This window comes from Leptosomus discolor, chromosome 10 (genome assembly GCF_034619465.1).
Source record: "Leptosomus discolor isolate bLepDis1 chromosome 10, bLepDis1.hap2, whole genome shotgun sequence".
Taxonomy (NCBI): Eukaryota; Metazoa; Chordata; class Aves; order Leptosomiformes; family Leptosomidae; genus Leptosomus; species Leptosomus discolor.
The window spans coordinates 12,849,386-12,917,397 of NC_141400.1; the positions used below are offsets into that span (position 1 = coordinate 12,849,386).

Below are 68,012 nucleotides of genomic sequence, written 5' to 3' on the forward strand. Positions count from 1 at the left end.
ATTGCACTTCAACTGCTTGTGAGCTGCATGGGACTAAGGATCTGCAGGCTGGCCAGTACTGTGAAGAAGCAGCTTATACGAGAAATGTATTTTTATTGATGTAGGTGCACCTGTACTTTGATAATCAACCCATCAAAGGCTCCAACCAAGTATCTCCCTACTGTGTGATAACAGAACTGGCAAAAGGTATTGTAGTCACTGAGATACAGTTCTGGAGGTCTGGCTATGAAAATCTAGAGAATTACGCAACTTGGTAACTTCCTTTTTTAATCTTATTAGAAAGTGTATGTTGTGCTTTGTGTTCCCTGTGAAATTTCTAGGTGAGTTCTACAAAGAAAACCCCATAGCTTTTTCAAAAGAAAATAAGGAATATTAAGCAACCCTGTTAAAACAAGATTTAGCTTGGCCAAAACAGGAAGGTATTAGCTTGGCCTTCTGGCCAAGTTCAAAAGCCAGGCCATCATATATCTCTCTAGTTTTGTTGAATTCTCTTTTCTTCAAGCAGAATCTGCTGATTCTTCTTTTCCTGAAATGTTACTGTATGTTGTTAACCTAGCACAGGGTTCTTCTGCTTAAAGCGGAAGAGAGCATTTGTGTCTATATAGTATCAAGGCTAGTTGGACTTTTCATAGCAATAATTTCTCTCTTAATATAAGATGTCATTGTGACTTAATGTTTTTGCTAACTAGTTTCTGCCGCAGACGTAGGACGTGCAGTAAGCACGACGGAAGACCTTTGGACCCATTGAGATTAGATTGCTGCCTGTGTCACAATGTGGTGAGACTTTACAGCCACTTTCCTGAAGAATTTCATTACTGTTCTTAGCTTTTGGTGTCTTCTACATGCATGATGAGAATGAAGGAGAGCTTGTTTTAAGCACATTCCATACATCCAAGGGTAAGAAACAGTCTAATTAAAAATTTGGTGAAGGTGACAGGTCTGTATGTAGTAAGGACAGTATAATCCAGATGTTCATTTTAATTAGTTAAGGAGGGCGAGATAGTTTTTGAGCATCTTGAATGTATACTTAAAAAGGAGAGGAGAGAGCCTATGAATTTCTTGCCAGTATTAGGAATTTGACAGCTGCTATCCTCCTGTTTTTTCCATGACCCTTCCACTTCAGTTGTTTGTCCACCTGCTTCGCTAGTACTGCTCTTAGCCACACCTTTCTAGTGACCCAGCAGGAATGTATTTGCACTCCTTCATGTTGTAGGGTGGGAGCTGAAGCGTTACAGAGCTATGTTTTCATACATTTTGCAAGCTTCATGAATTGCCTAAGTATGTAATACTTTAAGTTGTTTTTAAATGGAGAACAAATTATCTTGTTTAGAACTGAATGTGATGCTTGGTTGGCTACTAAATGCTGGAAGCATTTGTAACACTTCAGAATTTATTTGTGGAGTTAGGTGCTAGGGTCCTCTATTTGTTCTGGTGTTACATCAATGCAAAGAGGAATGATTTTTAGTGTTAGCAGAACAGGAAGGATTAAAGGAGCTGCTGTCATCAGCGCCAATGTAACTAGGTAGGGGACAAGTTCTTTTAGTTAATAAACAGCATGTTTTCTTTAGTACTTCTAATTGTACAAGCTGTAAAGGAAAGGGTAAATTATTGGTAAAATAGTGAGTTACTGCTTCGATTGTCATTGCAGTTCCTAGCTGTTGTGGCCTAAAGCATGGCACATAAATTGGACCTTGCAGTTTAGCTGAGGGAGTAGAGGTTTCTGAACTACCCTCACTTCACAGATGAAGAAAACTAAAAAGGTAACTATGTCAATGTGGTGGTTTGGCCCTGGCCAGATGCCAGGTGCCCACCAAAGCCACTCTTATCACTCTCACCCCCTCAGCTGGACAGGGGAGAGAAAATATAACAACAGACACATGGGTCAGATAAAGACAGTTTAATGAAGCAAAAGCCGTGCGCGGAAGCAAAAGCAAAACAAAAGATCTTATTCTCTACTTCCCATCAGCAGGCGATGTCCAGCCACTTTCTGGGAAGTAGGGCTCCGGTACACATAGCAGTTGCTCCAGACGACAAACGCAAAACAAATGTCCCTCCCTTCTTCCTATTTTCCCTAGCTTATATTGCTGAGCAGACGTCATGGGGTATGGAATACCCCTTTGGTCAGTCTGGGTCAGCTGTCCTGGCTCTATCCCCTCCCAAGTTTTTACCCACCCCGAGCCTACTGGGGAAATGTTGGGGAAACAGCCTTGGTGCTGTGTGAGCCCTGCTCAGCAGTAGTCAAAACACTGGTGTGTTATCTGGCTAACCACTGCACAGCACGGTGAGGGCTACATCTCAGTCAGACCCAGTACAGTCAAGTAAACCAAGTCACAGTGAGTTGATAACAGTTAAAACTGCATTTGTTAACTTCTAGTCTCATGTTGTGGTCTGCTAGCTCACACTATGTCTGCATTGTACCTATTAGTATGGTAAATGCATAGCAGTAAGTTACTCTACAATTACAAGGCTTACAGTTGACTTTCAATTGCTTATTGCCTGTAGTCTGCTTGTGTTTGACCAACATATAAGCAGGATCCTGCGTATACTTAGCTGGGGGTTTTAAATCCTCTTGCCTAACTACTTTCTTCTTTTAATGTGCCTGTAATTGTTCTTGTTAATGGGAGATTTTCTTATGGGTCATGGATTTGTCCACCCAGATTATTGAGCTTTTTTGTAGTAGTGCTGTTTGCTGGTTTAGTAATAGCAGGTATTATGGTAAATGATCCATCATATGATATGTCCTGCGAAAGGGTTAAATAACGCGAGTCCAGCGCTATCTGACCTTCCCGTAAACTCTGTGGCTCCTGTTCCAGGATCACTTTTTCTTTATATTTAAGATTTATTTTGGTTTGCATAAGCAAGATCTTGAGAGCCGTGAACATTTCCATCGTTTCATGTAAGGGACAGTTAACCCTCACTGCATGAGTTACCCTCCTATTGCTGCTTAAGAGATGTCCTGCTGATAACTGCTTTAGGAACAGCATTTTGTATCATTATTACAAGCAAGGTGATGATGATTATCTCCAGCCCTATAAGGACTTGTCCTCTGCCTGGTTACCAGAGAGTGAGAGAGAGAAGAAATAGTCTTGGGAACACAAATGAAGACTTTATTTGGACATATCATTTGGCTCTGCAGCAGTGCATGGCTGCATCTGACAAGCATTTGTCACAGCAGTTAGTTCTTAAGGCTTTCCTCCTTCCTTTCAAAAACTTCCAAGAAGTTGCTCTTTTTAATAAGGAATAAAAATGGTTATAGTCTTTGGGCCATGTAATTTAGTATTGGTGATAAACATCTTTGGAAGTATTGTGCTCTGTTATCTCATGTGCATAGATATGTCATTCCTGTGTTTGAATACTGATCTGGTGGAGTAATCAAAAATACGCAAATATTACAAGCTGAATTATATTTGAAGAGTTAGCATAAGGTAGTTGTGACCAAACCCACAAGTTTCATCAACACACTCCTTCAAGTGGTGCTTTTGTTGGTGCTCTTTCAAACGTGTTATTGCTGTTTTGCGCCCTGTGGAAGGTAACAACAGGTTGTATTACTTTGCATAAGGCTAGCTGAGATGTCGGCCTTGTGTATTTTCAGGGAATCTAAATGATATGCGTATGTGTGAGAACTTGTATGTCCTTGAAGTATTTTTAAAACATAGTTTGCATCACCTTGCCAGAAATAAGACTAGGCTTCTGCTTGGGAAGTAAATGAAGCTGGTCAAAGATAAGAGCCTTACCTACATCACTGTGTGCGACTGTGGTCGAAAGGATCAAGATGCTTAACTCAGTTCTGTGCTAATTCCTCTTGGTTGTGTTGCCAGCTAGCGTATTATAAAATATTAGCTGATTTGCATAATTATTTCGTATACAAGGTATGATTACTTCCAAAGCATTGTGCAAATGTGGAGGACGTTGCCGCTTTCTGTCCTCAGGCTTGCCTATTTGAAGGTGCAACTCTGAGCACTGCAGTGGTCTTAAAATGCAATCTTGAAATTCTAATCTGATTCTTGTATCTCATATCTGCCTCCGTTTCAGGCTTGAAATGAATTTCTCTATTTATGTGAAAATGATAAGCTTTTGTAGAAACAGGTGAGATGTTGGAGAATGAGTGAAGCATTGTCTCACAGGATGGTAGGTTTCGAACACAAAAATTGGTGATCTTAAGAGCTGCGTGCTTCACTTTGGAACTTTTGGAATTTCTCTCATTGGTTTATTCTCAAGTTTGTGATACAGCTTGTCCACCAGTTGTAATACAAGAAGTCCCGTTTGAAGCCGGGAAACTCATCTCCAACATGCAGAACATGACCTGTTGCTTCAAGTACATTCCAAATACTTTGGTGGCACATGCTTGATATGAAACCTTGACTTCCAAGTTACCACTGTGTTCCGAACTAGTATTAAGACAATATTTAAAAAAAGGGGGGTGGGAAATTGAGGCTCCTTGGTTTTGGAAAAAGGAGGACAATTATTCCCTTTAGTTGCTTTTTTTACTAAAAAAAAATTTGTGTACAACAGCAGAAATTTCTGTTTAAAGTTGACTTTTAATTTTGTTTAAATACTTATCTCAATTTTTTTGTTTTTTATTCATAAGACAAAACTACTATAGGGCAAGAAAAAGAAAAACTAAATTAGTAGCAAATGCACCAAGTGAATAAAGTATTTCATTTTGCGATTGGTCTTTTTCCAGCTCCTTGTCGTGTGCTGGATCTTATTGACAGAGGTCAGATATGGGCCTGGTTATAGACAAAGGTTTATAGCTGCTGTCATCTTTCAGTTTGGAAAGGAGCTTTGTTCACCTGTTCCATTTGGAATAAACAGCTGTAGTATAGCTAAAACTTAGGGATTCTTGGTAATCTCTTTTGAAAGAGCAATTGTGTAGGAGAGTGTAACTCTTTCATGACAAAACAGTCCCTCTGTTCTGCCTCTGAACAGTAAGATCGGATCCTAACTGGGGTGCACTTTATTTTTTTAAGATACGGGTGTCTCTTAAGGTAAAGTCACATGAAATTGTTGCAAGTTGGTAGTTCACTTCTTTCCAGAAGGCTGTGTAGGCTCTGGTTCTCTGCGTGTTTTTTCAATAACAGTGTTAGCAAAAGTTTTCATTACTTATTCTTGCACTGTGGGCTGTGTGGCTATGGTGGTTTGGGTTGCTGTGCAGTGAACCGGGTAGAGGAACACATCCAGTTGGAAGCTTGCTTTCTTCCTTTGTCTCTCTCCCAAAAGGACTTTGTAGGTTCTTTGTTTTTAAGTTAGAGTAGTTACCTGGACTTGTTTGTTGTACAACTGCACAAGCGTTAGTGTGGTGTGTCTGAGGAAGCAGTGTTGAGATGGGAGGGAAGGGACTGTTAAGGCTGACGCAAGTGGAGGACATAGTAACACATGGCTGAGTCTGCCCAGCTTGTCCTTGCCCTGAAGTCTCAAACGCCATCAGCACTGTCACCGATATGAAAACATAGCCTAAGCCATGAAATCTTAGGTTGTAGTTTCACAGCCAGTGTAAGCGTAGGCTGATGGTAAAAGAGGTTTCACAGCCTTCTGTCTGCCACAGGCTGCACGCTTCTCTCACTTTTGCTGGCACTAGCATACTTTCTGCTTGATGAGAGAATCTGTTTCTGACTAACCAGTTGTTTTTGCCAATTCAATTCTCTACTGGATCAGTTCCCTGGTATAGTTAACTCCATGGTCACACATACTTATACTGGCAGAAAGGAAGGAATGGTATTTGGGTAAGAATAAGTGGTTGGGGACAAAGGAGGGCAAAGTACAGGTTTGGTGCTTGAAGTGCACCCTTAGCATGTGGTTTCGCAGGCAGGTTGAGGAGCTCTAAGATTATTCTTCCGCTAAAAGAGAATGTCTCACTTTTATACCTGGCCATTTGCTGTCTTTGCCTTCTCTTTTGCTGCTATTGTGTAGTTCAGTATTTGCTTGTGCTATCTTGCTGACAGAGCTAAAAACCCCCCAAGCTTTTAGGGTTCATAACTGATTTGACTGTGTGCTGTATAAGCAGGTGCTTACGGCACCACAAGCACTTGTGTTGATAGGGGAAGGGAAAGGAAGATGGTCTGGGACGCTTTTTCAGTGATAATACAACTGTATGTAACTCTGTTATTTGAAACCGTACTGTTAGTGGTTTGTTAGCTGCAAAACTGCTCTAAAAGATTACAAATTTAAGTTCTAAGTTTAAATTTCTTAAGGTTGCTCTTCTATTTTGTGTATAACGACTTCAAGCTCCTGAGCTAACCTTTTTGTGTTGGGGATATGCATCAGTATTTCTGGGTCTGGTCTCAGGTCCCAGGTTTGGGATATAGATTGAAATACAGTTGTGTGTTTTGTAGGGTGCTACTTTAATTCAGGCCAGAAGCAATCTCAGGATCCAACAGATCTTCATATGAAAGATGCTTTTAATTCAGTTTGAAAGTGCAGCTAATTCTATTAGGAGTACCGGTGGTGTATTTCGGTAAACTCTAATTTAAAATAGATTAAATCTTTTTGGATGTGTTTGTTTTGCCACTAAAAATGAAACACCTGTGACAATACGAGTATTGTTATTGTGTATTTATGTGATTTAAGGAAACTACATCTAAGCTGTGGTATTCTTCCCTCCCCTCATCTAAATAGTGTGTCCTATCATAACCAGTTAAATATTGACTGCATGCTTAATAGATACTAACTGGTTCATTTGGCATACAATTAGAAATATTAGTGTGTATTCAACTTGTTTAATGAGACTGACCTGAATTTTTTTTTTAATCTGTTGTAATAATGAGGAGACCTATTGGGAGTTAGGGAGTAGGGTTTTTTCTCTGCTCCATTCTGAGTCATAACAATACATGTTTTTCTTGTTGGTTGCTCTCCCCATCCTGTCAAGCTCTTTAGGAGTATCCTAATGTACATCATGGACTGTTCAGTGTTTCCTTTCAAGACAAAACTTTATATTTAGTAAACAAATAAATACATCCCTATGTGATTCTTAGGAGGTGTGTGTTTTGTGTTCTATGAGACTACTCAGCTGAAGGTTTCTCTAAGACCATTTTGAGTGTAAGGAGAAGAAAAAAGACCTTAGATAATTTTATTGGAGTTGAAGTGGGTGGATGCATCTTCTGAAAAATAAATATCATTCTTGGTAAGTTACATCTGCAAGTAGAGCTGATACCTTATGATTGCTGTCACTTTTAATTATTCCTTGTTCTGACGATTATTTAATTATTTTAACTGTTCCTCCACATGATCATGCAAAGAGGAGAAAAACCCCTCTGTTCAAAGGTGTTTATTGTCTAAATGAGTTAACTTCCATCACAGTGGTTTATCTCTCCTTGCTACCAAACAGATGTTTGCATTTCTTGAAACAGCTCGAAAACTTAATACTAATAGAGGGGAGTCTCTTAGCCTTTAAACTGCCAGTGTCAGGTTTTTTGTTAATTACCCTGTAACTGTAACTTCTGTAGCTGCAGACATGGGAGCATAAAAATTCGGTAATCTTACCATTAGTGTGTAAATAAGTAAGTAGTTCCTGTATTGAACCATACTGAAATTGGTTTATTGTAAATACACAGTGTAATTTGAAATTATCATCTGTATGTGCGCAGGAACTGGAAACTGGGGCTCAGAGGCAAATGAAAAAGCTCTTGTTACCTTTTTAGGACATGAGTTACTTGATCTCCTGGAGGAACCAGTTTAACAAATGATACCTATGAAAGGAGGGGAAACATCATTATCCTCCACAAATAAACATGGCTTGGCATTTTGAAAGTTAATTTGTATGTAATTTGCCAGACTCATTCCACAAAAGAACACTTGCTTTTTAGTAAAAATGCATGTTTGTGAACTTGTGGGGTTTTAATTTGCCAAGCTGCCCTTTTTATTTACTGTGAGATACCAATCTGAAAATTTTAATGAAATAATGAATGTTAATATAATGTTGATGTCATAATACTGCACTTATTCTGAATGGTGCGTTCCTACCGCTTGTGCCCATTTTTGGATACTCTGCTGTGCACAGCTGTAGAGGGACACTCTGCAATTAACTTTTAGCCAAAGTTACTTTGTCGAGCTACTTAATACAGTAGTGGAAGGATTTCTAAGTTGTGACCTGCCTTAATAGAAAATTGAACGACAAAAGGAAATAGGTATTAAGTTAATTTAGTCTACTTAGGATTATGGTGACTACGTTTTATTTTTAGATACACTTATAGCAGGAAAGAAACATAGTAATTAGGGTTTATTAAAGGATGAATAATCTGAAGTAGGAAAAGATTAGATTTTTTTTAAACAATTTTTTTTGTTAACTTCCTGCAGTATAATAAGCTGAAAACTAAGTAATTATGCTGTTCCTAGGAGCTACATTTGAATGGATTTAAATTCTCTGCAAGTATTTTTTTGGCAGTGTGTTCTTGGAACAGTGATACTTGCTTTCCTCATGCACTTTTTTCCTTTTCCTTGTAGTAATTATTCTGGCATGGTTTAGTGAGAAACTTCAGTTTTGTTTTTCTAAAGAACCACCTGAAATCAAAGACTTGTTTATGGCAAATGAGACATTTGCCAAAACATTATATCCCAGTAACAGTCCTAGAAGGCACAGTAAATAGTAATAAAAGCTGACAGGACAAGAGGCAGTGGGCACATATTGAAACACATCAAATTGCGTCTGGACAGAAGAAAATACTTTTTTACTGTGAGGGTGGTTAAAGCACCAGAGCAGGTTGCCCAGAAGCGCTGTGGGGGCTCCATCCTCGGTGATAGTCAGAACGTGTCTAGACACGGTACTGGGCAGCCTGCTCCTGCTGCGCCCGCTTGAGCGGAGTGGGTGGGCTGGGGATCACCAGAGCTCCCTCACAGCCTCAGCCGTTCCCTGGTTCTGACTCAGCTCTCTGGAACCGTGAGAACTCTTTACAGAATAATGAAGTTATATCAAACGGAAGCGGGCTGAGAAGGTGTGACAGCCCTGTATTTCCTAACACTCAGTTTTGGGGAAAAAAAAAAAAAAACAAAACACTTTACTGTTTCTGCCAGCAGAAATACCATGAGTGACACAAAGTGCACTGTGCAGCCCCTCTGTAGTTTCTCATTATTGTTTCATGTGCCGTGAGCCTCATCTGTAATTCTTCTATTGGTTGAACTATGATGTGCTTTTGATTATGTATGGTGTACTTATCCCATATAATAAAATACTGCAGGAGAAATAGTGGGGAAATGGCTGATTGTCAGAACTGGTTTTCAGCATAACTTTATTACCATTATAAAATTAACTTGATCAGGAGGTGACAGCTAATTTAATAGGAGGAAGGTCTCCAGTTGGTGAAGGGAAAAAAGTTCCTGTAGGTCTGTTGCATGAGATGTACATCTGTTACAAAGGGTATCTTACCTGTCTTGGTATAAGACAGATTTTTAGAAGACTGAGAACAAGGTGGAACCTGGAATATTTTTCTTTCAGAAAATTTTGGATAAATCTGTTCTGTCAGTGTCTCATTTTGAAACAGTGTGGTTAGCAGGGCTCCGTTCTAGGCCAAGCACAAAATGACAGAGGTACGGCTGAATGGATGAGCAACATCCTGAGGAAAACTTTTTCAGACCAAATTAACAAGCGAAATGTGTCAACCAGTCAGTCCTAATGAACTGAGAATTCAGGACTAAAGGCGTGAGGGCAGAGCGAGAGCAGGAAGAGGACTGTATTGCTTGATATCCTCCCACCCCCTGTGGATGGCAGAGAGGCGATGTGGGCAGGAAACGTGATAGCAATGGGTGACTTCATATATCCTACATAGGTTAGAGACATCTTGTACTGAGAGCAGTGCATGTTCAGATGATCAGAGATTGGCTCACCGACGAGCTAGTGAGAGAGACAGACGTGCTAAGTCTTGACTTGATCCTGAGCTGTGCATTGTTTCTGGTTCAGGATATTACTTTCAGAGCCACTCTGTAATAGCGAACGTAAAGCACTTGGATCAAAAGTGGGTTTGTGAGCGAAAAAAAAAAGCATAAAGGAAAAAAAAACGATTTGGGGTGCATTTTTCAAAAAGGTTGTTTACATAAAAATTAGGAATTTATTTTTTAAAAAAGGGATTTCAAGGGCATGTGGAAGAACAGAGTCCTTGCAGGTGATGTGGAGATAACAAGTATGCTCTATTTGTGCCTCATTATGAAACCGCTATCACTTCTTAAAGACACTGATGAAAAGGAAATGTCACTGGTGAAGAGTAGGGTTAAGGAAATAATTCAAAGCAAAACCATGTGTTTCAGAAAGCTGAAATGTCCAGTTGAAGAAAAGGTAAACTTTGGAGTTGCTGGTCATTTTCATGTGGAAACAAGAACAAGACAGGTGAGCAAGTTTGAAGAACAACTTGTGGAAGGCATACAACCTAGTTCAAAACAAACTGGAAGCAAGAAGTCAGAGAGTGCCTTTAGGGCCATTAGATGCTGAAGGAGCACTGGCAAAAGGGAAGGCTTAGCAGGAAATCCCCCTGCGTTCTTCGTTGCCAGCTGTATACTGCTGGATGCTCACAGCTTATTCTGCAGAATTATCGCTACATACTTGCCTTTAGTTTTTTATGTGGTATGATAGACGTCTTTTGACACCCATCAGAGATTACAATATTGAGCAGGCTTCCCCTTGTACACCCCTGCTTGTGCTAAAGAAGTACAAAGTACTCACTGGGAGACTGCAAAGTCTGAATTTCAGTTTAGTTTATAAGATGTTACTTGTTAGCACGGTGAGGTGCAGGGAAAGGCTTGGTTTTTGAATAGCTTCCTTCCGAGGGAAAGGGAGGTGCTCTTGGAGACACTGAAACACAAGTTTAAAGGGCCTTGATTGTGTTCCTCCTACAGCTATTTGTAGTGGAGTCAAGAAATAAGGTTCTTGCATCCAGATATTCTCCACATAGTCTTGCCTAAAGACAGTGTCTTTTGTTAATTATCTGCCAGATGTAATGGTCTTTTCTGGATTGGGTTTCATTATTGGGTATGAAAGGAAACACTCCCTGCAGGTGCATGAGAGCTATTGAGTGAGGCAGGTATTGCCGCACTGCAGAGAATAGTGGAATAGGTCTTGTTTTCAGCTTCAAATAGTAAGCAAACAGGCTATAAGGAACCGTTTTTGAGAAGAAAAGCTGATCAGCTTCTCTGTAGTGACATCAGTATTCATGTTCTGATATTAATTAAACTATTTTCAGGAAATAAAAGCCCTGAAGTCCAGTGCTGAGGTGGTGGGGTTTTTGCAAGCAGCAGCAACTCTAGAATTAATTCCAGTGTGTTTAGAAATAAGATCAGTAAGTGATAATGCAGTTCACTTTAGAAAAACAAAGATGAAGATAGTGGTCTCAAGTGTCTCTGTCTCCTACTGACTACCTCCTGCATAGCAGTTCCACTGAAAGACTCTTTATGAGCCTGCAATTCAATAACTTTCTGTAAACTGTGGCTTCCTCTTGCTTTCTCCTACTCTGAAAAGTGCAGTGCAGTTTCTGTCTCAGTCCTAAAACATTTTCCAGGACACAATACTGTATTAAAACAGTAGCTGAAGGTTTTCTTGTTCAGTTGCTTCACCTGCTACTTGGACCATACATCTAGGTTCTGTTGTTGATGTTTTGAGCTTTCTTAGATAATATGATGTTAACACGTTCCTACGTCACAGGTGGAATGTGAAGCTGTACAGAGTCATAGCTCTGTAGTTGAAGGCAGAAGGAAACAGCAAGCCCTTTGAAAGCCGTCTGGGTGTTAGGAATACAGTGCAACTTGTGTTGTAGAAGTTGGGTGTGTTTGACACATACGGGTTCCTGCAGTTGTCTGACTCTGGTTGCCTTGAGCCTGCAGGGACAGGGAGAGGAGCTGGCAGGAATTAGAGCCCTTGGCAGGGAACAAGTGTAGCGCTTTCAGAGCAGGACTCCAGGCAGATCTGGTAACCTTACCTGTACCTTGTCTGTGATCTGATCAGAGAAGAGCTTGTAACAGGTGCTGACTGTTGGCTTAGAGGAGTTACCTGCACTCAGGTTTATTCCTCTCAAAATGATTGCAGAAGATGATTGATGCTGTGAAGTACAGGGGTGCATGGGATGTCACAGTGCCAAAGTGATTATATAGAAGCAGAGAATGATCAGTTTGTGTGTCAAAAGCTTCAGTGCCTGCATTGTTTAAACTTTAATCAGCCCTCTCTAGTGGAACAGCTAGCATGTGTTTAGAGTAATGCTTAATTTCTAATAAATTTGGAATTAAGGCAATGTTTTAATGGTACCCAGCTTGCAATGAAGGGATAGCTGAAACTACAAGGATCGTTAAGCACAGTCCATTGATGTTGGGGGCGTGTGGTTTATGGCAATATTAAACTCCATATTATTACATGTGCATTCTTCTGTCCACACCAAATACTCTGTCAGTTGAAAAGTATTTGAAACAATTCTCTGAGTAAGGAAAGTTTGAATTATTTAGAAATCAGTGTGATAAGTAACACTGAATAGGTCTGCCCCACTCATAGGTATAGTAACTATGAGGCAGTGTTCCTTTCAGAGTGAAATCTTTTATCTGCAACTCTTCAGCTCATATACTTCAAACACGTATAGCATCAGGAGGTTTCCTTCACCGATTGTGTCAGTACTGTCAACTTACAACTGTTACATGCTCTTCATGGTGTCAGAAAACCCTAGTATGGAGGGTTTTGGTGAACACATTTCGTGTGAATAGTGAGCAGTTATGAAGAGCACAGAATTGCAGAAGCTGTAGAGGTGAAGGGAGGCTTATCAAAGGAGTGCTGTCTTTTGGGGATCGTGTTAAAGCACTCATTTGACACTCTGAAAGCTTAAGGTTTGTTTTGGGAGTAGGAGATACATTGTCTGAAGTACAGAAGTCATTACACAACATTTCTAGCCACTGCTAGAGTGTTCTACTATGAGGCTGGTTTCTTTTGGTTTCTTTTTTTTCCCCCTCCCTATCTTCCTCATCCATCCAAGGTCACTCTCAATTTTTTTTTTATGATCAAAATTAGGAAGTCTGAGGTGCACAAGTTGGTGAAGTTACACAGCTTCAAAGCTTGCTGTTGCCTCACATTGAGTGTATACAACTTGCTTGTCCTCTGAAAACCTTTACCCCTTTTATTTCTTGTTTTGAAAGGGTAAGACCTCATTCTTGTAAATACTTCTCCCTCAACGTTAAAATATTGTGCCCCAATCCTGAAAGCTCACTGACTGGGAGTACTTGTGAGTTGCTTTATCTTTTGAAGGTTTCTGTACACACTTAAAATACTTGAGCTGTGGGTTTGAATATGGTATCTTAATACTTTGTGCGTGCAAAGAAAGAAGTAGCACTAGAGACCTTATTCAGAAGGCAGCTTATGCAACACATTATGAACACCTGAAACAAGGTTTTTATGTTCAGGGAGTGTTACTCTTGAAGTTCTATGAATGCAGCAATTACGAACACAGTTGATTGGAGGGTGTGAGCTATAGTGAAGAGTGATTCAGTCTCTCCCCAAACAATATATTTAAATTTTAATTTTGTGTCATAATTGTCGAGCAGTGTTTATTGGGCTTTACTTTTTTTTGTGCCGGTATCTTATTAATACAAAAGTGTATTTTTATTTAGATTTCTCTTGCTCTTTGTCCTGCTTGTTTAAACATTTGTTTTCAGTAGAAGCCGTGTTACTGATTACATCACAAATATGGAAAAATTAAAGATGGAACACTTGATGGAAAATACGTAGTGGCTCTTGTGAGTCTTGAAGGAGGAAGTGCAGTCTGACTGAATTCTGTAAAGAAATGTAGTTAATGAAAAAATATTTTTAAAATTGTTGCATCTGGTTTGTTACAGAAGAAAAAAAAACGGAAGTGTAAGAAGCAGAGTAACAAAGTAAGTCTGAAGACTGAGCAAAAATAAATCTAGTCATGTGATTGCGGCATACATATGGAAATCTCTTTAGTTCTGCAGTTACGAAAGGTTATCCAAGTTTTGTAATTCCACTTCTTTTTTGACTATATGGCTGCTGTTGTTTAAACATAGTGCATTGAACTTTGAAATCGATTAATGCCACAGGAATAGGAGCTACGAAGCAGTGATTTCAATCTGATATGCCAGATCTATGCTCACATGAGTGCAGGGAGACTGAAAACTTGCAGAGGGCAGCTAACAGTGTCGCCTTTCTGACTGAATCAAAACCAGAGTTGCTGGCTTAGCATGTAACTAACCCTGCAGAGTGTCAAATGTTGCCTGACATTTGTTTGTGAAATTGGTTTTCATGCCCAAGATTAATCGGATTTGTCATAAGAATGGTTTAGGAGTAATAGTACTCTAATTTCAACTAAAATTTGAACTAAAAAATATGACCTAAAAACTAATACTGAAAAACAATGGAAATGCTATTGTGGTTCTCACAATGTAAGTTAAAAGGAAGTATCTTGGTTCATTCTGCTTGCTGGACTTAACATTTATTTTGGTAAGTCATCATTTAAAGAAGGTTTTTTGAATGAAGTGTAATAAGCAAAATGGCAACACTTACTAAGTCTTTAAAAGAAAATGTGTATTTGAAGTGAAGATAGTCTAATTGAAGATTGGAGGGTGCTAACTAAAGAATGTTAGGGTAGCTTTGGAACCAAACCATCCTATAAAGAATGGGGAAATAAAGAAATTGGCCTGGGCTTTAGATGAGGAAATACTTCCTATTGAGCTGGTACAAACCACAGTCGATAGCATTAACATGGCAAAATCCTTAGTGAGTTTGAGAAGTTATTTACCACCACATATTGCTGTTCTACGATTGTTGACAGTTAAGATGTTTAAAGCAGCTATGTATCTGTTGGTGTAAAACACAAGGGATGGGTTTCATATAAGAATATGAAAGGATCAAAAACTTACATGCTGCACGGAATCTACAGTAGGAGAGATTAAATCAGTCTTAAGTCAGCTTGGGGGGTAATTGTTCATTCCTTGCACAAATGTGCTTTAAAACTACTATGTAATTAGTTGCCTCGTCTTCTCAACATCTGTAAAAACTACTTCAGTTGTAGCATAGCAATTACAAAAACTTCAAGAGTATTGCAAGCTGCAATTGGGTAACTTTTGAGAGGGGGCAAAACTTTGAAAGGGAAGACTTCACCGATGTGCAGTGGTGGTTTCTATAAGTGAGACATCTTTGGAGTTCTCTAACAGACTTCGATTTAATTCTTGAAGTCACAGTTATTTTTGTGAGAGTGTGTGTGTGGTGGATTTTGGGTTATCTTGTTTACTTGGTAGTCTTTTGTGATTAGAAGCTGTAAGGCACAGGAAATAGCTTTATAGTTCCTTCCTCCCACAACTCGTAATTCATTTGTGGCCATCAGGATGTTTTTCTTGGCTTATCTCTTTCTGTGCAGTTTGCCTTGCACATCTGCCACATAAATTATGAAACTGTTAACTTGAAAAGATGAAAAGGTATTTCAGATCCTACTGTACTATAATGAAGTTGGTATTGTTGGTCAGAAAGAGCATAATTGCAACTTGTATAGAAGGTCTGTAATAATACCAGTATTCATGTACTAAATTGACTGGTGTTACATTTGTAATGCTTCTGAGGAGAGGCTTAAGAATAAGTAACTTGAAATGGTCAAGTATCAGCTAATGTTGCGCTTTTATTAAACTCTGTAACCTGAAGTATTTCACCAGGCATTTTGACAGATGGGTACCCATCTGTTTCTTTGTTGAACGTGGACTGCTGGCTTCATATTTGGTATCCATATGTTTCATCTGTAAGGTTCTAAATCTAAGCTGCGTGTTTTATAACAAAAGTGACATTACTGACAGGAGCAAAATGAAAATGCATTAAGTTTGTAACACATTTTTTTGTTGGTTTGTCTTCACCAAGCAAGAAGAGAGATGCTGGCTGAAATTGACTGTACGAGTTCACTAAGGGGAAGAGCAGCACCATCTTTATTTTGAAGACAATTAATATCTTTTTCTCTGAATAATTGCTAGTAATATTAGGTACATAAATTCCTAAACGTCCATTATATTGTTTGTGAAAACAGGTGGCTAAATGGTGTCTTATCTTTCTGTCCTCTGTCTGAACCAGTCTGCATGTCAAGCTTTCCAAGGTAGTGACAGTTGTCACAGGACAGTGAAATCCGGTGTTGAAATGCATCTTTCAGTTTGACTTTGTTTTAAATACTTTCAGTTTCTTGAAACGCAAGTTTGGACCAGTTATCAGCTTTAATCCCTCGGAGCCCAAAAGAAGCGATGCTCACAGAAATCAGTGGAGTTAATATATGATGCCCCTTTTTATGAGGTGCTTCTTGCGTGGTGTGCTGCCCTTTGGTGGTTTGGGAGGCGTTGCTGTGTGGATCGGGATTATTTCTTTTTTAGTTCACCAATTCAAATGCTCTGTTGAAAGTATTTCATGCCCAGATGGATAAGTATTAAATGATTTTTTTAATTGGAAAAAATGTTTCTGGAAACTAATTAACAATTTAATAGATGCCAAGATTCCCACACCTGGGAGTGGAGGAGATGTATCCGGTACTCAGATGAGTTGTTTAGGCTTTTTATTTGCTGTGTATTCTCAATAGTTGAAAGTAACTTCTGCACATCATTTAAAAATGGATCATTTAATATTAAAATAATTTCTTGGCATTCCCAGAGACCTTTCCATCTTTTTCCAGTCCTGCTTTACAGGAACCTTTTAATCTAGATACTAAGAATAGTTTAGATGCCTGACTCGTAGAAGATGAATGGTGGGGATAAGATGGTGTGTTCCCTCTGAAAGGGAGGGAACTCTGTATTGTGAAAATGTTACTGGGGTCTGCCTTATCTCTTCTCCAGATGTTGAATGTTCACTTTGCTTATATTATTTTATAGTGCACTCATTCGTTCTTTTTTTAAAAAATAAATATGGATGCAGCCTCAAACCTTTAAAAGCAAAGCTATGGAAAGCTATGGTACACTTTTTTTTTTTTTTTGCCTTAAGTTGTCAGCCCCTGTACTGATTTTTGGGAAATCTGAAAATAAATTCCTGCTGTTATGTTTGGATAGTATTCCTAAAATGTACACCATGGATCAGATGAAGAATAGCTAGTGAGTCCCTAACTTGTCTTACTGGAAGACTGCTAGCTTCTCAGCTGAAAGGCAGCAGACAACCCAACTGTTAGGAGAAAATAAGCTGCTGGAAGACAAAGCCAGCACTTCAACTGTGGGAGCAGAGCATTAGCTCAGCCTCCAGATGTAAGCTACTGCTGCCTTTGTTCAGAGGTTTACATTGAAGCTACCACCATGCTGGTAACAAACCATCCGTATGAGAAAGTGCTCCTGTTCTTACCCGTGTGCCTTTCTATAAAAGCTGTAGTGATTTTTAGGTGAAGATAAGCAAGATGGATAAATGAACCAGCTGCATATGTTCTTCCTTATTCAGTTAGAGTTAAAGCAAACTTTCCTTATGCTGTAATTTAATGGTTTCTTAACTGTTTATTTTTCAGATTACATTTATGGTACTTTCTGGTGGGCAATGCAATCTATTAATTTTTAAATCCAGGAAGCATAGCATAGAGCTGTGCAAGTGTATTCTTACTGGGTTTTGTGCATGTGGACTTTAGAGACTGTTACTGTAACGATCTCCTCTGCTATGTCACCAAGTGATGAGAGTCAGTGACATCTCTTCTGTTATGGACCAAATTTTAAATTTGCTTTGCTTTTATTCACTGTGAAAGTCTTGGGAAAAGTGGACAAGACTTTCTAAAAATAAAGAAGCTGCTAACAAAATTACAGAAATAATGAGATTAAAGTATTAGTATATGAGACTGCCTGTTAAGGATAATGCTAAACTCATAGTTATTGAAAAGATGAAATTATGTTGTGTCTGTTTTGGCACCTTAAATAACGAAAGGTTAAAATATCTGTTTCTTGCCAGACTTCGATACCGTACTACAGAGTGCCGTACAGTAACAGAGCTTCTATTGTCCTCTGTTCATCCAGACCCCTCCCCTGCTAAAAGACTAATTTTTTCTTTAAAAAATACTATTTCTTTAGTGTTGCTATTTGTTTGAGTAACATTAGTGTTCAAGCTGTATGTGTGATAGACATATATGTGTGTAACACTTGAATTTTTTTTTCTTCTGCACTTAGTCTTTAAACAGATATTTGCAGAATGGTGTCTCATTGGAAACTGTTAATGGTGGTAAAATGTAGAAAGTTTCTCATCTCAGCTTTTAGGATTTTAGTGTTCCCAGTTGTAAAATTAAAAAAAGGAAAACAGAAGGTGCATAATCCAGTGATGTCCTTGGAGTAATAGTTAAAGACATAATATTATGCGCATAGGAGTCCCATGTATACATGATATCGTAATTGGTTTGAAATGTACATTGAAAAAAATTTTAACTGTGTAACCAGGTTTCTTGTTCGTGCTGCTCAGTCCCTCAGCACAGTGGGCAGCTTCCCAGAGGTTTGAGGAGTGTTTCTAATTAGGCTTACCCTGTCCAATCCAATACCTTTATCATTGCTATAAAGAAACTGTTGTAATGTACCCTCTCTGTGACTTCTGTTTATTTTCGTTTTCACAAGATTAGACATGGCATTTCACAAATCTTCTGTGGATCTAACGTCCAGAATTGTGCTTGTGTCCTCAGTGACACCGCCCACATCAATAGCAACTCTAATCCTAATGGTGCTTTTAATGGAGTGGTCTGAGTCTTGCCCCAGGGCATATTCAAGGCTTTTTAGATTGCGTAGAAACATTGACTAAGATCTGTTAGGCTTTCTGAGTCCTTAATATGTTTTAAAGTAAGTTCTGTTCTGAATGGATGGATGGATAGATATTTATTATTCTTTCATTACCTTTAATGTATAAATACCTTCTTTTCTCATGGCACTTATTTTCTCTATTGCAGGTTCCCTATGCACATGCTATTTAAAGGCTTCTTCATATTTAAGCCTGTGCTGCTGTTTGAGCATTAATATGAAATGCTAAGTTTACATGTCGTTTGAGATCTGAAACTCTGAGATGTAGCTGTCTACCCTTTCCTGATGAACGGTTATCTTAGGAATACTTCCTTCAAAAGAACACTGCTCCCAAAATCTAGCAGTGACCTCTTAAGCTTCCTTTGAGTTGTGATTTCATGCACTTGAACGTACTGTCAGGGTGATGAGGGAACAGAACACCACTGACCATGGAAAAAGTCTGGAAGATATAGGAGTTGCTGGGGAGCATGAAGTGGAAATATCTAACTGTGTGGTGGTTTTTTGGGAAGACCATGGGCGCTGAACTATTTACTTTTACTAGTGCTATATGCTGCATCCAAGGTTCTAACCAAAGTGTTGAATCAAGTGAACAAAACCAAAAATAGTTGCACCTTTTTCTTTAGCAGGTTTGTTGGCAGTGTATGTAAATCAATGTTATGAAACGTTGTTTGAGGGTTAGCCTTAGACTTTGGTGGTTAATTTTCGAGTAGAGATTAGCTGAGAAAATAGGCTCCTTCCATTTCTGTTGCTGACTGAGTCTCCTGTTTCCGCATCCATGTTTCCAAAGTGTTCCTGGTTCAAGGGATATGTTCCTGAGAGATTTAGGGGTGAGGTGGTTTTTCTGTGTGAAAGCTCAGTGATTGATGTGTTCAGGCACAACAAAGCTGGTTGTAATGTTACCAGTTGGAAGCTATTACTAGAAGTAGTATGGTTATAGTTGTATAATATTTTATAAGTGATGATAATCTCCTAACAGATAATTGAGCTGACTTCAGTTACAGCATATGAATCTGTAGAGAACACCTTGTCATCCTGAACAATGAGAAATCTTCACTTTGAAATAAACATTTCAATTTATGATGTTGTGTTTATTTAATTTTGTAATAGAATGTTGGATGGAAATACGATGGTTTTACTTTTCTGGCACAAAAGTGATTTTTTAAAAAAAATTTTCTTAATCTGGAAAAGGAAAGCTTTCTTCTTCAGTGTTTTTTCCATAAAATAGCCACAAAATAAATACTGAAGAAGCGCTGATACGTTACTGAGAGCAGAGTACACCTCATTCTCACTAATATTGTCCTTCTAAGTATTAGTAGCTTGATTCATGTATTACTATGTGGGGTCAGAAGCCCAAGCAGAGTAGCCAAAATACATGTGTTAGAGCCTTACACTGGAGTATGTTGAAATCACACACAGACAGAAGTTTTCTACGGATATATTTATCACTCACTGGTGCTCGTGTGTATTTATGTCCACATTGTGGGTTACATTCAGTGTCTGCTGATACGGGAAGGGGGAGACAGGACCCCTCTTAAAGTATGCCTTTTTTGTATGTCATCCTGTGAAGTGTTCAGTCTGTAAGGCTTTATTTTCAAGCAAGCCATCCCCAACCTATCTTTCATTTCTGTGTTTCAAAGAATAGTGCTTAGAGGACAGTCTCAGACCTGTGGGATTTTTATCCTTTTATGCCTGAAATCTGAAGTGCTTTTCAGACAGTTGTAACTGTAAAGGTTGAAGTGGCAGATACTTGGTACTTTTTGGCTGGACCTTGGTAGCTTCTCTGATCCCCTTAGTTTTATATAGGTAAGTGCAGAACGTCTTGTTCCCTCTTGCTTCTCTGCTTGCTTTCCCTAACACCAACTAAACATTATTTTTACCTCAAATTACACATTTGAGGTACGTGCAATACTTCCTCTCACCCCTCACATCCATCTCCTCTATCCCTCTTGCTTATTTTCTGGGTTTTTTAGCACACGATAGGATATGGCACCTGCATCCAGATGACAGCTTTATCTCCAGTTTACAAATATCAAAATGTAACTTGGAACAAAATTTGAAGCTATTTATAATTGGTTGAATTATTTGAAAGATTTTCTTTGAAAAATGCAAACAAAATTGTGGGCAAAGCAGTACTTTGGAGGTATTTCATCCATAGTTTCAAAAGATGTTAAAATACAGTTTAAAATGCAGGTAAAACTTTGAAATTTTTTTTAAGAGGAAGTACATCTTATTGCCTGGTGCAGTTGGAGGTGATCAGATAGTTATAACTATTACCCACTGGCTTTTCACTAGCAATGTCCATTTATTCATGTGGAGGAATTTAGCCTCAGACTGGAGATACCTATTCAGTGTTGCTATAAATTGTAGATACAGACATTTTAAGTTGAACGTTCTCTTGCAAGAAATTAAAAGCTAACACTTTGCTCCCTGTCACCGTTCTTGCTGTTTCATAGAGATGTGACAGTGCCCTCTCTTGGCTTTTCTGAACAGGTTTTGGATTTTTTTAAAGATACAATACTGAAATAATTCTTAAAGGGTACAATAAAGAGTAAAAATCATCTGTTGACATTAGTCGGATTTAATAGACTTAACTGTAAGACACAAACAGAAAAGAATGCAACAGTTTGTAAGTTAATGTCAGCCCATTTATTTGCTGTGCCTTTATTTTGGATGTAACTTTCAAAATGCACTTCTTGTGTTTAATGCATTTATCCATGTCAAAAGCTTCTGTAAATGTGCTTGTCACAAGGTTTCAGTTAACGATTTGGGGTAAATCCAAATGTAGTCTCGCAGATAATAGGGTGTTTTTAAACACTGGACTGCGAGGATACTTTCTGTCAGTCTTGGCTGTTGCATGTCCGTTTGTTTGCAAAGCAGACTCTGTCCATGCCATCCAGCACGATTCCCTGGAAGCTGCCCAGTATAAGCTAATCAGAGAGCCCCCCCTGGTGTCTGAAAGTGTCCTCGGATATTAAATTTATATCAATCACAGGAAGTCTTGGCAATCAGGCTAGTCACTTTTTCCCTTCACATCTGGATGTAAATTATTTTTTTGTTGCAAAGGTCACAGGAATCATGGGTAGGGCATGGAATGAGGGCCATAGAAAACATGGGAAAGGAAGAATAAAACTGTATTTCCACCTTTTTAGAAATGGTTATTTTTAAGTGACCTGGAACGATGCCAAACTATACAACAGTTTTTTTCCTTGAAGTTTACATTTGTTGCTGAATTAAATGCAGCTTAAAGATACTTTGTTTTGGAACGTTTTGTGCCATTGGATCTCATCTTGGCATTTATAAAGGAGCTTTCTCCTAGTTGCTGAGAACAATAACTACTGCAGAGGGGTTTAGAAATACAGCATGTTTCTGTACTTAGAGGGGTTTAGCTGCACCTTCTTCTTTTTTTTGCCATTACTCAATTTCCCTTGTTTTCCTTCTGTTTCCCCCTTTCAACCCCGATGCTGCTTTAGCCAAGCACTTTGAGCTCTTCCATAGCCAATGCTGGCTTTTTTTTTTTTTTTTTTTTACAGTAAGTTTGCATCTTTTCATGCATTTTCCATTCTTAAATTCTCTTCTCTAAGAAATGAAGGAAATGCTTCATTTTATGCTCCCCCCCCCCAACTCTCCATCAAGCCTCTCAAACAAGCGCTTAAGGAGGGGTTATAAAAACAAGCAGAACCTTTCCATTCAACTCCCTGCCTTTCCCTGCTTCGGACAAGGGAACTAGTGTGCTGGAAGCTGCAAGCGCTGCAGCTTGTAGCTTTGGGGTTGTGAGTTTTATTTAAAGTTCCATGCATATGGGAAATAAAGATGGTATTAGTTTACATTTGTATGTATGGTAAAGAAAATGGTCAGAAACAGAAGCTTGAGGTGTATTTAGCATAAATGAATTTGTAAAACCTTAATTGCTGTTGTTCATAACTACTGCTGTGTTCCTACGTGTCTTTTTTTTATATAGATGGGTTCTGTTAGCTTGCTGATTATTTATTCAGTCATGTAGCTTACGTTCTCTTTAGACACAAAGTTGAATAAAATCATACATCAGAATCTGACAGCAGGAATTCTCATGCTGAGAATCCAAGATTAAGTCCAGGAATTTTATTCTGTTTTAACAATTACCTTCTGTGTCCCCTTTCAGACTTAAGGGGATCTCATTCTTGTTTCTGCTGTTTATAACTCCCAGTTCTGAGATCTTTGCTATCCTTATGCCAAATAAAATTGAACGGGTATTGCTTGAATGCTGCTTTGTGCCAACTCCTACACGTACACGGACAGAGGGATGACTATTAAGCGTCTTGATTTTTTTTTTTTTTTTTAAGCCACATCGTATTGTAAAAACAACAGATCTTTCCTGCAGTTTAATCAGTTTGATTTTTGTGGGATGGTTTGTGTTGAACATGGTCATCTTACAGGGTTTTTCTAGCTTCTGAAACCAGTTATATGATGAACTTTTAACAGTTAAGTAAAAACTTCCAAACCTTTGATACAGTAGGTGTAAACATGTAATTTCTAAGCTATTTCAAATACACTCCAGAGTACATAGGGAAAGCAGAGGCCACTAGACTTCCTTTCGCTGATGTTTTCATTACTATTGTGTGCTGTATTGCTCCACAACTAGAGCTGTTTTTCAAACATTCTCTGTATGAGTGGTGTTTGGGGCCTGCTCGCTCACCTTAAAATATAAGGAAAGTTGTGTTATCAAATGTATCTGGATACTTTCGGAGGCACAAAAGAGGTTGCTGGGCTTATAGTTGAAGGTCACCAGTTTGAGAGATTCCTTTAAAAAAGAAAATAAGAAAATCACATAATGACTATTTTAATATAATTGATAGGGAAAACTCGCTTCCTTTTTCCAAGTTACATTTTTCTGTGAACACTTAAAGACAGCCTGAGTTCCTTACAGTGCTTGCATTGCTTTAATCATAATACAGAGTACTCTGCAGCTTTTTTTCATTTGCTGTTTTCCCTTAATTAAATAAACTCAAGCTAGGAAACAGACTCTCTAGTGAATCTCATCTCCCTTACTTCAGTGTTCTGTGTGATTCTTTTTTTTTTTTTTTTTTTTAACTAACACCTGTTTGATACTGATATTCTTGAGTTTCTACTGTAGCACTCATCATTCAAAAAGCAAAATCTGCTTCTAATTGACTTATAGAGCCTCTTGCAAATAACTGTATAGTATGCAAACCTCTAAGCAAACCATATCTGGTTGGGGAAGCTATTGGCTTTAACTCTAGTGGTTCAGTTTGGATTTTAATTTGACCAAAAGCCATTTTTACTGGACTGAATCCAGCTGTAATGTAATCCCTAGTTTCTCATCTGTATTCTTGAAAACTAATAGAATAGTAAAACCTTCTTAAAGATAACTTAAATGTGTTGTATAGTGTCCTCAGGGTAACTTATGTACTGAAGATGTTTTCTTTCCCACCCTGTAGAGGTATCTCATTAAGTGAGATACGCACTAGTGTCATTATTAAGTTTTCATGCGTTTCTCAGTTTTGATGCTAATGTTCATGTGTGTTAATTTTTTTCCTTTGCAGCACCAATGTGGTTATGAATTATTCAGAAATAGAGTCTAAGGTTCGAGAAGCAACCAATGATGATCCATGGGGACCTTCAGGGCAACTCATGGGAGAGATTGCCAAGTAAGTGATAATTTGGCTCAGTGATGAAGAAAAGAAAGGTGCCTTTTATACAGGAATGTGAAATTTGCTGCTAAATCAACTCTGTGGTATGCTGACTGATAATGCTGAGGACTTGCTGTAAATTCTTATTTTTTTAATGCATAATCTTATAATGTATTGAAAACTGTCAAAAAATGAAGTCGAAGTATTTTTTAAATTCTTGATTTTTATTTATGTAGCTTCATCATTCTTTCAGTATATCTGACTTTCTTGGAGCGTTTAGTTTCAAACTGCTTTCTTGTAAGTTTTCCATATAGAGCAAAACCTGTCAAATTTTTCCTTGAACTTTTTTCTGTGTAAAATGAGTTGCATGTTTGACTAGTTTCAGTGGTTGTTAGGGTATTCACATTAAACATTATTTTCGTTATAAATTAGTAAAGGTTCTTTTACTGCCTCAGATTTTTAGAATTACTTTTAATTTTTTGTGATACTGGTATGTAAATTACTTCTATGTGAGTAAGAAATACAGGTAGCTTTTTCCCTTGTAATGTCATCAAATGTGGATGGGCTTAGATCAAGCTTGCCATCTACTGTCAGCCCTGAGTCTTAACAAGCTGTTGTAGCAAACCACAGAGAATAAAATTTCCTTATTCCTTTTGTTTAATTCTTTAGGGCTACGTTTATGTACGAACAGTTTCCAGAACTTATGAACATGCTTTGGACTCGAATGCTGAAAGACAATAAAAAGAACTGGAGGAGAGTTTATAAGGTCTGTATGTATATGAGCTGGAAGTATTCAAGACTTTGTGTTGGTCTCCGAAGGACATCATGGTTGTTGCTAGTATAATGTTCTGGTGTAGTGTCTTGTTTAGATACTGCTATGTCACTTACTCTACTAGCAACCTAGAATTTCTTTCCTAGCTATATGCTTTATAATTCTGTCACTGAAGTCAAAGATGTTTTTCAAATGCTGTATATGGGGAAAAAAAAATAATTCTGGGTTTAGAAGTGTGTCTAAGATGCTGCTTAATGAACATAATAGAGCAGTTACATTTTGCTGATATTCAAGTATTGGAGTAGCATTCACAGATTGAGTCTACCCAAAGGAGTTGTTACAGTGCTCCATGAGAAGTAGATAAGTTATTGTGCTATCAGAAAAATGTTTTTGAAGGAATTCAAGAATATCTGAAATAAAATGGAAACTAATCTTAATCTGCTGCCAATTCGTAATTCTCTAAAAATTGTAGTTTAGCTGTGAGCGGACCAAATTTTCTTGCAGATCTTATCATATGAGGCTTTTATGCCCTGCTTGTGCTTTTGAAAAAGAACAGAATAATTTGCATTTTTCTTCTCTTTGGCTAATTAGCACGGTACAGAAACTTTTTGCTTAAGATCATATCATGCTGCACTTAAAGTGGTGTTCAATGTTCACTGAATTATGCAACTATAACCTCATTTTTTAGAACCGGTGTATTAGACTAGCTTATATTTTGTTTTTCTTGATGCCAGGATTGTACCAAGACAGAATTAATTCTAAGGCAAGGTTTGTGCTTTTCACAGGTGCTTGATGTTTTGTATTCATAGTAATTGTTTTCCCTGAAGTACAATATAAATTAATATTTAATGCTATCACACATAGCTACTTAATGTTATAAAGACTGCTTGGAATTGTTTATCGGGTTTGGATAGGTTGAAATATAGTGGTAGTTTTAGCTGATAAAGGCACTACTTTGGAGAAAGTGCTTGATTTTTTTTTTGCAATTAAAGTACTATTGAAACTTCGTTTGTTTTGTCACTTGCTTAGAATTGTCCTGAAATGCAGTTCTATATATCCATTGCATCCTGCAGAAGGCTTCTTGAATTTCTATAGGAGTTACTTTTTAAGGAAAAACCATTGGAAAACTGAACAAGAGGCAAAAGAAAATGCGTCATTTAGTAGGGCTAACTTTTTCTTTTAAATTCCTGCTGCTAGCTTTTAAAATAAGCAGGAGCTGATTAAAGTAACTACTTGTGAATTAGTAATAAGAAATTAGTTTGACAAATACAGTTTTGATATTTTAAAGAGCAAAAGGTGCATGTGGGGAAAACGTTTTTGTGTGTGAACCCATAATAAGCATTTATTTAAAAGAGGAAAGTATTAGTACTTACTAATTTGGGGAGGGGGGTTGGTTTTGGTTTTCTATTGCGCTTTTTTTTTTTAAAGATAGAGCTTTTGTTCATGCAATCATAAGGTGCTTTGTATTTTTATAGTCTTTGCTGCTCCTAGCTTACCTCATAAGGAATGGATCAGAGCGTGTTGTTACAAGTGCCAGAGAACACATTTATGATTTGCGATCCCTGGAAAATTACCACTTTGTAGGTGAGCAATAGAAAAATCTTATAAGCAAATTAAAACAGTAGTTGGAGTTGTCAGTCACCTGAACCAGCTTAGAAGCTTCCCCAGTCTAATTAGAATGTGACTGTTGCCAGTTGTGTGAAGAGTGCAGAATCCAAGACGTGGGACCCTAGAGTATTAATTAGTGAAGACAAGAACTTGCAGAAAAGACTGGCTAATAACAACAGAACCAACACAACATGAGTGTTCGGGTTTATATTAAAATATGCACCAGAGACTGGTCCCCTGTGGTGTCCGTAAAGGAATAGCTTTAATCATGTGGGAAGAAAAGGTTAGAGCTCCAAAACACACACATCTGTTTGAAGCTGAGGTTTTTTCCTCCCACCAAATAATATTTACAGTGCAAAGGCAGCAAAGCCAGTGTGTGTTTTGAATGTGAAAAAGGCTGGGAAAGGAGCGTGTTTAGCTTGTACATACAAACTGAAAGCAATTTTTCAAAAATTCAGTTTTGCAATAAGACTGAGTTCTTGCAAATAAACTTGCAAAACCTGTACTAAAAAGGCTGAGGAAAATGGGTTATGTTTTGAAGCATTAAAATTGTTCAAGTAGAGAATATAATTTCTGTCTCTGTTAATCTTTTCGAAGTTTCAGCAGCGATTAGATGTTTCTAAATACACCATTCGGTGTCATTTATCCAAGGATGAAAATTTGTGTTGAAACAAAATATTTGGTCCCTTTTAAACAAATGCAGTGGACCTTAGTAGTCATAAGATCTTTCTCTGACTGCTGTGTTCATAATTCAAATTTTCTTATCAGTTTGATATTCAGTATTGCTCTCTCTGATTTAGTTTTTCCTTTTTGCTCCTCTTGTATCCATTGTCTCTATCCTCCATTACCTAAACAGATGAAAATGGCAAAGACCAAGGTATAAACATACGCCAGAAGGTAAAAGAAATGGTTGAATTTGCTCAAGATGATGACCGACTTCGGGAAGAGAGGAAGAAGGCAAAGAAGAACAAAGACAAATACATTGGGGTTTCTTCAGACAGTGTTGGAGGGTTCAGATACAGTGAGTACTAGGCTTTCTTGGTCAAGGACTGACGATCTTGACTTTTAACTTGGCTTAGATAACACAGATAACTTAAGGAATTTCTAAGATGCTCCTTTGGATGCTTTTTCTTTGTATTTCTTTAACTGTCAGTGTTACTATTATAAAAGAATTTTCCCCCACGTACAAATTTAAATGAATTACGTTAGAGGTTCTTTAACTTAGTCTGGTTTTAGATAATAGCCAACTAGAAACTTACACGTACGACATGGATGCATTGGCTTAGCTGAAACTCGGCTGGCTTGTTTTTATCCATAGGCAGTCTCAGTGTGAAATGAATGGTGCTGTAGCAGAAGCAGATAGATTAGTGCCCTTGTAAATCAGAGTTTCTTTGGCAGTCTTTAATTTTTAAAAAAAAAAAAAGGCGATGATACTTTCCATCCACCACAGCATAAGAATTGCTTCACCTACTCCCGCCACCCTCCTTTAGAACCAGTGGTTAATTTGGGTTAGGGCTTTTAGGGCAGTAATACTGTTTGGGTGAAACACTGTAAATACTATATGCCATTAGACTTTTTGATTTCCCAAGTAATACTTTTTGGACACTTTAAAGCTAAATGGGGATTATCTGTATGGATTCTGATGTCTGTCAGATCTGCCTTTAAATGTACATACTAAGTACCTTGTAAGTGAAGGAGCTCATATTTCAGGAGTTCACCAATACAGTTGTTACTATCTCAGTTTGTGTGTTTTTAAAATCTTACTTGGTTAGCACTATGGTTCCCATGTGCTTTTCGAAGAGAGGCTCCCTGAGGTAATACCAAATTTGATTGCTGTAGACGTGCTAAGTTTGCAACTGGATGTTGGTTGCACAGCAGACCCATAGGCAGGCTGGAAATTTGGTGCACTAGTGCTCACCCCTAAATCCTAGGGAATTGCAGCTGCCAGTGAAGAGGTCATAGTTAACTCCAGAAAGAAAGTTCTAAACTTTTCATTAAAACAAAAAAAAATTACTAAAATATTTACATTATATATTAAAAAATATGCCTGTGAAGAATCACTTGATCATCTGCTCCCTCATAAAAAAAAATCAGAAAACCTGCCATCAGATTTTCAGAAATCTAAATTCCAAAAACTAAAGCATGTGGCCATCACTAATCTCAGCTATCATTGCACAAGGTGCCAGTCCTGTATCTAGCTTGGGTCTGGTACTTGCAATAGGACCTTCATTACTGAGGTCCTTTGTTTAAAAACATATGCACACAAAACAAACCAAAAAAAAAAAAACCAAAACCCGCAAAGAAAAAAAGCATCCAAATGCTATTGATATGTAGTCTGATGTACACTTGCTTCTGGAAATCAATTTAGGCATTTTGCTGAGGCAACTGATGTTCTTCATGTGTGCAGTGAGTTCTGTCAGACTGTTTGCACCTTCAGCATAGTGTGTAAGAGCCTGGCCTTAGAGGATGCAGTGCCATCAGTTTGTCTTTGTTTAGAGAGGACCGTTTTCTGACAGCCTTGGTTAGATGAAGGCACACAACCAGTGTTAAGTTTTGCTTATCAAGTCCAAGTGTGCAGCTTCCTCCTTGCCCCCCAGCCCCAGCTATACTGTGTAGCAGGGATCTGAGCTTGAACCGGCTTTCATGTCTGATGTATCCCAGCATGTTGTCCATGATCCAGCTGTCAGTCTTGAGATGTTTATCTGTGTTTTCTTTGGCCTGAGCTGAGTAACTCCTTGGCCGCTTTTATTAAGGGGTGAGTCCCAAAGTCACAGTGGCACAAGGCTCTGGTTTGCTGGAGTCGGTAACTTCTTTGAGAGAAGGGTTTTGTATGAGTAGTAACTGTGCAGGACTTAAACTTCACCTGTTCCTCTCTGGTGCTGTGTCTGTTTTTTTATTCTTTTTCACTGTGAACCTTAAACTTAGATTTGCTCTCTTCTGATTTTGATTGGTTACTTTTCCATGTTCCTCTGTTCTCCCTTTTCCTCATATGCAGAGTAGTTGAAAATCTCTATCTCCATGGCAGGATACGTCTTGGTTTATTATATTCTTCTAGGCTTTTGCTACCTGCTTGGAATTCTGATGACTGTGTTTTTAGGAAGTACTTATGAGTCACTGCATTTCTACTTCAAGTACATGTCCCTCTGTTCTTTCACTGAGCTTATCTTTTGACTTGCTCTGTGCAGAGTCGTGATCTATCCTTGTATGCTGGTAGAAGTCTTTCTCCATATGCTCTTCAGTTATCATTCGAGTTTTTTAATTTAAAGGACTATCTGCTTTGTCTTGTGTTTCATTTTTATGGTAAAGGATTTTTAATTATCCCTTCATTTGTTGATTAAAGTAAAAAACCCAAAGTCTTTCCTGAAGCACAAAACAAACTTTTTCCTAAGTCAGACTTCTAATCTAAAAGAGTGTAGTTATTTAAATAGAAAATGCTTGTGTTTTCAGAGTTTTCATAGTTCTTTTTGTCCTGAAAATACTGAGCTCTCGGGTTTTGGATTTTTTTGTTGTTGTTTTCAAGTTCCTATTGCCCAGGGAAACCTTCTAATGGAATCTACATTAAAACGCTTGAGAGCCTGACATAAGCTGAAATAAGGTCATTTTATTCTCCTGCAAAATTTAACAGTGGTACATTTCTTAGTAATTTCTCCTGTTTCTGTGATAAAGATCCACTGAGTATCTCACAGATTTGTACAGGTTCTTGACTTTGAAAAAGTTTGTTTATCCTTTATGGATCTAAACAAATATCATTGGAGACTTGGTTTTATGTCTTCAGTAAGAAAATACATCCTCTGGTATATAATATGATCAGACACATATAGCTCAAATTTTGTACCTTGTAGTGCTGGAATCCATCATTTTATTAAAAATGGCTTAATTGAATACATCTTGAACATTACTTGAGCTACAATGTGATTTGTGTGTAACGAAGTAATGAATTTTTCATTCTTCCTTTCTGTTACTCAGTTTTACTTAGCTTAAGTAAAAAATTTAATTAGCATTTCACGTTTTTCAATAGTACAAAAGAAATGCCTTGTTTCATGTGTGTGATGGCCCAAAATATAAAATGTTTGTCTAAAAGTGTTGTCTAGAAACTGAGCTATATTGGATGGTTTTATATACCTGTATTTTCAGCAGAAGGTCTGGTATAAGATCACAATATGAGTCAGTAAAGTGTGCTGTGTTTCTGATAGCTAAGCCTTTGATAAAATGTAAGTGTTGTTTTTTCTTTTAAATTAAACTGAAGTTGACTGAGTGTGTATAAATAAACCCAGGGTTAAGTTTTTTAAACTTTCTTAATGAGATTGTACAGCAAATGTACTTATTTCAAGTAAAACTGTCAGCTGTTTGTAAGGTAAGATGCCAGTATGGAGGTAGATGATTAGGAAAAAAAAGGTTTTGATTTCTTGATAATAGTGTTTAGTGAAGATGTTCAGGGTACTCAGTGGCTGCTGAAAAGGCGAGTTGCTTTACTGCCTCTTCTTATTTCATCTTTAAAAGGATTTTTTTTTTTAATCACAGTGTGGAAAAGAAAGGACAGAAAGTTATGCATCGCACACTTAACGTCTTTCGATATTTTAATACTATGCTTTTACGTGTTCATGAATGTCAGTGTATAAAAAAACCCGTTGATGTACCTCTGAGCAGACAGCTTGGCCAAGAATGGAATAATCACGCATTAAGTGACTGTTACAAAACTGGCACATCCCATTTCTGATAAGCTGCTTATGCAGCCAGGGTTGATTGTGCCTCTTGTGCTTCTCCAGCAGAGTCCAACAGTATCCTGATGTGCTGTGCTGTGCAGTGCATTAAGATTGTGTTGTTGACATAAACAAAAGTCTTTGAATCTGCATTCCTGCCACTTAATGATTGGCATTACGTGCTGTGCCTTGTTGTAATAGTGTTGATTCAGCACTGTGGGAGCTTTCAGTCTGCTTTGAAAACTTGTGAGGTTTATGTATGTAGGGCAGGGGGGCTTGAGAGTGATTCCAGAAAGACCACAGGCACTTTTTTTCTGTTATCTTTAGTATTTCTTATCTTAATACCTTACACAGGTGAAAGATACGATCCTGAGCCCAAGTCAAAGTGGGATGAAGAATGGGATAAAAAAACAGCTTTTCCCTTCAGCGACAAGTTAGGTGAGCTAAGTGACAAAATTGGAAGCACGATCGATGATACCATCAGCAAGTTCCGAAGGAAAGATAGAGAAGACTCTCCAGAAAGATGCAGGTACTAGAGTTATTTTAACATGATTTTGTTCTGTGAAATTGCTATTATAAAGCTCTTTGCTGATTATTAGCTACCATACTCTGGCATTCTTTTTGTCTGTTGGAAGTACGTTTGGGTTCAGTAACTATTTCCTGGACTTCTTAGGCAGCTCTTGCTGGCCTTGGGGAATAATGTAGCTCTGTTGATAGTTAATTCTTCTTGGCTGCCTTCCATTTCTGCCCCTAGCTTAGATAGCTGCTGGCAAAGCAGGGAATTTGGCTGAAATTTCCTGAGCTTTTTCTTGCCTCAGCAATTCAGTGGTCCTCCTTGTGCCAGATCCTGGAGGCTGCCATTTAATGCTACTGTTACTCTGAATGCTGACGTGCCAAAGAAGAGGGAGATGTAAAATTGCTTAGACCTACCTTGACACAGTGCTTCTTCCCTGAGCTGATCTCAGGAAGAACAGACTGCAGGTGACTTACTTAAAAATAAATAAATAAATAAAATCAAGTTCAGTTGAACCTTTCAAGAAACTTGTTACATTTTTCATCTGGCCATCACATTTTTTCGATAACAAAGAAAACCTATCCTGCTTTGCCTGCGAAAAGAACTTTACATGCATCACACTTTAACAGGTGCATTGAATTCTATTATCTGGAGATCAAATTCATACTTAACAGAATCTGAAATTGCTGTAGAGAAAGTGCTCAAATATACTGAAATAATGCCCTTTCGGGAAACAACTTAAAATTCCAATTTGCACTGAGATTTAATTAATTTTTTTTTTACAGGAATATCTTCAGATACAGTCACACTCTTTTATATATATGTATATAAAAATACCTAGGAACCCATGTATGTATTACCAAATTAAAGCAGTTTTGCACTGAAACAGAAAATAATTATAGTGGTGGCATTTCTGAGAAAAAGGCAGTATGGTCTTCTTGCTAGGACATTAATAAATCATAAACCTGGTGTTCTTTGCACACATCAGGGTTCCCTCTTAGAGCTTACTACCAATGGACTACAAAAAGAAGGGATCAGAAGAAAAGTAAACTATTTCAGATATTTCAGATACCATTATACAATGGTATATTGCTGTGTGCTTTTCTGTACTTGCCTTTCAAAAGCAACTTGTCACATGGTGTCTGTAAAGCTCACTGTCCACGTTTCATGTAGAGGATGTACAGTAAACACTTTTTAAAATCTTATTTCATTTGCTTTATTTCTCAATGGCTCCTGGTCTCCTACTTGTGCTGGTATAGAGTCTTGCACCTTCCAGCGTTTCGACAGTCCTTTCTATAGTCTAATCTTTGAAAGCAGCAGCAGCTTATTTTGAGGACTTCTCCACTGTACATCTCTACCCCAAGTTACACCGATCTCTTTCTCTGGCAAATATTACTTTTTTCATTTTTGTTTTGCTCATGTAGTTAGTGATTGTTCCTTCTGTTTTGTTTTTCTTCCATTTTTTGGTAAATATCAGGTGTGGTATTTGTCTCAAAATTTATGAAAGAAATAAACTCAAGACTTGAAATAAAAGGAGGATTTTTTGGGACATACACGGACGAAAACAATTTGGTAGTTGCAGATTATCCTGCCATAAGAAGGAATCCAGGTTGCAGCAGTATGGTGTCTCTAACATTGCTTTGGCTACTAGCCTGAAATTTCCTTTTGGCTTCTGTTGGAATGGTGATTAGACACACGGAAGGTATTTTATCATATTGTTGAAGGGGTTTCTTTCTACAGGGGTCATCAAGGGGTTTCTTTCTACAGGGGTCATCAAAGAATCTAAGAAGATTGAACTCAAGGTTATAGAATGTCTATTTATTCTTAAAGATACGTAAATACAAACCTTATAATTCATGTTGTGTTAACAGAATACTATATTTTGTATGAAGTTAAATATTAAAATGAAAGAAACATGAAATTTTAATTATGTGACTTAAACTCGCAATAACAACGTTCTCTTGTGCTTCATGAAATCCATGCATGTCTGTGTTTTCACACTTCAGCAATTTTTTTTTCTAAAAACACACAAGAAGCCTCCAAAAATGTTCTAGTTTATTTGTAGCCTGCTGCTGTATAACAACATTGAATTAAGTTGCCATTTCCCTTGGAAAAGTGACTAAATGGTGATACTCGCTCAGCTGGCAAATCTGCTGCTGTATGTTCTATTGTTTCTATCTTAATAGCTTTATAAATCATTATTACTTTAGTACTGTAAAGCCAATAAAGGTCTTGAAGCACAAAGAATGTGACTTGCACGTCTTCCCAGTGGTTAATGGAATTCAGATGACACAATCTCTACCTCTAATATACCCACCAGAAGAACATGGCCAAACTTCTGGATTTCTGATGCTACTTGCAAAGCTGGTCGTTTGCATAGAAGAAAAAAAGTAATGCTAATGATGGAAGTAACAAAGAACTTAACCTGTGATAGAAGCCTAGTCTGGGTTTTTTTTTTTCTTTACAAGAAAAAATTCATACTACTGTGGGGGAATTGGATTATGCCCTTGGAAGTAGAGACGACCAGAAACAATACCCTGTGAGGAGGGGGAAAACTTTAGTTTTTCTTTCATATTGCTTGTTAGTTCTTGGATCTTAAGTGAATAAACCAATTGCTGTGCTGAGTCTAGCCCTGTGCGCTGAGGTTCTGTTTTCTAAACGTGCAGATATACAAATGTTCTTCTTCAAAACACTGTTACTTTTTTGTAAAAATTCTTAAAACTCTGTACATGCTTGTTTCTCCAGTATTTGGAAAGGTTGATGCAGGTAACAGAATAGAAAGGAAGCAAAACTTTTAGTACATGTATGAAAGGATGCAATAACCATGTTTAAAGGCAGCTTCCATGTAAAGCATTACTTTTGTAGTAGGGTGTAAGTCAGTCTTAAAGTATCAGTAAACTGTTTTCATTGTCTTAAAGAACGTTCAAAAAAAAAAAAAACCCACACCACAAAATCCTTAAGGCAAAGGAGTGTAATCCGTACTTTGATTTCTGGAAATTGCAACCGTGTACTTCCTTTGCAGAAGTTTTTTTAATTAATGGGTACAATGCTAGCTATAATTTTTGGGTTTAAGTTCATTCTGCAGTTCTCAGATGAAACACTGCAGTTTTGCCATTCTGAGCCCAGTAAACACACTTAAAGGGAATGTCAATCTGTAATTCTTTTTTGTTGTTGTTAATGTGACTGTTAAAGAAAAATAAAAAACAGATCTCCTGAGGCAGTTTGGAAGCAGTACAGGTTGTCATAGAAAACTGAGTATTGTAATATTTGTCCTGCTTTCTGGCATAGATGTTTAATTTCTTGTCTCAGAAGCTTTTAGACATTTATCTTGCTGTAGATCACCAAAGACTAACTTTTTTTCATTCTTACGTTAGTGAGGTTGATCTCTACCAGTTCTGTAGCAATAGCTCCATTGATCAGACTTTGATGGTTGTCAATCACTTCTTCAGCCCACAGAACGTGTGTGTGGACTAGGCAGACTCTGCAGCGATGACAAGAAATACGTTGCAGCAGGTTTTAAGAGCCTTAGTTGTGATTTCCCTGGTCTTAGATACTCTCAACACGTGTCTATAAGGTGACATCATCCACGCTCCTCCGAGGCTTTTGGGATGGATGTACCACGTATGCCGTGCTGATGTGCAGATGAGTCTTCTCTGGGGGCTTGTGTTACAGTCCTGGTGCCGCAAATGAAGACATGGTTCGTGGTCCCCTCTGATGTGTTTGTGCACGTCGGGGGCCGTCTGCAGGAATCCAGAGCCGGAGCTGTAGGCCTGTGGGTGCGAGGCAGGGTTGAAGGGCCTTGGAAGGACGAGGTCAGGCGATGCCATTTGAGCTCGCTTGTCTGTGTGAGGCTGGCTCGAGCAAATGCCAGCAGTCGCTAGGCTGGCCAGCAGCTATGATATTTTTCTGTTTAAAATAAAAAATGAAAAAAGGGAGCGAGCTTTTATATTCACTGATGTTAATGAATTGAGCCATCCCCAGTGGTGAGTAGGTAATATGCATAGAGGAAATGACATATGCAGTGTATGCCAAAAAGCCCACTATTGTTAACAGAGAACAAAGGCTACCCTCCAGAGTATATTGCAGTTACTGTCATATTCCCACTGACAAAGGGACAGCCTTTCTTAAATTTTGCAGTTTTAGTATTCTAATGCATTATTAAGATATAAAACCCTTCCACTTTCAACTGTGTTGCTAAGGGAATTACTATTTCAAAATATGTTTCAATGTGTTTAAGCTTTCTTTACAGCAATTTTCACTGCTATGTACAAATCTTATCTTGATGGTAACAGGCAGCATGACTGTCGGTGGGGAGCAATTGGGCTGTTTGTGAAAGACTTAAAATATAAAAGTAGAAAATATAACAGATTAAACAATATTACACAGTGACATCTAAAAAGGTTCCACCTAAAATGCTGACACCTTTGTCCCTTTACATTTTAAGAATAAATGTGTGTTCTCTGATAGAAAATGGATAGTATCATTGCATTGCATAACTCTGTAAACAGTCTTTTTCCACAAACATTTTAAAGAATTTTAAAAGCCTGTTTCTCTGGAAAAGGAAATGCGTTGCAATAGCAGTGGAGTTCTCGAAACATTGAAAGATAGCACCTGTATTTGGTTCACTGCTTTCTGTCTCTTGGTGTAAGTACTGAGCAGACTTGCCAACTTAACTTTTTGTTGAAGTGTTACATAATGTGTGGGGGAGTTCCTGTCAGAAGGTAATTAAATGTACTGGATTTAAACACCGATTTCCTATTATCCTCTGCCGTGGACTTGCAGTTAATGTTTAACAAAACTTGCTTTTCTTCATCGCTCTTGTACCGTAGTGCAATGCTGTGTTACAGAGATGCATTATGTAAGGGTAAAACATTTCCTTTCTCAAATGTAGGAAGCAGCAGTATTTTTATTATGAGCCGTCACTACAAGGAACTACGGTAACAACCACTCTTGTGGCTTAAGCCCAATACCCACTTAAGTAACTGAGAAGTCCATCACAAATGGTATTCTATTGCTTTTGTTCTTTTAGTGACAGCGATGAGGAAAAATCAAGAAGAGGTAAATCCCCTAAAGCTGAATTTAAAGATGAAGAGGAGACTGTGACAACAAAACACATTCACATTACACAAGCTACAGAAACTACAACCACCAGACACAAACGCACAGCAAATCCTTCAAAAACCATTGACTTGGGAGCAGCAGCACATTATACAGGCGATAAAGCAAGTCCAGAACAGAATGTTGCTGCTCCTACTGCACAGCCTACAGCAAAGGTGAGACAGCAGCAGAGCACAATAAAAGATGATTTTTGGAAACTGTTTTCTTCTAACCTCTGAAGCAATTTTTAGTTCATGGTAGAATTATTGTTATGCAGCCTTCAGGGGAACTGCTTTATCAAAAATGTTTAGCTGAGGTTTTCAAAGGCCATAGAACAGCTCAATTATAATTAATTGTGTGATTGCTTTAAGGTGTAGAACTTTTTAAATATAGTCATCACCAAGTTTTACTCTCTTCAGGAAAGCCAAGGTAAAATCTTGGCCTGAAGTGTGAAGGATTCTCTGAACCTACACACTTACTGAAAAGTTTTCAAATTCTTCAGCTATCATAAAAAAAAAAAACCTGATCCACTAGCTTTTCATTATTTGATTTTAAATGTAGCCACATTCCAGTGATTGTTGGCTTCAAAGACAAATCTGCCATCCCTCCAAAGCATTAAAAAAAAAACCCAGAAGACTTCTCAAAGTCATTTAAGATAAGTGATGACACCATGAGATGAGATCTATTGTGTAATTTCTTCTTCAGGCTTCTGTACCCTCTGGCAGCAAGTCATCTAATGACCTGGTTGATCTGTTGTTTGATGGAGCTAGCCAGCCAGTCTCAACAGGTAGGCACATTTTGGTTTTATTTTCTTAATGCGTATTTTGACCCAATTCTGAGGATCAGCTGTTATCTGTTCCATAGATAAAGAGCAGTAGATAAATTGGAAAATGGCAGCTTTAAATCTTTTGAGTATTCTAGAACCTTTGTAGCAAGGTACTGTGCTATTGCATGGGACTAATAAACGTTAGAAGCGTGAAGATTAACTGCCAGATCAGTCTGTCAGAAGCCGTGTCTGTAATGCAGTTATTTATAATTAACTCTAAAAGCAAGTGCAATCCATTCATGTTCAAGTATTTCTCATAGTGCAATTCAAAGGCTAGGCAGCTAGATGATCTTCATATAAGCTTTCATCTAAAGCATACAGCAGGCTTGTTTCTTTATCTCATTTTATCTTGGCAGTTGGTTGATCCCAACCCTAATGCCAAAAAGAAATGGTTGCCTAAAAGTAAAATTATTCATTGTAAAACACATCCCTCCACTCTCTAAATGTGCAGTTCAGTTTTAAGACCGTTAACCTTCATACGGACTTACCCTTACACTCAAGCTGCAGTTTCTTTTTAGGAGTGTGTTAAATGTCAGTGCATCGCATACAGGATTGGTAGAGGAGTTCAGGGGCTTTGTGGTATGCTTTTTAAGACCTAAAACTTTTAAAGACTTGTTATTGTGCTTACAGGTTCTTAATATCGACAGTTTTGATTGTGGCTAGTGTGGAATAGAAAAAGAACATCCATGCACTGGTGGTCTAAAGGCACAGTTGGGAGAGAGAGTTAACTGTGGGCAAAAGTTTTGTTTAAAGATCACTTTGAATAGCAAATAAAATACAAGCATGTGCATTTTCACAGATAGAAACTTTCTGTGTAACTTCTTTCCATTACAAATAAGCAACTTCTCTTACTATATATAGGATCATGTTCATGTTATTTGTAGAAGTCTGTGAATCTCGGGGACCACAGGTCCTCAGCTTTAGTCTTTTGTTTTAAAGACAATGTAAAATCACAGAGACTACCAAAAAATGGCAGTCCAGGGGCTAAAGGCCCACACGTGTGGCAAGGTGGCTACATTCATGCATATGTAATGACTACTCCTAGTCACTGCTCTCTGAAGTTACGACACTTCTGGGTGTATTGTAGCGGGAACCCCTGTAATACATCACACTCAGGATTTTTGTTATAATGTATGAGCAAAGCCAGTATTGTGAGCACTCTGCGACACGGTTCCTTTCATCACTAGGCTACCAAAATGATACCTCTGTAAGTATTTAACAGAATTTAAAATACATCAGAAGGAAGGGAGAGGGGAATTTCATTGTTAATTTAGTATGAGAGATCTGTCTCAGTCTTTTATTTCTTCTTTCTGGTAGATGTTTAAAACCTCATGCACTTTCATTTTTGGGAATGTGGGTAAAGTTTGTATGTCTGTTCTGAAATACCTGTAAATACCTAATGGTTGAGAAATAAAATTCGTTTCGTGCATCTGTTCTTCTATGCACAAATGCCCCCAGATTTAAGGAACAACTTCTTTTGTGTTATTTTGTATTTTATTAACTTCATAATCAAAGGTGTTCATTCTACATTGGAGTTACTGCAGTGGTAACTCCGTGGCATTTTAAGATCCTGGATCAGAACCGCTACCCCCAATCAATACCGAAACTTCTCCTATCCAGTTCTGGGAAAAGAGATTAGAGCCTTTTTTTGGTTTATTTATATACGTATGTGTGTGTGTTTATTTTTATGTAAAAAAATAAAATCACATTGAGAATAGATGTTTCCACTTCAAACTGAGCCTTCCCATATTTCAAACAGAACTACAGCAGCTTCCATATTACAGTGTATTTGAATCTTTCATCACCGTGGCTCACTACATCTTTGCTGTAGTAAGCCTTTTTTTCTTTTTGCCTTTTTTCTTCTTTTTCCGAAGCAGCATTTAGAAATGGTGTTGAGAAGAGGCATATTACCAGCTGGTCCTGCTAAATAACCTCTTTGCTGACCTAGGAAGGCAGATGGAAAGGGTTCATTTGTAGTGACAGATCTCGCATGGGAATCTTTGAGGATAGCTCATGTTGAGAAGATTAGCGCTGTCCTTCACGTGCAGGTCACTTGTTATGACCACTGTTCCTTGCAGCACAGGGTGTGGGAACATTCCCAGTGTCAGGCAAGACACAGGGAAAGGGTCAAATGCAGCCTTTGATCTATCCTGTGAAGGAACTGGCAGGGAAGTTGTGTGAATTCAGGGAACTCAGAATTTGCTTATCTATGTATTTTCAGGTGCAGAGATGTGGAAGATTGGTGAGGCTTGGGGGGTTACATGTTACTAAAGCATCACAATACGTACGTGAGGGGGACAGTTGGTTGCCATAAAGGAGCAATCTGTTTGAGAAGATGGAGTATCTGTGGTTAGACCTGCTGAAAGTAATTTTTTGGTGTTCTTTAATCTTAGCTGATGATACCTTTCTTTAGAGAGTTACTGCATTCAGCTTAAGCTCTGCCACCTCTCTCTGGAACTCAGTTTCATTTGAAAGCAAGACAATAGAGGTGGAAGAAAAGTTGACTTGACTGAAAATGTTAAGAGGTTATTTTGAGTTTGAACCTAGTTCTGGTTTTAAAATTAAATTAATCCCTAGATACTTTGTCAAACAGCCCAGGGATAATAGGCGTAGCATGAGAGCATTGATTTTTTTTTTGAGAATGTAGTCCAGAGTGTGTCGTCTGTGTTGCTCATTCTGGTATAAACCCTCAAACCATTAACCTGTTCTGAACTCTGTAAGGACACGTGTGATGAAAAAATGATTTGAAAATGTTCATTGCGGTAGGCAGAGTAAACATGATCAGAACAGTTTTTTAGCTTGACATTTCACTGGCTTGTCTTAACTCTTTTTCATTCTCACATTGCAGTCAGTATAAACTTGTATATAAACATCTGTAAGATGCTTCAGAATTTGTATTGAAGGAATTTCTTAACTTTGTGTGAATCTTCTTCCTCTTGAAAAGGTGGTAAAAGGATTTCGGTAGTGCTATATTTCTGAAAAGTCAGAGAGATGATCCTTGCATTCACTTCTCATCTTTTATATCATATGCTACCTGCTCGGCAAGAAAAGACATTTCCCCTTGGAAGAACAGTCGCCTTCCTGGCAATGTCTACAGTAAAATAACATTAAAAAGAAATACAAGTACACATGTATTAGAAAGTGAATGGTTCCTTTTATTACTGCTAGCCATTTATTAAAAAGGAGATGGTTCTAGTTTAATTAACCCAGTTGAGAGTAGCAGATGGGGCAGAATGTCTTGCAGCGATAAGACAATTCAGAAATGGCACCAGATGTTGGAAGCTGTCCCTGGTGGTGTTTGAGTGCAGCACAGATGTTCCAGTCCCACCTGGCTAGTTTCTAAGCACTGCAGGCTAAGCAGCTGTGATGTAACCTATATAATGTACGCATAACACTAAAAGCAAAATAATTGAACTGCTGCAGCTTCTTCTAAGGGTGGGGTGCTTGGAGGTGAAATCTTTGAGGACAAACAAATAAGGTCAACTTCTTAGCTTTCTCAGGTCAGTGGAATACCTACTTAAAAGCAGTATCAAAGATAATTGGGTGATATTTTTTTTTTTGGTAAACTGTTGATTTTTTGGTTGGTTGGGTTTTTTTTATTTAAAAAAAAAAAAAAAGAGCGCAGTTTTCCAGTGTGATTCTTAAATCTTTCTTCTGTTTTTATACCTTGGCTTTATTTTTTTAGTGAAAAATTGTTACTATGCTGTATTCAGAAATTAATAATTTATATGCTGTATACGAACGTCTGGTTGGAAAACTTAATGTTCTTGCTGTAGAAAGGAAGCAAACTTATAAAAAAATGAACACAAATGCAAGCTCTGTCCTTGAAATCCCGATTCAAGATCACTGCAGAATCATTCATGCTTTAAGTAACACAAAAACTAAATATAAGGTGACATGTAATTTTTCATAGTAAGCATAATAAATTAACTTTTATACAATAAGAATGTTTGGCTTTTATGTATTACACTTCCAAAGTTTTAATTTTACAAACTGCCAAACTAGTAGCATCCCTTACTAGTCAAAATCTTGTTAACCTTTTTAATCTAAATTTATTTTTAGAGATAGCAAGAAGTTCCATCTTTCGATTCTTCCCTAGGAAAACAAAATTGCAGTCTGCAAGGCAGTTGGAAATAATCCGGTTTATTGTTACTCAGGCTTGTATAAATATAGTGTGGTGACGAACAGGAAAACCAGCGTTGACTTTGAGAGCAGAATCAATAAATCCATCTTGCCAAATCCAGAACAGCTTTTCTTCATAAATCCCACATGCAGTTGTTGCAATAGATCTTTGCACAATCCTGTAACAGCATTTGGCTTACTTCTGTTTCTAGGTGGATCAACTGACCCCTTTGGAGGATTTGCTGATTTTAGTTCAGCTGCTGCTTCAGCAAGTTTCCCACCATCACAAGGTAGGATTAATTTACAGATTGAAATGCTGGTTTAGGGCAGAAAGAGGGGAAGTGATGCCACATGGCATTATTGAGAGTTACTTCCCTTTCCAGGGCAAACTGTGTGTATGTAACTGGACCACCAGTGCTATATTGAGTTAGGAAGACACCTACTGTCTGGCACAGCACATGTCTCGCTGGACCTGAATCTTTTCATGAACTTGATTTTAGAAAAATGTTAGTAGGAGTTACAAATATATCCCTGTTCATCTACTAATATAATAAAGCATATAGTAAGACATAAAGTAAAGACATAAGCATCTAGTAAGACATAAAACATAGCTCCAGGTCTGATTTTGAAATGCACTGAAATAAGATATGACTTCTGGAGTGGAAAAGTCAAACCTGAAATAAACACTTATGGGTATAAATGCTGGCTGAAGAGTGCTCAGTAAACAATTTAAAAGAGAGCCCAGCACATCCCACTTTTGCAGTTGTGGGCAAGGAGCTATTTTAGTTGGAGCTCTACAGTGATGAATGCTTCAAGATGACAGTATTTGTGTCTCCAAAATGATTGGAAAATTGGCTGTAGTGATAGGACCATTTGGATTATTAATCATCATAGTCTTCCCAGTGTTTTATGTAAGGTTATTCAACAATTTTATTTGCAATAAAAAGCAGCCATTTTTCTAGTACTTCAACTAACGGTTTGCAAGCTTTTCAGATACAGGTATTAATTATTAAAAAAAATTTAGCTGCTCTGGTGGGATAAAAAGTCTTGTATGAAGTGCTTGATAGTGTGGTTTGCTTGCTTGTGATAAGGCTGTGAACTGAAAAGTTGCTAGAAGGGTTTTATGTTGCTGTTTGTAGTTTCCAGAGATGTGCAGAGAGTTCAGATTGGTCTTAAGAACTTCAATGTTATGGGCAGGGCAGTAAATTAAATGGGTAAATTGAACAAAACCAAAAGATGAGATCATGTTCAATGGAAAACAGCAGCCTGCCTGCAATTAGAAAAATAAGAGTCCCTAATGATGTCCTCAGCTCCCAGCTTGTTTAGAGAGACACAACTATGTTGGCCTTGTCAGGTGGCATGAGGGGAGCCCAAGACAGGCTATTTCCAAAGCTTCCAGTCATTTCTGAGTTACTATTGGAAAGCCTCCGATGTTGGAGGGGAATTTAGTCAAGTTATGCCTTCCATACACAGTACTGCCTTACCGATGGCTTTTGAAGCTGCATTTGTGGGATGAAGCTGACCAACACTTGATTTTAGCTTGGTTAAATAACAATTTAATTCTTCTTTTAGGAGAAGCCTATTAAATAAAAGATATCCAGATCTTACTTACAGAATCATAGAATACTTCAGTCAGGCTGAACAAGTCCCTGCGATCAGCAGAGCAAGATTTTAGTCCTGCTGGTTGGGACAGCACTCGCTTTCGCCCTGGTTGTATGGCATGCAGTTTAGAGCTGTCATGTGTCCATGCGGTTGGCTCAGTGCAGTCATTTTGCGTGCCGACATACAAGTGTTATGTAGATGTGGCCACTGTCTGAAATAAGTTTCCTTTAAAATCAGACTGAAAAAGAATATACTGTGAAGCTACCTAAAGCAATCAGCTTCCTTCAGATGGAGTGTTTTTGGGAGCCCACGGTGCTTCCCAGACAGGACAGTGCTGCAAACAAACATGAAGTGGAGGGAGCTGGCTGGCTATCTTTTGGGAAGTTAATCTGGGCGGTAGTCATGCTGGCGGCAGGGGGTTCTCGTCAAGGGTGTAGGATTAAGTCCAGAATGAGAAGAGAATAGCAAAGAGGTTGATCAGCAAACCTACCTGCGAGCCAGCTTTTAGTCAGCGTGTTTGTATCTCTTCCTTTACTTTGCTGTGTTAGGAAAACTGTACTGGGCATGGATTAGTTAATACACCTTTTATTTGCTTGGTAGGAAAGAACTGCTCTAGGGTTTTTTTTTTCCAGGCTTTCTTAGTCAAAACTGAGGAGTTTTGCAAACACAAAGCCGCCTACTATGCAAATAATTTGTGTGTTAATACAGTCTAAATTGATACAATCCTTTATCTGCATTAACATGATTAATCTATTCCAATCACCATTATGCAAGGGACAAGGAGTCCTGTGAAGTGATTAATCATTCCTGAACAGCGTAAGCCCCTCTAGGAATCTTTTCCTTCTTGATTAATCATCTTTGAAGTTCTACTGAAGGGGCAAAACCTTATCCCTTTTACCCCCACTCCCATTATTGGTACTCAGTGCACAGGTCTGAACATAGAAGCAGCACACTCAGCATTTACTTATCTATCAGGAATATTTAAAGTAGGTTTTAATTTTTAATATGTAATACTAATTGAAACATTCTAATATAGCCCGTCTTTGTGAGGGAGATCAAAGCAAATGTTCTGGTGAGGCCCTAAGCTAATGAATATTAGTCCACTTCGTGCACTGAAGTTGGCTGTACTTGGATCTTATGAACAGATCTACTCTTCTACTGTTCTTTAAATTCTAATGTGTTGGTAAAGATAAAGATGACTAAAGGTTGAAGGTGTGTGGTGATAATTGTTTACAGGGAGTATAAAAGACTACTGCAGTTACCTTTTGAGTGGGTAGAATACAGCTTAGAAAAATTGCTGTGGGTGGCCATTGCAGATCTAGGCGTTGCATAGGTTAGGATGCAGAAACTGGCACTGCATTCACCTACCCCAGCTGGAGTCTTCATTTGCTCATCTAAATAAATTCAAGGGATGATTTAACTGTTCATTAGAACTCAAAAGTCCATTTCGTAAAAGTATATCGGTGACATAATCAAAAAGCTGACCTGTGCAATGCCCCAAACTTGGAACAAGACTCACTGTGTAGAAATGAGAGCTGTTTAAATGGCATTGCTTTATTTTTAGCAACTCCTGTAGATGTCTTTGAAAGCTCTTTTTCCCCTGTCGCTCCTGTGAAATAACCCTTTTCTTGTTAATAGAAAAACGTGGTTTTAAAGGAGGTAACACCTCCTCCCGTTTGACTCAAAGGTTATGACACATTCTCAGCTCACTGGTTTGTGTCTCTGGACATCTGTGATCCTGAAATAGGTACCATTGCAGTTGTCTACGAACAGCTTAGACCGTTAGGCTCTGATAGAGAGAGAACTGTAAGTTACTGTGTTTTGATTTAAATGCTTGTCTACAAAATCCCTGGTATATTGAAATGAAACAAAGTTTAAGTGTAAGGAACTAAGAGTTCAGCAAAGCTTCTGCTGGGAGAGTTGCTAGATTCAAGATTGAATTTCTGCTTCAAGCCAAGGCATTTCTTTCAGGAATCAAATTTAGAAAACTTAGCATGTTTTACATGAGCACTTCATGGGATGGGAAGAAATTATTCCTTATCACCTCAAATAAGAATTCCTTGGCAACCTGCTTTCAAAGTTCTGGGTTTTTGCTCCCCTCAGCGTCATTTTATACAAAGAGCTACTGATTGTATGTAACCGAATTTTGAAGTAGTCTCTGTTTTATCAAGTGGCTCATTCCTGGCAACTGTTCTCTCAGCAAATACCAGAGCGCTGAGATTAAAAGTTGATAAATATTATCAAAGTTCTGGGTGTTGTTTTGACTAGAGCCCCTAAGTTATCTTTCAGTCCTATTTCTACTAAAGAAAACCTGTCCCTACTTGTCTTGCATCCACAGGTGACAAGTTATCAAACATCCTTCTACTTTCTGTGCACGGGTGTTTCATATTTCCTTTGCTACCTTGTTAAAATTGTTGGAATATTCATGAGAAGGAATGATGTCCAGATGGAGGTTCTACCTGCAGATGTTAATCTGGACGGACACAGATCAGCTCTCATTTGTTTCAGTTCATGGAATATGGCATTTGCTCAGTGCCTTTCTCTAAGTCTGCTGCCTTTCTTCTCTCTGTCTTTCTTCCTCCTGCACTGTTGCCTTTCCTTCAGGTACAGCAACAAGTGGAAATGGAGACTTTGGTGACTGGAGTGCCTTCAACCAAGCTTCTCCTTGTCCCAGTGCTTCATCTGGAGAGCTCTTCAGCAGCACGGCACAGCAGCCAGCTATAGAGCTCTTCAGCAGCTCACAGCCAGCTTCTGGCCAGCCTCCAACTGCTTCAAATTCTGCTGATCTTTTTGATTTGATGGGCCCCTCTCAGACAACCATGACCTCGTCACAAAGCATGAATTTCTCTGTAATGACCTCCAATGCTGTGGGCATCAGTTTACCCATGTCAAGGTCACAGGTATGCCGCTATTTGTACAGTCTGCTAATGACCCTCCTCAATTAATCTTTTGCATTCTCCTTAATCACAACATTGAAAATGAATCCATTCCACTCCTGGGATCCATACCTAGTCACTCACATGTTGTGATCAGTGTTTTGTAAGAAAGTTGTGTCCAAAAATGTCCTGGGAAGAAAAGGTGGCAAATGTTCTTGAAAAGCCTCCTTTTATAAGCTAGTCTTCTCTGAGATGGTCTTCATTGTTCTGTGAAGTGTTGCTGCTTTGTTGGGGAAGACAAGGTTGATGATATTTGAAACCATAAAGCCATCCTCCACAGATTGGTATAGGTTTCCAGCCTCAGGTACACGGTGGTGAAGACTGGTCTGTTCTCCAAACACAGGTGTGCCTCCTTCAGTGGAGAGTGTTTTTGGAAATAGAGCAGGTCAGCTTGGTGTTAGGAGGGAAAAATCAGTATGTTTGAGTTCAGAACTTGACTGCAGATGATCACTGTCATTCTACACACTGATAACGGGAGCTTGATGCTCGCTTACAAAATACTCTTTTAACCCATTCTGATGGCATAACTTGGAAGAGCTGAAGTTCATGGCTAAAAATCTCATTGGCTTTTTATTGTCTTCTGTGGAAAAATTAACACTTGTTGTTTAGTCCTGATTCCTATTGGTAAATTGTTTCATGTGGATCCCAACAAACTTTTCTTTTTTTAGCCCCTGCAAAGCGTAAACACTATGATGCCGAAGCCTAACCCTGTTTATAATGCAAGCACAGAGATGGTCCAGAAGAATGCAAGCAAAACGCTACCCTCGACGTGGTCAGATCCCAGTGTAAATATCAGTTTGGACAATTTAGTACCTGGGATGCAGCCTTCCAAACCCCAGCAGCCATCACTTAATATCATGATGCAGCAACAACGTAAGTGATTATTGCACTGTTTTGCATGCACGTTGAGCCCTGTCTGCACGTGGTAGGTTGTCCTTGGGATGGAGTATTCTGTCAATTACTATTTTCTTACGTTTAGTCATAATCGTTTCTTAAAATACTGTGACAGTTCTGACACAAGTGGTGTTTTGTGGGTGGAGACTGACGTGCTAGGAGGCTGGTATCAGGGCATGCTTTTGCTGTAGATTTGCACCGTTGCCGTATTTGATTTCAGAGCTTCTCTAGAATATGCATAGCAGCACGTATTGTTGTAAAATGCTATTTAAAACTTCATAAAAGTTTTCAGAGTATTTACACAGAAAATAGGGAAACAGGAGAAATAGCTACGGTTTTGGCCACTGTATCTTTCTTCACAACAGTTACCGTATGAGTTACTTAAAATACCTGAGCACTTTCAGCATCAGATTCCGATTGAGGATTTTTGCATCCTGTTCTCTTTCTGGCAGATATGCAACAACCTATGAATGTCATGACTCAAAACTTCGCAGCCGTGAACCTCAACTCCCAGCCTAACATGATGCCTGTTCGACCCCAGACGAGCCCGTTGATGGGAGGGCCCGTTCCTGTGGGGATGGGAATGCCCAGTGTGATGTCAGGTACCATGGGAATGAGCTCCATGGGACCCACGCCTGTGATGAACCAGGGGATGATGGGAATAAACATGAACATGGGAGTGCCAGCTACCGGAGTGGGTTTGATGGGCACAATAGGAATGGGGGTACCCAATATCGCTATGACCTCTCTGACTCCTGGGACTGTACAACCCAAGCAAGATGCCTTTGCAAATTTTGCCAATTTTAGCAAATAAAGATTGTAAAATAAATTGAAATAAAAATAAAATAAATGGGCAGACTGAATGAAGGATTTCTAGCTGCACAAATATGGCTGGGGAAGGGATGGAAAACACTGATCAATACCTTTTTTTTTTTTCTTCTTTATCAGTTAAAGTGTCTACATAAAGAACCAAAAGCTATTTTCTAAGTGTTGAAATAACTAGTGTTCAAATTCTGGAGAGGTGAAACGTTCTTCTAAGGAATGTTTTAGATGATTTTGCAAAATAATTTGTATTGACACCATCAAAAAACCTTTCCTGCATAGAAGAACCAATTTTAACTTTGAGACTTGGTGGAAGACTGGAAAGGGCATTGGGTAAAAATGTTTGAATCTAATTTTATACTTTTCTTTTTTCTTGAAGAGCTTGACTTTCTTTTCCCCCTCTCCCTGATCGCTTTGTCATAATTGGATCATTCCTTTTACTACCACTGAGTCCACAATTTAAGTCACTCAAGTACTATGATCAGTTTTTTATAAGAATATATATTTTTGTCCAAAAATGGCTTACATATGTGATTATGGCTGATTCAAAGGGACCTGGAATGTATATATACTTTTGCTAATGTTCCAGCCACACTCTGCTGTATTACCCAAATTTTTATTGTAAAAATCCTCTCTCAGCAATTTGGTGATCAACAGATTTTTGGGGTCTTAACATGCTTCTATTGTTATAACTGATATCCAGTGCAAGTCTGGGAGAAGCTTTATCCAAGACTGCTGGAAGGTTTCCTTTCAGAAAACTCCAGAAAATGCACTTTCTTGCAGTTCTTTTACAGTGGCACTGAGCATCCTTTGTACCACCAACATCCCTACGGAGCCACGGGTTTAGGGCAGCGGCAGCAGTCAAAAGGCAAAAATACTTTTTTTTTTTTTTTGCATCATTACAAAAAATTAACAAGGTGAATTACACTTAAGTTACGTAAGTCTATAACCCTACCTAATCCAACAGCATTGGATCTTAGCTTTTATACAACATTTGGTGATTTTTTTGGTGTAAATATGGCATTAGCAGCTGTGGAATCCAATAGAGGAGTAAAAAAAAATATATATATTAATAAAGGAAACCTGTAGCAGTCAAAGATTTTACTGATTTACTGAAAACAAAAGAATGAATTAAGGGGTTTGGGGTTTTTGTTTTTCCTTCTGTAATTCTGCATTTATGTTCACATGAATCATGATTCTAGAATCTGGAATACAAAGACATTGTTATATTCACAAGCTGGGAATATTGTTAAGAATGAGCACTATACTATAGGTATGAAATTTATTGCCTCCCTTTTCTTATGTTGGATTTCTTTTTTATTATTAAATTGATAAAACTTTGTTTCCATTGTATTCAAAATGTTCTGTTATACATAACATTAAAATGTTCATTAAAATCAATGTTGGGCTGCTTTTCCTTTCATTCCATTTGACGTTTATGAGAGCATTTGGGAAAAAAAATAATTATAATTTGGGCAAAGTAATTTTTATAAATAATTTAAAATTGTTTAATGACTTCTTATCTGAAGCCTCTCCTATCTGGCTCTACTGTTAAGAATTAAAAATGAAGCAGGCAAGATATCCTGACCTGCTCCAGCCTTGCTAATGCTCCATCTACAACATTTCTAATTAGGCAGAAATTCATGTACTTCAGCTAAGTGGTAATGAAAAGTGATTCATTTGCTGAATAAGAGATGAGAGTGAGTGTAATTAGCTGACTGCGGTTTTTAATCTTTCAACAATTCAATGTGTTTAAATTAGTTTCAAAGAATAGGAGCTTTCAAGTGTTGTTACATCAAAGTAATCAAGGCAGGCTTTAACGGCTGAGTAGGAGACATGGCTCTGGTTCCTGTTCTGAAACCTTTAAACTTATTTGGAATAATCATCTTCAAAACCTCCAGTTCTAACAGATTGGAAGACTCAAACTGGTTCAATATATGCAAAATTGTGCTAGGAAGAAAGCTGGTTCCTGGGGTGGTGGATGGGGGTGAGGAAAACTGAACCTGTAGTCAGGGTTGCTGTCTTGGTGTGCCGAAGCGGTGCGGTGCTGCTCAGTCCTCAGAAGGTTTGCTGAAGAGTAGGGTGCGTCTGTGCACAGTGCTGTCCTTTCCAGGTAAGTTTAGCTGGTTAAATAGTTGGCTTTGAGTTGAGAGGTCATGTCCCTGTTCAGGTTGCTCACATCTCTTCAGAGGAATCGGTGATTTTGCTTCTAATCAAGAGATCAATGATAGTGAAGCATATGTGTCGGGTTAGAGTAACTCCAGTGGAGAGCATTGGGTCAGTTCAGAGTGGATCTCTGCGGCTGTGTCCGTTGTACCTCAGGCGAGGGCACGCTGGCCTATGGAGCAGTGGTACCGCGCTGATTCCCTGCCCCCACCGTACGGTGTTCATCTGTGGATCGACATCCTGATGATGGAGGTTGTACGGAGTGTGGAAGGAAGTCTTGCCAGCCAGCCAGGTTGTCTCGAGGTGGATGAGAACTAAGTCTTTTGAACCAAAGTGAACATCAGAGAAGAAAACCCAGAAAGATTCCTTCAGAGCGTGCATCTTCAGCCTGCAGCGTGGAAGTCTTGTCCTGTTCTCCCCCAGTTACAGGTTGGGGATCAGAGGTAGCAGTGCTCAGCAGAACATGGCTTGCACCTTTAGATAAGACCGAATATAAAATCAGTTGTGTTTGATTAAAACGATATTGAGCTTGTTTAAGATGGCTATCGTGAAATGTTTCAATCTCTGATACTTCAGGTATGAGCAAAATAATCTATTAAAAACAGAAATTATCTCTCCAGGTCAAAACACAAATAAGCTACTGTGTGAATGGTGACAGATCTACCCTTTGTTAGCTGCTGCCTAATATAACAAGTACAACCTAAATGATGCTACTGTGTTGGTTCGTACAACTCCTTTCTTCATATTTTTTTTTTTTTTAAAGCTATCTCCAGCTGTAACTGCGACCTGTCCCGAAGCCTGGGCTTGGCTACCTGTGCTGCATAGACCTTGGCTGCACGGGTGCTGTCGTACAGCACGTGTTTGGCTTTCCCCCACCGCCCCTTCGCAAAAACCTGGCTTCCTTACTCTTCCCCCAGACTATTCACAAGGGATACTCTACATATTTTCTTTTTTTTTTCCTTTTTTTGAACATCGTGGTAGTGTCCAAAGTACATGAGGTTTAAAACCCAGGCTGTAAGCCCAGGGACCATTGCGGGTGTAGCTGTGTGATCTTTTCATACCAAGCTGAAAAGCCGTGTCTGTCATGGGAGTTTGGAGCCTACAGGGAGTAAACAAAGGAAATTAACTGTTTGCCTGGTTACAAGAGGTTAACTTTTACCACCTCTGGATTCTGTGGCTTCTAAAGTTAATGACATTTTAGTTAAAATTAGTGAAATTCTTTGTAAAGGATGTCTCTACTTAAGAGGAGAAGATAAGGGCTTCAGAATCCAACTCTGTGTGTGTTTTTATAGAATCATTCAAGAAAATGCATCCTGATGTGTACAAAGGAGTAATGAATTCCAGCACAGGTGCAAGCTCAGTGATAACTAGAGCATCCACCATGTTCTACAAAAGAAATTATATTCAAAACAGCTAAACAAGGGTATTTATAGCAGCATCTGTTTCAGCTATATTTGTCAGCTAAGAACAGTCTGACACAGCTTAAGGGAGGTGGGGGAGGGATTTATCAATGAAGTGTTTACATAATGCAGGCAGGCATTGTATACTCAAGGTGATACCAACTGTAACAGGATAACAAATATCTAAAGACGCTTTTATTCTCAGAGGCCTTTGCTCCAGGAGTCGCTCTACAAAATTGCCTCCACGTTCCTCTGTGCATGACTGTAAACGCTTCTATAGCATGTGACCATTTATAGAACTATCACTTGGTTCTGATTAAAGCTTTTATTGGAGATGTGATTTTTTTTTTTTTAATTCCCCCCCTCCCCCCAAGTTTTATTCCAAGCTGTCACTGACTAAAATTCAGAATAGTTTCAGGCAAAGCCGTTGGGCTTGCACACACATTGACATTTTTTGGTTTAAGTAAAATATTTCCCTTGACGGCAAAGGATTTCTTTTTGTTTGTTTAATATTAGTGCTCAGAACTGTCAGCAGAGTCAAAAACCACTTACTGCACAGCTCCAGGTACTTGCTGACAGATTCAGCTGGCAAAACCTGAAAGTATGAATGAGAGAACTGGGAACTAAATCCTGGGTGCCTGTATGCTTCCAGTCACAGGGGTTGCCCTCTTCTTCCTCCACTGGAAGCTGGAGCACAGCTCGTTGCTGGGGACAGAGCAGCTCTGTCTGCGGGGCACCATGGACCGAGGGGCCGTGCACTTTGGTCCCCTCAGCCAGAAACACAGCGTCAGCGTGAACCTTTTTTGCCCAAACCACTTGGATTTTGGAGCTGACTTTACCATTTTAAAGTCTTCGGTGGGAGAAGGGCTTCCTGGTGGCAGGAGGATGGTTATTGTTCTAGCTGTGCTGATAAGACCTGCCTGTGGGAGCTGCTCTGAGCGCTAAATAAGACAAGAAAAAACAGAAAGTTGTAAAGACAGCTGGGTGAGCCTGGTTAATGTTGTGAGACTGAAAGGATGGCCTGTGGAATTTGTCAGTCAATCTGTACAGCTTGTTCAATGAGCTGGTTCAGTTTTGTCTAGCTGGGGTGCTGTGGAAGTTTGCTTCTCCGTGTAAAATGACCTTTTAAAAGTGAGATATGTCTTGTTTTCATTTTCTATGTGCTGTGTCCACTATTCAGGTAAGGAAGGATAAGAGGTAAGAGAAATTCTGCAGAATGCGGAAATTGAAGAAAGGTGCCTTTTCAGAACTTGGTGTATCCCAGAATGTCTGCAGCTGGGGGTTCTTCACATGGAGCGATCCAGCTCTCTACGTGTGTGCAGCACAGCAAAGGCTCAGCTCATCTCTGTTTTCAAAAATGTCTTTACTCCTCACAAATTTGCAGGTATTTTTTTTTTTTTAATCATGCCATAAGGTACTGGTTCAGTAATTAACTGGTTCTTTAATAAAGCCACAATTACTTTGTTTCATGATAAGGGTAAAAAAGAATGCATTCCAAGACAGAGCTACTTTCGACATCTGGGAACCTCCTAACAGCTGGCTATCTAATGAATATGCATCTGCTTAAGAGGCTGTAGGCCATTAATAAACCAATAGATATAAAACAGAAACAATCTTTGTCAGCTTCAAATGAGATTGGATGCAATGTGCTGTGAAGTGTCACTGTCACATTGAATCGAGCTGGGGAGGTTAACAGTCGCTCCTCGGTACGAGGGGCTCCGTGGCCGGGAAGGCGGCTGCGGCCTCACGGCAGAGGGTGGAGGGAGAGGGCTGGGCTCAGAGCTTTGCGGGCCGTTCCTGCTGCGTTTTCCCTCCTTATTTCTCCTGGTACCAGCTGTGTTTGAGGCTCTGGTGACCTTTTATTTGCAACTCCAGCTAGTCTGTCTTGTCTGGTTTGACAGAGCAGGATGTGGTTCTTCCTACACAATTGATTTGAGGAACACGGGACTCCATCACGTGAATAAATGACTGGGGAGAAGTTACAGGAACGTGATAAAAACGCACCTATTTGCCTGAGACTTGGGGCTTTGTAAGGACACTGAGAACAGCCCCTGAGCCATGTTGTACAACAGGATTGTTATAGGGTGAAACACTCTTAAAAACAGTGATGATGACCTCATTTGACTGTATAAATATCTCTGACCCATTAGGAGTTGTATCTGCACTTGTTCCAAGGTGTGTAGCACCATGTGTTGTCCCAACCTGTAGCAACGTTTGGTATCTTACATTTGTATCATTCTGCACCTTCATTTCCTGTGGCAGCTCCCATAAAACATGACGTGGATTCAGCGTTATTTTAGACATCTTCACCCCTTCTGCACGGCTGTCTGGTCCAGCCCAGGTCAGTCTGGTACGTTCTTCCTTTCAGTGGATGTTCACACTGAACAGCAGCCTCTTGAAGCGGCGATAATCATTTTGCTGAGAAATATTAACTGGGTAGAAGTTTTCTAAGAGAAGAACTATGATTTCATCTTAAGCCACAGCGACAGTACGAGTTACTGTCAACTGTTGCACAACCGGTCTGGAGGATCCCCTGGGCCAGAAGTAGGGGTAGCTTTTATTTTGGGTTCTGGGGAACAGGAGTAGTGTCTTGTCAGACTTAGACCATACACATTTTTAGTTCACGGGAAGCTCTCTGTAAATTGAGATTTGGAATTGTTTTCTTTGCCACTCAGTTGTGAAGGGCAATCTTATGTTTAGCAGAAAGATCACTGCAGCGTTGAGCTTTTTGCCTCCTGATTCACAGGTTTTAGTTGGGAGAAAACAGAAGCAAGAAAAATTAAAGTGGGAAGATGAGTGCTCTGTAATTACTGCAGATCTTTTCTAGCAACTTCTTGAGAGAGAAAACTATTGCACTTTGTATCATCACATGGATATAATTTAAGCCAAAATTTGTTGAAAAGATTGACTTAATTCCTATAATAGTGTTTGTCTTGCCCTTCATTATTAAGTTCTAAATCAGAAGATTACTCAAAGTCCGTTTCAGAGTGGCAGCCACACTGGTGACAAATTTAACTTCTCAGACTTCAGGTTTTACACCAAGGGTTGGTGTAAACTGGAGGTGTAAACCTCTGTGCTGCAGATGAGCATCGTTGTGAGTTTTGCAGGGCTACAATTTTCTATTCTTCCTTCGGCTGCGCGTGCTGCTGCGCTGCCACAGCCCGTGTCTCTGGGCAGGAGCAAGTGCTCGTCCGTGTTCAGAGCAGGAAGGTCACTGATTAGCAGCCCACCTTCCCTCTGTCGAGAGCTCTGCCTTTCATCCCAGCCTTTGCAGGACTAAGATGTTAACGGTGTTATCTTTTTTGAGACAGACAAAAGAGCAAGCTGTAAAGGAGGGCTGTCCTTTTAAATACTTTAACTTTTCAAGGTCATTTGTGGAGCTTTTATCAATCAGAAAACTAAATTCATACAAAAAGCATCTATAATGAACCAAGGATATCTTGAACTTTATCCCTTCAGCTGAATACGAATTATCTAGGAAGGTGCTTCAATGGCCACCTTCACCGAGTTCAGCATCCCCGTGAACATTTATAAAGTAAGCAGAGGAGCCATTGCTATTGTGGTTTGGCATCTATCCGTTTCTTGTCTTTTTTCTGTAATTGATTTATTAATTATAGCATCTTAATGATCTATTTAAAATAAATAAACCATTTACACCATTTCAAAGGTATTTTGTGATGTTCAGCTGATATTAAAATAGCAGCAGCCTTATGTGCTTTTTCAGCAAGTGACCTAATTAGTTAATAAAGTAATTGAATATTAAAAAGGATGTTGCAAGTGATTAAAATTTAAGAGCCTTCAGAACATTATTAAAGCTATAAATCATACATCACTGTTTTAATTTGCATAGCTACAGAATTACTAATGGTCCCACATGCATAAGCTACTTGGCAATTAGTCTTTTAACAAACTGTTGATGATACTGTGAGGTTACCAAAATCTTTCCCCATTTTTGATTTTCAAATAAAATCCAGGATGAGTGAACACTAAGGGTTAAATTCCTAAAAGCCAGGAAATTCGGTTCTTTCACCTCACCTTGCCTCTCCTCCCTGCCCTTCTGGCCTGGGGACCACATCCTCCCAAGTCCCACCAAGGTGTAAAAAGGAGAGGAAGAAGCATCTGCCTCCACTTTGAGCTTCCTAAACTGGCCTCCGGATGGTTTTCCAGCCCAGCTTGAGGCACACCAATAGCCCTACCTGGTGCTGGGACATTCTCCATGTTTGTCTCACAGGTGTGACTGTCACAGCGCCACTTTCCTTCCCCACCACCTGGACTCCAGGTCCACAACAGCGCTGGGGGGACCAAGCAAAGAGCCAGCCGCTGACAGCAGGCAGGCGAACTTGATCTTTGTCTCATGGATGTTGTCTTTGGGCTGTGGGAAAGACCCAAACCAGGCGTTCGTCCACTTCCACTCCCTACGCCGGGGCTCGCAGCGCACGGGAAACCTTAAGTAGGGTTGGCAAAATGTCACTGGTGGGAGCTGCCTGCTCTGCCTGCGCCCCCGGGTACGGCTGCGGCAGTGGGGGGCAGCTGCCCACAGCCCGTGTTCGGGGCCGCGGGGTCGCTGCAGGCAGGAGGAGGGACAGGATGACAGATTTCAACTTAGTTAGAGACAGACTGCTTCGGCCAGAGGAGCTGCCCCGCTCTCCCCTCTCGCCAGCGTCTCTGCAGCGGCGGTTCCCGGCCTCGGGAACGCCGTCCAGCGGGGTCCGGCCCAGCGCCCAGGCAGGGAGCGGGTCTCTCTCTGGCTGTAGGACTCGCAGCCCGACAAGAGAAACGAAGGTGCCGCGGGCAAAGCGAACGACCTGGTGCGCGGCGGAGCGCGGCCCCGGCCCCCCGCAGCTAAACGGCTGGAGCAGCCAAAAGCTGGCGAGAGGGAAAGCGGCCAAAGCCACGGCTACGGCCGCGGCCAAGCAACCAGCACGGCGGCTGCGGGGGCTCAGCGGCCGCTTCCCCCCCGGCGCAGCGCTGCGCGTTGCCTGGCTGCCTCCCCCCCGCGCCGCACGGCCCCTGGGCTCCCCGGACTCGGCTGTTGGCTCCCGCTCCAGGGACAGACCGACCCACAGCCAGGGAGGGACCCTGAGCAGTTGCGGATCTCCCCGCCTTTTCCTTTCAGAGAGGCAGGGTCTTCTCTCTCTGGGAGCCGGGACTGCAGCATCCCAGCCCTTCGCAGGAACGCCGGCACCGGCACCTGCGCGGCTCTTGCTCCCCGGCTCCTCCTTCCCTCGCCCGCTGCCCGGCTCGCTTGCCGCAGGTGGCTGCTTGCACAAGCTGCTACCTTCATCTTGTAAGTCCTTTTTTTTTTTTTTAATGGAGAAAAAAAAAAAAAAAAAGATGTTACAGAACAGCATTTACATGCAAAACAAAGATGTCGTTTCCACTCAGTCAGCAGAAGCCTTGATGTAGTTTTAGCTATTAAAGTGCTGGCTGCTACATTACCAGGAGAATTTCTTTTTTGTGCTGCAAAAAACTTTTCAGGAGCTTCCTTTGAAGCTTTTATTGAGGTCAGGGGCTGCAGCCTCTTGCAATCTTTCCATGTCAGCCTGCAGCACTTTTTGAAAGCCCTTACACTGGATATTGTGACAAACGCCAGCTCTTTGTTCATTAGTTTACACTTGGTAATAGATGTGAGGCCGGGGTAGAGAATGGCTCTCGGCAAGCGATTCACACTCTGCTGCACTAACATTTGCCACGTCTTGAATAGCTGGAGACAGTACAATCCTCTTCTAAGGGCCCATGTTTTTAATTAAAAGAGCAAGCTGAGGAATGGGTGACTTCAGAGCATTTTGACCCAACAAGGAATGACAAGCACATGGCTGCTTTTAAAATAAATTAATTAATACCCACTATCTTACCAGTATAACACTGTCAGCACGTGAGGAGGGTGAGCAAACCCAGATGCAAAGCAGTTTTGTAAACTAAGCTATCTACATGCAAATGTTACAGCAATACAAGCAACACACCGAGTGCCAAAGGCGAGTTGGAAGAGGCTGGAGTTGATACCAGTTCACACCACTGGGCTGATTTTAGGGCAAAAGGTACAACAACTGCCCGTTTCAGTGCACCTTGGCTCTACCACCCGGTTTCACTTCCAACGTGGCGACATGCCCCGCCGGCGCTCACATCATCAACGTGAGAAGGGCGACGCACCTGCTCGGGGGTGCCCGCAGGTGCACGTTTGGACGAGCATATTCTGCATAATTACAGGTATTTAATTTTTAAACATCTGGTTTACAAAACACTGCAAACACACGCAATTTGAGAAGCAAACAGAGCCGGTGCTTCTCCGCAGGTAACCCTTTCCTGACCCATGGTAATTGTCTCATACACCACATGCAACCCTAACAGCTTGTTATAAAAAAGCCCATTCCATATGGGACCCCATCCCTGTGAGACAGTCCTCCAAAGGAGGACAAATAAAAAACATTTCCTTGCTCTCAGCTTCAAAAACTCCCATGTTTATGGTGGTCGCAAGAGGGCAAGTTGAGGACTTGTCTCACACACCTACTTCTGCAGCTCGGGGCTGGGCTGAACTCCGCTGAAACACCAGGGGACTGCCCGTCGGGCTTTCGGATGTGCCTGTGCAAATTTGGTAGGCGGTTCTTAACCACGAAGTTCAAACCCCTGACCAGACAGCACCATCACCTCACATACAAGCAGCTTTTCAAGCCTACCAGAACACTGATTCACCCCAACTGAGACTGGAAGAATTACTGTCGGAGTATCTTCCCATCGCGTGACCTGCTATAGCATCTGCACCAAAACCTTAACTTCCAAAAAACAATAGGGCAGGCACCTTCCCACACCCAGCCATGCTCACAAGGTGCGAGAGCAGGAGAGGTGTAAACGTATTCCCTTGAGCCTTGTTTTTGAACCTGTTTATGCCTGGGTTTGGAACTGTCTCCCAGTGAAGCCCTGGATGCAAGGAGGTCCTGCCAAGAGTCCCACCCTTTTTTCAGCTTCCCACTGCTCTCATTTTGGAGCCTCCAAGCACCTAAAAATAAGTTTTTCTCCAGTTGTTTCTGCCACTGTTTTGACAACTTTAGGATGTTGCCTAACATTTGTGAGCTTTACCCCAAAAGAATCAGCAAAATGCCCTTCTTCCCAGCAGAGAAGCGCAAGATCAGTAACTTTCTGCTTTCTGGTCCAGCTTCCCCCATAGCTGCAATACAGACCACGGCTGACTCCAGCCTCCGCAGCCGCAGCATCGTTTCGTGCTCTTGCTGCTGAGCGCAGTGCAGTGTCCTGTTCCATCCTTCCTGCTGCTCTATGCCATTAGCAAGGTAGTGTCAGTCTTTCCACTCAAACTCTCACATCCTTTTCCGGATCAACACGCCATATGATTGTTCCATTGACCACGCTCTGATGGGAAAAAACTTACAGCACTTGAGCTTCATCCCCCAGAAGGGCAGGACAGAAAGGGGCTGGTTTCCTTCTCTAAGCCTGTGCTGGTGCCTTTACAGATTGCTCTATCACGGCATCCATGTTCTCAAAGCATATTACTTTATAGGATTTACTCCACTGCATCATTGTGCATACATGATACAGGATTTCTGCCTGTAAGCATACGACAAGACGTGGATACCAGGAGCACTCTGTTGCAGCCTGGGCAGCACCCGCTAGCAGTCGTGGCTTCCAGCCGTGCCTTTGTACGCCACCACCAAGCAGCACCGACTCCTGTTCTCCCACAGCCAGCGGCTCCTCCAGTCAAGGTCACCATCCACGCTGGACGGCTGTGGGACTCCTGCCCCAAACCACACACGCGTCACCCGTGAGGGCCGTGCTGCGGCTCCTGTGCTGGGCCCGGCCACGGCCCCTTCTGCTCGGGGCTGCCTCCCAGCGAGGTCTTCAGACTGGTGTCTGCATAGTCCCCGTGACAAATCCCGTGATGTTTTCTGGGCCCCAGGGTTCCCTTTGCAGGCCCTGGTGCCAGACCCAGAGATCAGTTCGCAGAGAACACCCGTAAGACAACACACGGTGACAAATTCTCGACCCATTCTGCCATTGCCTCCTGTTGTCAGCCCCTGGCCCAGAGGTGAGGGCCCTTTCCCAGTGACTTCGGCTATGTGACCACCCCAGGACAACTGGTTTTTAGGGGGGGACTGGATTTAGCCTACTGAGGTGGGAAGCGCTGCCCCGCGGAGATCCGACACGCAACGTTCACACGAGGGCCGCAGCTTTGGGGGCCTGACCCGGGCACAGCACACGGCCGCCGTGGCCGAGGAGCACCCGAGCTCCTGGACTCGAGCGAGGTAACGGCCTGCGCGACCCCCACGGACCCACCCGGCATTTTTGGCTGCCCCGGCCTCACCTCCACCCACTCCCAGCGACACGGGTGGGATCCAGGGGACATGCAGTGAGGAGCGCGCCCACCCCCCGCGCACCCCGACTCCGCGGAGAAGGCGGCCGAGAGCCCACCCCCCCACACTGCACACACACACCGCCCCCCCCGGGTTCCCGGGGCGGCGGGTCCGGGGGGGTCCAGGGGGGTCCGGGGACACCCGGGGACACCCGCCCCGCCCCGCCGCGGGGTTTCCCTTCCGCTGCTGCCACCTCGTGGGGAGCGGGAGCAGAGGCGGGGCCCGCCGCGCCGGGAGCGCTTCCCCCTCAGGGACAGCGAAGGTGTTTGGTGCCGCCGCCCGCCCCGCTCGCCGCCAGCCCGGGTTAACGGCGCCTTTTTTGTCCCGGGGGGAGCAGCCGCAGCTCTTCTGCTCGTCAGAGCCGCGGCAGGGCTCGGCGGGGTCCGCCCGGCCTTTCCCTCCCTGCGCCGTCCGAACCTGAGGGGAGGATCGGGCCAAGGCTCCCAGGTGAAGAAACAGCAACTTGAAGGGCCGTAACAACCTCTTGGAGCATTCAGTGCCCATGGGAGAGAAATCCAGAGCCCCTGAGAATCTCCCCAGTCCTTCCCCAGAGAAGGGGAGCCCTGGCCAGAAGAGGAGCACACCTCTCCCCCCTGCGGGGCCCATCCATCTCCTACCTGGGACGGGGTTCCCCAGAGGGAGCACCGGGGCTGGGTCCTCCCTCTGTTTTGGCCCATTCAGACTGGCCGTTGCAGGACCAGGGTCTGTGGGGTTTGGAGCTATGTCTCCAGTGGAGTCCACGCCGTCAGAATTGAGCTGTAAAAGCCTCTGGGCAACTGGCACAGATAATTTTTTACGCGTACAGGATCTTAACTCTTCACTCCCAAACTACCCTTTAAAAAGGCTCTGTGTAAACAGCAGCGTGCCAGGGCGATTTCTGTACGGCCAGACGCGTGTGCTTCTTGTGAGGTGCGGGGTGGGGCTGTTACGGGGGGCGCAGGCCGGCCAGGCCTTACCTCTGTAACCACCATTGCCTCAGCGCAAGGCAGAGCTGCACCGAGCGGGGACCGCAGCAGCAAAACCACCCGAGCAGCGGCTGCAGTTCCTGACGACACGAGCGGCAGCTGGAGGGGAAGCAATGGCAGAGCTGGGAACGGTGAAACCGAGGCGAGCAAATGAAATGCAATCCCAAACTCAAACACTTCAGCTAGGCAGACCAGCACAGAAAAGAGGTTTGAGAGTGACACAGGTGGCTACAATAAAACCACTTGTTTTAAAATTTGTCAAATACTGCAAAATGTGAAAGAAGAGGCGAGGGAGAGGAGAGAACTGCCGAGCGGCTGGCAGGGGCAGGTGGAGCAAGATCCCCAAAGCAGCCATCAGGATCCAAACAATTACCTTCTCCTTTTGAAAGCTGCACCCGCGGCCCAGGGTTGCGAAGGAAACAAATCTCGCAAGAGGCATTTATCTTGCCAGATCTTCACAAAAACTACACCTCCGTTCGGCAGAGCCAAGGCAGACTGGCATTACCAGAATATCCCACCCAGCTGGTGCTGTTACATACTCTCCAGTTTATATCCATTGCCTATTAACTCAGAAACCTAATGGTACCTATTTTAAATATTCAAATACTTGCTCAGATTTCAAGCAGGATAGCCTAGCATCACCCAAACTGACCCATAAACAGTATGTGAATCAGCAGCATACTTACCTGTATTATTAAAGCTTCGTTTTTTACATACCCTCTGTCACTTAGATCATTTAAGGAGTTGAGGACTGCAAGGCTGTGGAAAACTAATCAAGCCTAAGTGTCCTAGGTTACAGTGTAAAATGTGCCAAAAGGAAAAAAAAAGTATTCTATTACCATCTTCAGGAGCTGTTGAGACCAGGTGGGGCGGTGCTCCCTGCCTCCCCCCTCTGGACTATCTCCTGTTACTGGGCACAACAATGCCTTATCGCCTGACCCATCGATAACTCGCTCCTGGACTATCTCCTGTTCATGGCCCATCAAGGAACTGCCTCACGACTCCCCATCCCATTGTGAGATGCTCCGCCCGGGGGGAAGGAGCCAAGCAGTCCATGCCAAATAAAAATTGAGATCTCGAACACCCTAGCAGCCTTCTTCCACTGGATTCCCGGAGGAGCTTTCCCCCCCACTGGAGTTCCAGAGGACAAGAGCTACCTACCTGCCACTGGACCTTCGGAGGAAGACCAGACTCTTTTACCTGATTGCTGCTTCCACAGAACTACATCCATCGCTTCAGGAGGACTGCAGCCATCATCTTATCGGACTGCTACTGCCACCCTAACAGGGGGTCAGGTTGTATTTCTGACCCTGTCAGTGTAAACCAGTGGGGTGTTTGTTTTTTCCCTGCCTTGTGTTATATATATATATATATTAGTAAAGAACTGTTATTCCTCTTCCCCATATCTTTGCCTGAAGGCCCGTTAATTTCAAAATTATAATAATTTGGAGGGAAGGGGGTTGCACTTTCCATTTCAAGGGAGGCTCCTGCCTTCCTCCGCAGACACCTGTCTTTCAAACCAAGACACTAAGAAACTGTCCGTGCTACGAAAGGTGACTGGACAGACTCATAAATGCCAAGATGGGAGAGCTCGCCAAGGCTTAGAAGAAGCTGTGGGGAGTAAGCTAGTTGTTTGGGGTAATTTACAGCAAGAAGATACAGCTTGAAGTTGAGAAGAACTGTTCAGAGAGTTCATTAGCATTTGATCAGGAAAAAAAATTGCCTCAGCATTGGTAGAAAAGGCATAACTTCTCATAGCGAGGAGGGGTGTCTCCTCCCTCCAATTCTTCTTTTTAAAAATTTCAACTCTCTCCTGAAAATAGGGACAAAGCAACATCAGAAAGAGGTGAAACTTTACAGAACTCCAGCAGCTAAAATCAGAACTGGAAGTTGTGACTCTTCCTTACCACTCCAGCTATCAGTCTTCCTCCTCCATCTGAGCAACAGCCCCATCGGATACGAGAAGAATGTCTGCTGGAACACGCTCGGATGTACGTCACCTGCACGCCGAAGGAACCCCAGGCCGCAAAGGGCAGGAAGCGAATGGACAGAGCAGGGGTATTTGCTCTATGAGCAGCTGGAGCAATGCCAGGCGTGACTGCACTCGCCGTGGAGCACGGGGTAGGGCTGGGTGAGCTCTTCACACCCTGGTCGGGGCCAAGCTGGCCCTCCACCTTCACCCACTGCAGCACAGAAAGGGCTCAAACGCTCCAATCTGCTACGTCAGCACAGGAGATGGAAGTTTCTAGTTCGGGTGATACCGTGTCTTAACAGGCCTTTCCACACTAGGAATGTTACAGAGCTTATTTTTTAATATTTACGAGCAGTAAACCACAATGAGAAAAGCTGAGGTAAGGTTTCCGTGGCAGCACAGTTTCCCCAGCAGCCTGAGAGTTTAATCAAGTTTTGACTCCAATTCAGGCAGATATTTGAGCACACACTCACCCTTAAGCACCTGCATGAATATCAAAGAAAAACTCGTGTCCTTTGCACTTGTAAGTTAAACGGACAGAACTGCAATCTAAAAGAGCAAGTCGGCTGCCAGCTGACTGCGAATCATCTGGCAGGACATCAGGCAAACGTCAGGCACGTGGGAGTCCGGGCAGGCTCCCGGTGTAAAACACCACTGTAAAATGCAAATGAAAGTCCATGGGCTGCAGACCCCTCAAGCGAATCCCCTGCCTGATCCTTCGCCTCACGTGCAACCTCGCATTGCCACTCACGGCTTCAGACTGCAGATCGTGTTCTCTTCAACAGTTCCCAGGCTGCGGTGGGAATTACTGCCTCCAGCAAACACCTGAATTCCAGAGCACAGGCCTGTGACCATCTCCAGCAAGCTGCACCCATGCAGTTGGAACCTCTGATCCAAATACATCAGCGCCATTTACCTTGGGAATAAAAAGGTTCCTGGAAGTCAGGTTCCCCGCTGGCTATGCACACACTGGATGCTGGCTCTGGACCTCCCTGATTCCTGATGATTGGGTGGAAGACCACGCACTAAGGTAATAGGCCTTTGAGTGATGAGGCCAATAGGTCTTAGATTCTTCAGCACGAAGTTCGCTTCACTTCTGCACCTCTAAAAGACAGGTACAATGATATTTTATTTTGTAGATTAATACACCGGTTGGTTTGTCCCCAAATCATGTGACTAGACAGCAGTGATAGCACTCAAACCTGGTGGTCTCTACGTCCAGGCATCTGTCCTAACTGCTGCAGCAGCAGCTTCATCACTGACACAAGTGTATTGACAGCGCACAAAAAACCCGTGCTTCAAAGCAAACTGTTACATGGTTATATTTATTGCATTGCAGTCTTAGCAGTTTTAAATATAAACATTTATATCTGGAGAGCAGAATATTGCAAATTCAGTATTATTCACCATGTTCATAGCAGCATCAGCTTCCTAAGAAACAAAATATTTAGGAAGACAGAGAAGGAATTACAAACGAGTTACACTCTCATTTATCACCATTTGACCAAAACAGGGTATTGCAGCTGTGAAATAGATACTGAAGTCACCAGCTCTGACCTTGAAGACATAAGTAATTTCAAGACTGAAGTGCGTCATTGTACCTGATATCCTGCACCTTTAGCGTGCCAAGACATAAGGCTAACAGTCAAGTGCCTGAAGAGGGCAGATGATCCACGTATCTGCGCTACCTGACATATTATAGTTTTAATAACAACACTTAGCAGTTGTGTAGCACTCACCGCTTCCCCAAACCCTTGTGAGACAGGCAAGGATGGCTCTCACACGCATTACAGCTGTGGAGCGTAAGGGAGAGGGAGGGAAGTGACTTGCCAAGGCCATTCAGTGAGCAAGTGGCAGTAGAGAGATCAGAATTGGTCAGCACCTGACTTCCAACCCCGTGTCAGTCCCGCAGGTCACGCTGCTCCTCTGTGCAAGTTTCCTAGATGGCTAACTGGTGAACAAAGGCCCGACCCAGGCCACTACGGCGGGTGCATGCACCACTTGAACAGAGGTCAGCGCAACTGCTCCCCTCATAAAGCCAATTTTAAAGAAACTGAACACTTCTCTCATTTTCTCATCTCAGAATGATCTGTCACACTGAAGATACATACAATGACACAGCTGCACTTTGCTCTGAAGCAGTGGAAATCAGAAGCAATCGCTACAGGAGCAGGAACAGCTTTCATTTCTTTCCTGAGGGAGAGCACTGATCTTTTGAGAGGAAAAAAGGATGGATATGTTTTCACACAAACTGATCAAACTACTTTTCATTCTAAATGAATACAAGACTGACTGAAAGTCTCAGGTGTACTAATTTTCTTCAGCTAAGTCATCCAAGTGTACACCACGAAGCTAACAGCTAATAAAATAGTTATCCAGGAACATCAGAAGGCATTTTCCTTCCCTGACAGGCCTTCACTTCTACCAGCTAAGAGCAAGAGCACTTACAGTGACATCTAAAAGGGCTTGTAAACATCACGAGACAAGCCATCTCTGATATTCCTCCACTAAAGCAGTCCTTTCTCCTGCACCCCCAGGAAGCTAATGAGGATAAGCAAGCCTCCTACCATCCCTGCCTCAAAAGGGGAAATTTGCTTACTTGGTTTTTCTCCCATTAAGTTTCCCCTGCAAAATTTTGGAGGCAGAATCAACCGTGTCAATTATGAGGGATGGAGCCTGGCAGGGACTCCTGGGGCACAGCCACGGGCGGGTATTAATATTTTTGATAAATTAAAAAATTAAGCTTAGCTTGGACTCTATCCTCCTTTGCTAGGCTTCTAGCTCATAAAGGATATGACTAAGACTTCAGGTCTTTCTCCTCGAGTTCCTATTGTGACTGGCCACCCCGGTCTTCTTCTGTCCACCTCACCACTATGTACACTGCAGTGTCTTAAAAAAAAATACTACAGAACAGCACATCACAAACCCTTGTATTTGTCGTCTTCTTATGGGCAAGGATAACAACGCCAAGAAAACTTTGCATGGAGCTAATGCTGTAGATGTTAGGACTGTATACTGGAGTTGCTTCTCTAGAAACCCTTGTTGGAAAGTTAAGACTGTTGATACTCAAGCCGGCAAACCGGAGAACTGGCTTTGAAATTACCAGCTCACTCTAGGAACATCATCTTCTGTCACTAGAATAAGGGAAGTATTTCTTTATCATCTCTCCTTCCAATTGTGGCTTCATACATTTCCATTTGTGCATCTTGATAATATCCTTAGCAATAGCTATTTTTGGTTTCTAATACCTTAATTTACAGAATTTGTGGAATTCTTATTGCAATACCTCAGTTTTTCAGTATCATTTCCAGTAGGTGTTAGCCTTTCATAATGTTACAGGAAAGACTGGATCAGGATTGCTATAGTACAAACTTCAAATTTTTAAGCCAATGTCAAGAAGCAAAAGCATGAACTGAAATAGTTGTGGGCTGCAGAAGATGCATACTTTAGCGTTTATGTCTTACACTCTGCAGTGCAGGCAGGAGAGAAAACACCTTCGTCTTAACTCGCAGTATTTCGCAGTTTTGCTTTGAGGTAGACACTAACATGTAACTCAACAGCTTCTCAGGAAAGAGCTTGCCTGGCTGAAGGAATCACTGCATCATTGCTACGCTGCTGCATTGCCTCTGGAAGGATGTAGTACTGCGCCCTCTGATTTTATCCAGTTGCAGAGCTTGCAGTTTAAGACGGTGTTTATAATTCTGATCTGCTGAATCAAAGCCAGGAAGTTCACCTGGAGATATACATCTTCAGAAACTCAGAGTGTTTTTACAGTTTAGTGTCCCTGCTGCCTTTCCATTTTCTTTCAAGGCTCTGGATGAAATCGTTGTTTCCACCTGTCTCATTTAGGTCAGTGCCAGTAAGCAATAGAAAGGGTGTGCGGGCAGCATGCCGGACAGAATGTCAAATTCAGCGAAAATTAGACATCTTTTTTTCTCTGCTGCTTCTTCTCCTGGACACTTCTTCACCCACAGCGATTCACAGGTGCAAGTGGGTGGCTGCAACAGCAAACACTAGCACTGTGGGAAGGACAATAACTAAAGAAAAATTAAAAAAAAAAATCAGTTTACTCCAACTGATCCAAGATAAATAATTATTCTGACCAAGTAATTCCAAAAGTCTGCAAAGAATCGTATGAAAAGCAAGAATAGCCAAAGGCTATCTGGATGTAAAAATCAGACAGGGTAAGATTCCTTAGGGAGGGGGGAAAAAAACGGGGCAGTCAAGCCTACTCCTGCTGAGAGACCTTGCCTTGCTTCCAAATGATACAGGAGGGAAAGCTGCATCAGAAACAAGGAATCCAGAAACTGAAGGACAAGAAGCAGATAGAAAACAGTACTCACCGAGGACTTCAGTAATCACCTGGTGAGGACATGCTAAGTACCTGTCTCTAGATCAGAAAAAAAAAATTCCAGGCAATTAACAAACTGGACAAGTCAGTTGAGAGAAGAAACCAAACCCACACTTTTTAAAAGCGCCTTTTTTTCCTTTGGCCTTATCTATTCTACTACCACAACCCTATTTAAGAAGTGTTTGGTAAAAATGAAGCACCTGCACAAAAGAGCTTCACCAGAAATAATCCCAGCCATGATACCCCTAACTGTAGGGCAACACTGCAGCGCTCAGCCCGATTCTCCCTACCCGTTTCCCTGCATCCCCACACCATGGCAAGGTTTCCTGCTGCGATTCCATGAAAACCCCATTCAGACTATCTGCAAAGGTCCCTAGAATTGTATCACCGCACAAATAAAATCACCGCTCTTAAAGTAACCACGAGACTTGGCTCCCCACCAAACCGTGCTGGCCATGAAGAGATATACGATGACATCGTGAGATATATCTGAGACATCACATTCCAAGACTATTGCATTACATCATTCCTGCAGCTGGCATCATGACATTTCACAAGTTTCGTATTTGTCTGCCATTTTAGAAATTATTCTAAAAAAAAAAATAA

General features: G+C 40.8%; 1 protein-coding gene across 3 annotated transcripts; it reads left to right on the top strand.

Moving 5' to 3' along the window:
* Window positions 1-24,218: 24,218 nt before the first annotated feature.
* CLINT1 (clathrin interactor 1) lies at window positions 24,219-49,593 on the top strand. 3 transcript variants are annotated; one of them, XM_009953729.2, is made up of 11 exons: window positions 24,219-24,317; window positions 24,969-25,065; window positions 26,547-26,655; window positions 27,536-27,700; window positions 31,734-31,908; window positions 36,923-37,166; window positions 37,696-37,777; window positions 42,151-42,228; window positions 46,145-46,440; window positions 47,145-47,349; window positions 47,823-49,593. In XM_009953729.2, exons 1-11 carry the CDS (start codon window positions 24,226-24,228, stop codon window positions 48,182-48,184), a joined length of 1,905 nt encoding a protein of 634 aa, XP_009952031.1. In that variant the 5' UTR covers window positions 24,219-24,225; the 3' UTR covers window positions 48,185-49,593. The 3 variants fall into 3 exon arrangements, with proteins under 3 accessions (XP_009952031.1, XP_009952032.1, XP_086327026.1); XM_009953730.2 differs by having other exon boundaries at window positions 47,178-47,349; XM_086470900.1 differs by lacking the exon at window positions 42,151-42,228.
* The last annotated feature ends 18,419 nt before the right edge of the window (window positions 49,594-68,012 follow it).

Excerpts from the sequence above, each read along its gene's own strand:
- CLINT1 (XM_009953729.2), top strand. The coding sequence starts at position 24,226 with ATGAATTATTCAGAAATAGAGTCTAAGGTTCGAGAAGCAACCAATGAT. Across the intron at positions 25,066-26,546 it reads ACTGGAGGAGAGTTTATAAG|TCTTTGCTGCTCCTAGCTTA; the intron begins GTCTGTATGTAT and ends GTATTTTTATAG. Across the intron at positions 46,441-47,144 it reads TACCCATGTCAAGGTCACAG|CCCCTGCAAAGCGTAAACAC; the intron begins GTATGCCGCTAT and ends TTCTTTTTTTAG.